Genomic DNA, 72,089 nt, shown 5'->3' with positions numbered 1-72,089 from the left:
TTTGTATGTGAAAGTCGTGGTGGCAGAGGGAAGGATGAGAACAGAAAGATTTTGTAGATCAACCTCAACAAACGCCGTTATACCATGACAGTTTTCACCCGGAACATGTGAGAAATAGTCTTCCATATGGACAATTTTTTAGGCTTAGACGATTATACAGGAGTGATGCGAAATTTTTTCCACAGACTTACAAGTTAGAAAAATGCCTTCTGGACCAAGGTCACCAGAAGACTGCAATACAGGCATTATTAAGAGTTCCTCACCAGAAAGTGCTCCATTCTCACAGAAGTATAGCTTACACGAGGGTGCTATCTGAGCTGCAAAATTTAAGCACTGAAGAATATTAGAGCAGGAACCTAAATCAGAGCTGTTAGTTCAGCACAGACTGTTAGTCTCCTTTAGATGTCCTAGATAAAGAAACCCATTGGTACAGAAGGATTTTACCACGTAAGAGAAGGTATACTCAGGGCAGTCACTAGGAATTTTGGGACCTCTGACTGGAAGATTTTTGTGCCCCCCACCGGAGTCCATTCCCACATGTACATAACATTTTACACAAGTTTTTTTGGACCAAAACATTTTTGAGCAATGACAAGACAGGACCCTACTCTACTGCACATGCCCACTCAGTATATAGATAGCCCCTGCACATGCCCACTCAGTATATAGATAAACCTTGCACATACCCACTTCGTTTATAGATAGTGGGCATGTGCAGGGGCTATCTATATAATGAGTGGGCACTTGCTGGGGCTTAGTATATAGATAGCCCCTGCACATGCCCACTCAGTATATAGATAAACCCTGCACATACCCACTCCATTTATAGATAGCCCTAGCACCTGCCCACTCATTATATAGATAGCCCCTGCACGTGCCCACAGGGGGTTTAGTGGGTACTGTGAGCCCCATGGCTGCCCCTTTTGATAGGTAAACGGAGCGGGCCTTGAACACAGTCCCACTAGACCCCCATGATGGAGGCAATGGCTATACTAAAAGGGCAACTACAGAGGTGGACATTGTAATTTTTGTAAGTGCAATATGTAATCCAAAAGGCTACAGATAGGGGGTGTTTCCCATAAAGAACCGTGAGTTATAGGAGACTACCATCAGTATATCTAAATGTCTTCCTTCAAGATCTGTCTCTTACTTTGTTGTAAGACTAGACTCGGGTGCTTATCAGATAGCATTGTCTTATATAAAACTCTTTTTATTAGTAAGAACAGAAAGGATTTTATATGAATGATGTATACTATTTTTATTTGTTTTCTATTGGAATTAATGTTTCAATTGAATGTTGCTATTTACTATTAGGAGAAGGCTAATATATGCACATGCCGCTCCAAATGGATGTCATTGATTTGAGAAAGCAACACTAAAGACGAGCGGATGTCCGTAAGTCGTAAATATATCAACTTTATTAGTTTCGCAAATACAAAGAAAATGAGCAAGAAACTATTAAAAAGCACCCTAGGTGCTCTACATATACTTATGTCCCCAGTGCACAGCAATAAACAGATAAATAAATGTAAACAGGCTACACTTCTAATGTGTAAGACACCGTATATTCAATACACAATATTAGACTTGAGCCACAAGTGTGGTCTGATAGATAAACAATACAGAAGGTGCTGGAATAGCCACAGTTTACCTGTATGAGAGATGTCAATATTAGGCACTGGGGGCAGTGATCCCACGCGTTTCGCCTGTACCTGTCCCTGTAGGTACAGGCGAAACGCGTGGGGATCACTGCCCTATTTTAATGCCCTGGTGGAAGAGAAGGGGGTTGTTACTGAGGAATTTACGGTACTTGGCTCTATCCATTCTCCCTTTGATGCAGTGTAGTTGTTCTGTGCCCTTAGAAGAGAAATGCCCACAAATAGTGGACCAGTGTTCATTGGGTCATAGGCAGCAACTCTCTTCCTGAGTTGAGTTTGTGCCAAAAAGCGTTAAATTTTTGTCAATTCAATATCATTTTCAAGTTTAGGCTGATCTCTCACCTTTCTCATGATCAAAGATACCCTACGACAGTGGTGGTGAACCTATGGCACTGGTGCCAGTGGCGGCACTAGCCGCCAAATTTATTGGTCCTTACAAGATTTTCAGAATCAATAGTACATTTCATAAATCTCTATTGAAAAATTATGGGGCACATTTACTTACCCGGTCCAGTCGCGATCCAGTGGCGCGTTCTCCGACGAGGATTTGGGTCTGCTGGGATTAAATAAGGTCCGTGCGCCAGATATCCACCAGGTGTCGCTGCTGTGCCGAGGTCTGCCGGAGTTCACCTTCATCGTCCCGATGCATGTAAGTGCTGATCTTGCGACACAAATTCTTTTTTAAATTCCACATTTTTTCCGAGTCTGTCGGGTTGTCCGACGGCCATGTCCCCCGATTTCTGTTGCCGATGTGCCAAAATCCAATCGCGTGCGCCAAAATCCCGGGGTAAGTTGGCTCAAATTGGAAATCGTCGGGAAACCTAACGAAAGTGCACGATTCGGACCCTTAGTAAATGAGCCTCTATGTCTCAATCATCATACCTCTAAGTAACCGGGAACCTGTTATCATCCAGGGTGAACTGGAGTATGAGATTGCTGGGATTCCAGAAGGGTTCAAGGTTCTATACATTATCTTATTTAGTGGAAGGGGTATGGTCATGAGGAAAGGAATGGGTACCTTCTGGAACTGTTCATTCTCAACTGTTCATATAGAATTATATAAAGTAAATACATTTATTTGCATTTTACAGTGAGAAATAAGTATTTGATCCCTCTGTTAAACAAGACTTAAAGGGGTATTCCAGGCATAAGCATAATTTCTATTCAAATGGGTCATTTAAATATAACCTAATATGTAATTTAAGCTCCTCTTACATGGGTACATGGCTCCATCCATTCTCCCACTGATGTGAAGCAGGCCTATATGTTTTTAGCTGTCTTTGCAAACCGTTATATCTTCTTTCTGCACAACTGGACAACCCCTTCATCAAGCATATTTAAGTATTTTTGCGTTTGTGGATGATGGAATGGAGTGAAACAGGAGTTCAATGATTTTTGACCTACTTGAATGAAAAGAATGACATGAGGATGCAATTTACGGCATGTTTTGGTGGTGATGCATTTGTATGTGAAAGTCGTGGTGGCAGAGGGAAGGATGAGAACAGAAAGATTTTGTAGATCAACCTCAACAAACGCCGTTATACCATGACAGTTTTCACCCGGAACATGTGAGAAATAGTCTTCCATATGGACAATTTTTTAGGCTTAGACGATTATACAGGAGTGATGCGAAATTTTTTCCACAGACTTACAAGTTAGAAAAATGCCTTCTGGACCAAGGTCACCAGAAGACTGCAATACAGGCATTATTAAGAGTTCCTCACCAGAAAGTGCTCCATTCTCACAGAAGTATAGCTTACACGAGGGTGCTATCTGAGCTGCAAAATTTAAGCACTGAAGAATATTAGAGCAGGAACCTAAATCAGAGCTGTTAGTTCAGCACAGACTGTTAGTCTCCTTTAGATGTCCTAGATAAAGAAACCCATTGGTACAGAAGGATTTTACCACGTAAGAGAAGGTATACTCAGGGCAGTCACTAGGAATTTTGGGACCTCTGACTGGAAGATTTTTGTGCCCCCCACCGGAGTCCATTTCCACATGTACATAACATTTTACACAAGTTTTTTTGGACCAAAACATTTTTGAGCAATGACAAGACAGGACCCTACTCTACTGCACATGCCCACTCAGTATATAGATAGCCCCTGCACATGCCCACTCAGTATATAGATAAACCTTGCACATACCCACTTCGTTTATAGATAGTGGGCATGTGCAGGGGCTATCTATATAATGAGTGGGCACTTGCTGGGGCTTAGTATATAGATAGCCCCTGCACATGCCCACTCAGTATATAGATAAACCCTGCACATACCCACTCCATTTATAGATAGCCCTAGCACCTGCCCACTCATTATATAGATAGCCCCTGCACGTGCCCACAGGGGGTTTAGTGGGTACTGTGAGCCCCATGGCTGCCCCTTTTGATAGGTAAACGGAGCAGGCCTTGAACACAGTCCCACTAGACCCCCATGATGGAGGCAATGGCTATACTAAAAGGGCAACTACAGAGGTGGACATTGTAATTTTTGTAAGTGCAATATGTAATCCAAAAGGCTACAGATAGGGGGTGTTTCCCATAAAGAACCGTGAGTTATAGGAGACTACCATCAGTATATCTAAATGTCTTCCTTCAAGATCTGTCTCTTACTTTGTTGTAAGACTAGACTCGGGTGCTTATCAGATAGCATTGTCTTATATAAAACTCTTTTTATTAGTAAGAACAGAAAGGATTTTATATGAATGATGTATACTATTTTTTCTATAGTTTTCTATTGGAATTAATGTTTCAATTGAATGTTGCTATTTACTATTAGGAGAAGGCTAATATATGCACATGCCGCTCCAAATGGATGTCATTGATTTGAGAAAGCAACACTAAAGACGAGCGGATGTCCGTAAGTCGTAAATATATCAACTTTATTAGTTTCGCAAATACAAAGAAAATGAGCAAGAAACTATTAAAAAGCACCCTAGGTGCTCTACATATACTTATGTCCCCAGTGCACAGCAATAAACAGATAAATAAATGTAAACAGGCTACACTTCTAATGTGTAAGACACCGTATATTCAATACACAATATTAGACTTGAGCCACAAGTGTGGTCTGATAGATAAACAATACAGAAGGTGCTGGAATAGCCACAGTTTACCTGTATGAGAGATGTCAATATTAGGCACTGGGGGCAGTGATCCCACGCGTTTCGCCTGTACCTGTCCCTGTAGGTACAGGCGAAACGCGTGGGGATCACTGCCCTATTTTAATGCCCTGGTGGAAGAGAAGGGGGTTGTTACTGAGGAATTTACGGTACTTGGCTCTATCCATTCTCCCTTTGATGCAGTGTAGTTGTTCTGTGCCCTTAGAAGAGAAATGCCCACAAATAGTGGACCAGTGTTCATTGGGTCATAGGCAGCAACTCTCTTCCTGAGTTGAGTTTGTGCCAAAAAGCGTTAAATTTTTGTCAATTCAATATCATTTTCAAGTTTAGGCTGATCTCTCACCTTTCTCATGATCAAAGATACCCTACGACAGTGGTGGTGAACCTATGGCACTGGTGCCAGTGGCGGCACTCGGAGCCCTCTCTGTGGGCACCCAGGCCATCACCCCAGCATGAAGTTCACCAGACAGGACTAAAAGAATCTTCCTACAATGATAGGGGAATTTGCCCTCCTTATTTCAACTGCGTTGGTGTCTTTAGAAGGATGAACGGTTGAAAATTGTCAAAGAACAAGGAGAAATAAATTATTGCTTAAATTGCTGTGCTGGCACTTTGCAATAAATAAGTGGCTTTTGGTTGAAGTTTGGGCACTCAGGCTCTAAAAGGTTCGCCATCACTGCCCTACGAGGTGAGATTTTACATGGTGCCCCAGATCAATGTCGATTGACAATCATTTTGTATTTCTGCCATTTTCTTACTGTTGTACCAACAGCTGTCTTCTTCTCACCCAGCATTGTAACTATGGTTTTGTAGCCCATTCCAGCCTTGTGACAGTCTATGATTTTGTGCCTGACATCCTTAGAAAGCTCTTTGGTCTTGCCCATGTTGTAGAAGTTAGAGACTGATTAATTGAGTCAGTGGACAGGAGTTTTTTTATTCAGGTAACTACATAAGAGCAAAGAAAAAGCAAATAACTGGTCTGTAGGAGCCAGAACTCAAAATGGTTGGTAGAGAATCAAAAACTTAATACTTTCAGCAAATTGCAAATAACTTTATAAATGTGATTTTTCTGGATTTTATTTTTGATATTCAATCTATCAATGGTAAAATGAACCTACCCTTAAAATTAAAAACTGCTCATGTCTTTGTCAGTGGGGATAGTTACAAAATCAGCCACGGATCAAATAATTATTTACTTCACTGTATGCTGCCATCACCAATTACGGTGATTACCAAAATTCCTTATTGTTATTGTTAAAACATGCCCTATGTTGGAAAAACTATATGCTATATGAAACTTAAAAGGTCACCATAACATTTATTAAATGGGTTCTTGTTTCCATAAAAGGTAATGGTACAATATGTGCTTTTTCCTCAGTGATCTTATTTCATCTTTCTATACTGTTTGAATGAGTCACATTTCTGAACATTTAAAAGGCTGATAAAATCCTCCTATAGTATATTCTTAGCGTCAGACTTTTTATTTTCTTTTGTTCTAAATGATTTCTCTGAAAGACATTGCACACCTGCCTCTGAATTGCCATCTACTAATTTTCCACATGAAATGACATGCTAGTTCCCCAGCTCGATTGGAGACATGATTTTATAATGATAATTATACCTATAATTAATAATTAATTTGAGCTACAAGAATAATCATATTCTAGGCAACAAACTCATTCAAAAGAAAAAATGGAATTGTTTGTGATGTCTGTGGATTATACTGCAGTGAAAGGTAACATATGCACATTCAGCCGAAATTTATATGTATACATTCACCTGCACTCACGATACAATGCAGCAGATTTTTGGTTAGTATTCTAAACATTAAACATAGATGCAAAAATACATTTAAATCTCCAAATTCGGCTAAAATCTGCTGCACAAATCCAGATATCAGCTGCAGATTTGTGTTGGTAATTTCCACCTGCTGTATAAACCTGTCCACAAATCTTCCTTCTACCTAATGTCTTTCTGGTCCCCTCAGCTAGCTATCATTTGGCAATATCTTTTACTGTCTAAAGACATAACCAAACTATATAAATTTGGTATCTTCGGGATTGTACTGACCCAAAGAATAAAGGGGATGTGTCACTTGAACTCATTAAAAACTGGCACAGAATAATAAATTGTGCCAATGGGTTGCACAATTTTTCTCAAAGATAACAAGCTCTCATATAAAACAGAAATCCAAAAGCCTGGTTTTGAAGAGGTTCATTGTCCCCACTGGTTATTATGGCAAATGGCTCCATTGCCATCTCATCTTTTGTGTGGACATGTGTGACTGGCATCCTGCTTATGTCTAGATATGTGCATTTTTACGTTTTTACGTTTTGTGAGTATATTTTTAATAAAATTTTAAACTACAAAGAATATACTACACTATCCGTACACGTATTTCTTCTAGTGAAATTGTCTTAAAGAGAGATGGCAATGAAGGAGGATTAGGAAATGCAATGTAGTTGGTCTGAATGGTGACCTATTCTTGTCAGAAACCTGTGGAGACGTGCAATACTCATTGAAAAAGATCGATGCGTCAAGCAATATACCGTGATGGATTCATAAGGAATTTATAAAGAATTGTTGGAGCTCCGGTCAGAGTAATTTTTCTCTTTCTTTTGTTTTAATTGTGGGACTGTTTGTGGACCGGTCCTGAGCCGTTGTTAGCTCCAAGGAGCCAAGTGTGCAACACATTGGGGGTCATTTACTAAGGGCCCAATTCGCGTTTTCCCGACGTGTTACCCGAATATTTCCGATTTGCGCCGATTTCCCCTGTATTGCCCGGGATTTTGGCGCACGCGATTGGATTGTGGTGCATCGGCGCCGGCATGCACACAACGGAAATAGGGGGTTTGGCCGAGCGAAAACCCGACAGATTCGGAAAAACTGCCGCATTTAAAAACAGAAATGTGTCGCTTGGGACGCGCTTACCTTCACTTGGTCCAGCCCGGTGAACTCCAGCGCGTTCAGATGCTTTTCAGCGCAGCAGCGCCACCTGGTGGACGGCAGAGGAACTACCTTGATGAATCCCGGCAGGACCCGAATCCACAGCAGAGAACGTGCCACTGGATCGCGAACGGACCAGGTAAGTAAATCTGCCCCATTAAGATTGTTATATTGTTCCAGTCCTTAGGTGCATGTTCTGGGTCTTATTAGCATACAAATTATGCAGATTTATTTTCCATAAACCACATATTGTTTTGAAATTTCTTCATTTATCTTCCTAATTGTGCACCAACTATTGATTCTTTAAGATCACTGATGATGCCTTTTTTCCAGACAAGCAAACAGTTAAAAATTCTGCTTTTTTAGAGGTGGTCACACTTGCAGGATATTTTAAAAAGTAGTTATATTGGAAAAAGTACAAATCACTGGAAAAAAAAGTAGAAGGTTTCTCCAATTGTTGGAGATGTAAAGCCTGCAATGAAATTAGAGAAGCCAGAGGACACGGCACGATGGGGTATTGGTAGTCAATGGGATCGTTTTTGATAGCCTTTTACTTTTGATAAAACAAATGTGGTTCACATGCTTGAATGACCCTGTGATTTGGGATATGTAGGTAGAACTGAGCATACAATTAAAACAAGAAATAATGTGTCTGCACACTTTAAAGTAAAACATAATTCAGACCCATATGTTTTTGGACGATTGAGAAAGTAGGGGGACACTAGAAAGGAGAGGAAGTCAGCAATAAGATAAGCAGAAGGGAAACGGATTGGATATATTAGTTGGGAATAGTTGCAGCTATGACTTAATACTGACTTTTAGTTAAAATGTCATTTGAAAGAGGAGTAATTTTATATATTTATATTTTTATATTTTAATTCAATTTACAGTATAATAATAGTAATAATTTAATCTAATTTACATGAGATAATTTTTTTGCTGGACAAGATGCCATGAACACCACAACTATTGGAAAGCACAATCATTATTTACAGCAGCTTAAGGTTATTACCATAGCTCCTGCTATGATCATAGCTGCTATAGCTTCTGCACCCACATGAGCATCTGGAGGCTGCTTTGTGTGCAAACTTGCAGAATGTCCTTAGTTAACGGATTTTATGGATCAGATGTTTATTTTATATCTGATACATAAAACTATACAAATCATATATATACTGTACTAAAGGAAAGTCCAGAAAATTGTCTTAAGATATACAGGTATAAGGTGTGGAAATTACAGGTCCTATATAGTCCAATTACAGGTCCACTCACCGGCCATTTTATTAGGTACACCATGCTAGTAACGGGTTGGACCCCCTTTTGCCTTCAGAACTGCCTCAATTCTTCGTGGCATAGATTCAACAAGGTGCTGGAAGCATTCCTCAGAGATTTTGGTCCATATTGACATGATGGCATCACACAATTGCTGCAGATTTGTCGGCTGCACATCCATGATGCGAATCTCCCGTTCCACCACATCCCAAAGATGCTCTATTGGATTGAGATCTGGTGACTGTGGAGGCCATTTGAGTACAGTGAACTCATTGTCATGTTCAAGAAACCAGTCTGAGATGATTCCAGCTTTATGACATTGCGCATTATCCTGCTGAAAGTAGCCATCAGATGTTGGGTACATTGTGGTCATAAAGGGATGGAAATGGTCAGCAACAATACTCAGGTAGGCTGTGGCATTGCAACGATGCTCAATTGGTACCAAAGGGCCCAAAGAGTACCAAGAAAATATTCCCCACACCATGACACCACCACCACCAGCCTGAACCGTTGATACAAGGCAGGATGGATCCATGCTTTCATGTTGTTGACGCCAAATTCTGACTCTACCATCCGAATGTCGCAGCAGAAATCCAGACTCATCAGACCCGGCAACGTTTTTCAAATCTTCTTCTGTCCAATTTCGATGAGCTTGTGCAAATTGTAGCCTCAGTTTCCTGTTCTTAGCTGAAAGGAGTGGCACCCGGTGTGGTCTTCTGCTGCTGTAACCCATCTGCCTCAAAGTTCGACATACTGTGCGTTCAGAGATGCTCTTCTGCCTACCTTGGTTGTAACGGGTGGAGATTTGAGTCGCTGTTGCCTTTCTATCAGCTCGAACCAGTTTGCCCATTCTCCTCTGACCTCTGGCATCAACAAGGCATTTCCGCCCACAGAACAGCCGCTCACTGGATGTTTTTTCTTTTTCGGACCATTCTCTGTAAACCCTAGAGATGGTTGTGCGTGAAAATCCCAGTAGATCAGCAGTTTCTGAAATACTCAGACCAGCCCTTCTGGCACCAACAACTATGCCACGTTCAAAGGCACTCAAATCATCTTTCTTCCCCATACTGATGCTCGGTTTGAACTGCAGGAGATTGTCTTGACCATGTCTACATGCCTAAATGCACTGAGTTGCCGCCATGTGATTGGCTGATTAGAAAGTAAGTGTTAACGAGCAGTTGAACAGGTGTACCTAATAAAGTGGCCAGTGAGTGTAATTTACAAAAGGCACCATCACTTAAGCTTCAGATAAGAATGAGCAGACTTGACCTAGCCATTAAATCTTGTATTTTGGCATATTCTGGTACATCCAGATTAAGACTTTATGACTTTTTGTGGCATAAGATTGCAGATCCATTCTTCTACTTTGTGTCCAATCCACAGAAGAGGAAGGAGGAAGGGTTAAAGAAGAACAAGAAGAGTAGAGAAGTCTGGAAGTGGATCATATAAACTGATTCTACAACATCTTCCTCCTAATCCTGCTCAAGGTGGACATGTCCTGCCTGCAACCCCCTATCTTTGCTGATGCTCTTGGTCAACTTTAGGTAGAAAAGATTCAGATTCATGCCATAATTCCAAATCTAAGTTCAATGTCTCCTTCATACCAGTCTGTGCTTTCTCGGGTTCGTGCAATAAAGGGGAGTCCCACAACGGGACAATGAGATTGCATAAAGCTAAAGCGGGTGGTTTGCTGAAGATAAAATGTGACAGATCTTTCTTGGTTACCTCATTATACACAAACTTGGCTTAACACAAACTGCTTCATAATTTTAGTAACTCATCTACTTTTTTCGAACAGCGGTGCGCCCCGCAGTTAACAATGAAGAGGATCTCGACACACTGGGAAGAAATAAAAAATAAAAGTAGGGTACACAAAGCCAGGATCTAAGCGCAGCTGGCATTTAAATCAAACATTTTCTCTGAGGTCAGTTTGCTGCATCTCTTCCATGTTAGTAGCTGGAGTAAAAAATACTTTTAAAGCTATAAATCTCACAGTGTACACAGACAGAATTCAAGCTTTTAAATATGTTGCCTTTGAAGCTGTACAGTATCACATCAAAGTCTTTTCAAAGCAGTGTTTCCTGCAAAATAATTTAATAACTTTTTTTTTCCATAGGATATGCATTTGATTTTCCTTTGAATTATATAAGACTACAATCATTAGGTGGCGTGATTATAAGGCTGAACCACAGTCCATGGTGGGTTTGCACAATGTTGATGTAGGTTTCGGCAAAGCTTATATTGTGTCTGTGCAATAGGGATTGTGGAGCTCAGAGCAGAAGTTCTATTATCCGTGTATAGTTTTTGTACTATGTAGTTTTAGAAAGTAGGATTTTTGGTAGAAGTTCAATGAGATGAGTTTTTTTAACTTAGGATATAATGGGAAAACAACGCTTAGCCTTCTGACTCCAAAGGTATTGCCTGATTAACTGTTACCAATGTTCCAGAATTTCTATTGTGGAGTCAAAACCTATATATGGGTAGGTCCTTCCTAAACTAATCAAAGGCCTCAGTGGTAAACTCCATTTAGTTTCATGTCACTGCGTACATCGGGGCTAATTCACTAAGGGTCCGCGGAGCGCATTTCCGTTTTGCGCCGAATTGCCCTGGGATTTTGGTGCACGTGATCGGATTTTGGCGCATTGCCACCGGCTTACACGCAACAGAAATCGGGGGCGTGGCCATCGGCCAACCCGCAAGATTTAACATTTAGAATTTTGTCGCAAGACACGCACTTACATTCACCAGGAAGAAGAAGGTGAACTCCGGCGGACCTCGGCGCGGAAACGACAGATGCAGGAACTCGAGCGCCAATCTTAGTGAATCGCAGCTGACCCAAATCCTCGTTGGACGACGCACTACGGGATCGCGACAGGACCGGGTAAGTAAATCTGCCCCATTATGTCCCATCATGCTGAATGGTCCACTGGTGACCTACCAACAGATACATAAGTACATAAGAAAGTGCTGGATCTGGAAGCAAGACAGATAGGAAAGGAATATGTTATCTTATTAACTCAAAACATTGATTTAGTTAAACAACCCTCTTTTTGGTCTCAACTTTTATTTAAACATAACTTAAACCTGAAGCAATTTTTAATTGCATAAAGTAATAAAGCAGGTGATAAACTATGCATAGTAAACTATGTAACATACTAAACTGAGTAGAAAAGAATCTTCTCTATTCAATACATTTCTTATACTTTAATAAACTTCTTTAGTGAGCAGTGCTTCTGAAATACCCATGCACAGCAGATTGATGAACTTTTTCCATGCCTAGAGAATTTCCATGTGAGATTTCCATGCCAGATGCAGCTATGCAAGAAGATGAAGATCTGATGACTGGAAATGTAAAGAAGAAGCTGATGACATCTCTAATGATTTATCTCTAAAGTCACATGAATTGGATCAAAAAATCGTGTGTATCGCTGTGCGATACAACAAGAGTGTTTTTTATAAGCTTTAATTTTTATTCGCACGTTAACAGACTACGTGTTTCAGAGGTGAAATACCCCCTTTGTCAGGTCCGTAGAGTACACACTAGAAAATATATATGTGTGTATATATATATATATATATATACTAGCTGTAGCTCCCGACGCTGCCCGGGATAGTAAATAACTGCTCTTAGCTATAACAAAATAGAAATAAAAATATTTTATCTGTCACTGACTGGCAGTCCCTGTCACAGCTTGTGTGTCAGTCAGTCCCTGTCACAGCCTGTCAGTCAGTCCATGTCACAGCCTGTCTCTCAGTCAGTCCATGTCACAGCCTGTCTCTCAGTCAGTCCCTTTCACAGCCTGTCTCTCAGTCAGTCCATGTCACAGCCTTTCTCTCAGTCAGTCCATGTCACAGCCTGTCTGTCAGTTGGTTCCTGTCACAGCCTGGTTCTCAGTCAGTCCATGTCACAGCCTGTCTCTCAGTCGGTCCCTGTCACAGCCTGTCTCTCAGTCGGTCCCTGTCACAGCCTATCTCTCAGTCAGTCCATGTCACGGCCTGTCTCTCAGTCAGTCCATGTCACAGCCTGTCTGTCAGTCGGTCCCTGTCACAGCCTGGTTCTCAGTCAGTCCCTGTCACAGCCTGTCTGTCAGTCGGTCCCTGTCACAGCCTGTCTGTCAGTCAGTCCATGTCACAGCCTGTCTCTCAGTCAGTCCATGTCACAGCCTGTCTCTCAGTCAGTCCCTGTCACAGCCTGTCTCTCAGTCAGTCCATGTCACAGCCTGTCTGTCAGTTGGTCCCTGTCACAGCCTGGTTCTCAGTCAGTCCCTGTCACAGCCTGTCTGTCAGTCGGTCCCTGTCACAGCCTGTCTCTCAGTCAGTCCATGTCACAGCCTGTCTCTCAGTCAGTCCATGTCACAGCCTGTCTCTCAGTCGGTCCCTGTCACAGCCTGTCTCTCAGTCGGTCCCTTTCACAGCCTGTCTCTCAGTCAGTCCATGTCACAGCCTGTCTCTCAGTCAGTCCATGTCACAGCCTGTCTCTCAGTTGGTCCCTGTCACAGCCTGTCTCTCAGTCGGTCCCTTTCACAGCCTGTCTCTCAGTCAGTCCATGTCACAGCCTGTCTCTCAGTCAGTCCATGTCACAGCCTGTCTGTCAGTCGGTCCCTGTCACAGCCTGTCTGTCAGTCAGTCCATGTCACAGCCTGTCTCTCAGTCGGTCCCTGTCACAGCCTGTCTGTCAGTCAGTCCATGTCACAGCCTGTCTCTCAGTCAGTCCATGTCACAGCCTGTCTCTCAGTCAGTCCCTGTCACAGCCTGTCTCTCAGTCAGTCCATGTCACAGCCTGTCTGTCAGTCGGTCCCTGTCACAGCCTGGTTCTCAGTCAGTCCCTGTCACAGCCTGTCTGTCAGTCGGTCCCTGTCACAGCCTGTCTCTCAGTCAGTCCATGTCACAGCCTGTCTCTCAGTCAGTCCATGTCACAGCCTGTATCTCAGTCGGTCCCTGTCACAGCCTGTCTCTCAGTCGGTCCCTTTCACAGCCTGTCTCTCAGTCAGTCCATGTCACAGCCTGTCTGTCAGTCGGTCCCTGTCACAGCCTGGTTCTCAGTCAGTCCCTGTCACAGCCTGTCTGTCAGTCGGTCCCTGTCACAGCCTGTCTGTCAGTCAGTCCATGTCACAGCCTGTCTCTCAGTCTGTCCATGTCACAGCCTGTCTCTCAGTCAGTCCCTGTCACAGCCTGTCTCTCAGTCAGTCCATGTCACAGCCTGTCTGTCAGTCGGTCCCTGTCACAGCCTGGTTCTCAGTCAGTCCCTGTCACAGCCTGTCTGTCAGTCGGTCCCTGTCACAGCCTGTCTCTCAGTCAGTCCATGTCACAGCCTGTCTCTCAGTCAGTCCATGTCACAGCCTGTCTCTCAGTCGGTCCCTGTCACAGCCTGTCTCTCAGTCGGTCCCTTTCACAGCCTGTCTCTCAGTCAGTCCATGTCACAGCCTGTCTCTCAGTCAGTCCATGTCACAGCCTGTCTCTCAGTCGGTCCCTGTCACAGCCTGTCTCTCAGTCAGTCCATGTCACAGCCTGTCTCTCAGTCGGTCCATGTCACAGCCTGTCTCTCAGTCGGTCCATGTCACAGCCTGTCTCTCAGTCAGTCCCTGTCACAGCCTGTCAGGCAGTGACAGAACAGATAGAGAGGGAAAATGAAAATAGATACTTGGAATAGCTATAATAAGGCTAGAATGTAATCAAATTCTTTTTAAAAGTTTTTTGTGGGGGCAAATAGTTTACTTTTTTTCTGGATAGGGGTCTACAGTCCAGGAAGTGTCTGCTTGCTTAGAGTGTATCGCCGACACGCGTTACCCGAAGCTTTAAAAAGGCTCCTTTACATATTTTGCCGTAAATTGAGATACTGATGTAAGACTAGAAAGAGAAAAACTAACATTTGCGGCATTAAGAATATGTCACTCATCATCTATAGCAACTGGCAGAATTAGGATTGCAGACATGGTATCCTACAATTTTATTGTCTGATTCACAAACTTTAATTTCCCGATCTATATCTATTAGCAAAAAAAAAGCAAAAGCATTTCTCAGCATCCAATTTCCAGAACTATTTACGGTGCCATTGTTCCTTAGTACAATTTAATATTTGTCAAAATTTGTAATAAAAATAAATAGGTACATATTTAGCGAAATTGCTCCTCTGGTCTTGATGTTGATTTCAACCCAAACATCTTTCAATTATTACTTTCTTCCGAACCTGTAACCTCACATTAGTCACCACATTATTCCCCAATTTTACGTAAAACAAGAGACAACACTGAGTACTTTAATGAGTATAAATCTGTCATACGGAGCCAGGATTAAGTGGGCAGGTTAATCTGAGACGGGTCGTGAAGTATTCGGGAGCTGTAGATGGCAGCTGTAGTGTTTCGCCGTCATTGCTGTCAACTTAACAACATATGAATCAGATCAATACATGGTATAAGAAGGGACAATAGGAATTATTCCAGTCATTTGTGTCTTATGGCAGTAATTTGCTTGATGGGAAGAGAACCAAAAGCTATTAAACTAAAAAGGAAAAATAAAACTCGCTCATAAAATATGACAGGTAATGTGAAAACCTGTGTTGGTCATGAGCGCTCTAAATCTAGATTAGCTCAATATTTCCATTCATTTTCTGTTTTAAAATGAAAAAGTAAAGCGGCATGTTCCAACCCATTAAACCACTCTGATAGGAAAAGTAAGCGTTAGAAAATCATTTTGACAGGCAACACTTCTGCAGCAATGAGCAAGCCAGCCAACAGCAAAGTACTGAGCTAACAAAGGCATTTTATCCACAGGCCAGGCCAACTCCATTGTAGCATAAGCACATCTACAGTGTGAGATACACCAGATGGCATAGTATCATCTGTATACAGACCTGGCTTACCTGGGGTGCCAGCACTACTTTGCATATTGTGCTGATTTAACAATTTCAGTCAAGGCATAACTTTTCAAGGTGATTTTCATCCTCAAGAACTTTGAACAAATAAGCCCATGCAATCTTCTAGGTTTATTATATGTGATATCTCAAAGTGAAATTGCCAAAAATATTGCCAACTGAAAATATGGCTGTGTTTTTGGTTTATTTCTGGACAACCTGAGCACCAGCCATAAAGGCTGTTCCATCCACGTCAATAGCAAACCTGGCTAGCTTCACAGTGACACATCCCTGCCCCTGTATTACTAGATGGATCTCAGGATTTTGGGTATATTTTATCAATGTGCGATTTGATGGGGAAGGCAGAGCTCTAGGACACTTAATTTAAAAGGAGTCTACCACCTCCTCAAGCATTATAATCCATAGCAGAATGTTGTAGAGAAATGTGTGCCCCTAGATGATGTCTTCCTACACCAGTAGCTGCTATTCTTGGCTGGACCACCACCCTCTCCATCAGATATGCCTGAGCTTGATCTAGATTGTTCTGAGTGAACCCGAAAAATTAAAATTTCGAGTCCAGCCCCCCTTTCCTTGCTTGCTACACCCGCTGGCACTAATCGTGGGCATTAACTGTTTAAATGCCGCAGACAACGTTGTCAGAAGCATGTCATTCCATGCGATGCATCTCCAATGTCATAGGGAGTGCTGATCCTTCCCAAAACACCTGATTTAAATGCCACTGGCATGGGGACCAATGTGTCACATAAATAGAGTAATCCCCACCACTTATTCAATCACATTTCCCCATGGTTAAACACCCTATTATTCTTACTCTAGGTACTCAACTCACTGCCAACAGAACGTGGTATGGTAAGGGATTTTTAGTTGGGTGATCTCTGACACAATAAGCTACAGTGACATCACAAGTGAGTTTTAATTAGGAAACTACATGTTCCAGCCAGATAAGCAACTGTGGTATCACAAGCCTGGTCCAAGACGGTACACTACATACCAACTACTATGGCCTTACAATATTGCTTCATGTTTGTGAGCAGCTAGGCAAAACAAGTGTATTTCAGTCATACAAACGGCCACGACATTAGATGTGGGTTTCTATGATAACTGCTATGACTTTATAACAGTGTTAGGCAAGTAACTTACTCCGATACCACAAGTGAGTTTATGTCAAGTATAATGCTGTGACATCACAACTATGTTACAATAAGGTATCTAGTTGTAAAATCACACTGTAGTAAATATAGAAGAATTTTAACTGCTTCACTAAATAGGTTGACTCATAAAGACAATTGAAGTCAATTGGGCAGCTGGCCACCAATAAAATTCAGCTGTATTAAATGGATGAAACTCTAGACAGCTATAAATTTTATATCACATGATATCAATTCAGATTTTTAATAATAAATCAACAGGATAGGCTCACCTGAGCTGCAGGAGGATAGGAATGAGGTCCAGTTCACATCTCCATTAAGTCTTCAGTAATTTTGAGCCAAAACCAGGAGAGGTCGAAAACAGAAGTCTTTCCAGTGACTACACAGAGATAAAGTATAACGAAAAGACTTCCACATCTTCTCTGTGTTGGGCACATAACTGGTTTTGGAGCTTCATAACTGGAGGAAATAGATGAAGACCTAACGGAGATATGAACTGGGACTTACGTGATCATCCATTGTGAAGGCAGTCCAGGAGATTGCTGGAGAGCAATACATACCAAATGGAGATACCACACTGATCTGATCTGCACTTTATTAACTACCATGGGATCCCTGGAGCTGCCCTATTTCACTTCTATGAGAATACTTAAAGTCCCACAAAACTACATGTCTTGTATGTGCACCCTTTCGAAAGTTTCCCCATCACATTAATAAATGGAAATAGAGCTCGGGTCTAAGAATTAGCAAAAATGTAAAACAGTAGAACATAAATGACTAAAAAGGAAACAATGAATACTGAGGTGTATAACTGCAATAGGTTAAAGATAAAAGAATCTTAAGTCAAGAGAAAGTAATGTGCTCTTTGACACATGAGTGACATATTCGAGTAATAATTTTGACTGTGGATTAAAGGGGAATTGTTTTTATTGTATGTTATTAATTGTCTCTGAATAAATCCAATCAATCACCAACGTAACATAAAAGAACAACTCCTGCAGATGTCAAACTGCTTCCGGATCTCATCTCACCGCCATGTATTTTTACATTACAAAACACGAGACATGTCTATGGGAATCCCACCCTGTGATCTCCTTTATAATGAATGACTGCATAATTAAGTGGAAGATATAATATTAAACAGTACAATTACACATAATAGTCAGACATTCCTTGCTATGAGTTTTCTGGTGTTTTCATGTGTACAGTATATTGTGCTCACCGACAACCCACATCCCATGAATATTTCTTCTAATTGATTCCCTTGTTCTGTGAGCTGTAGTCATAATATACATGAGTTTGCAACATGAGATGGAAAAGTCGCTCCCTACCTGTTCTTGTGGAACATAACACCAGGTAGGAAGCCTCTGAAGTTACTCTACCTGCTGAGAGCTGCCTTCCATTCGGCAGAGAGACAAAGGTATTGCTTTTAACCTAGCTGTCTTTGAAGAGGTGGCTTAGGCACTTCCATGGCTTCTCGAGGTAAGTCAATAAACAATGGTTCTTGATATTAAACAGGCATTGATTATGCAGACACACAATGTATCAGGAAAAGCAGCATCAGACCAGCGCAAGATGTTTATTTATGATCACCCGCATTTTGTTTATTTCATATTCACAGGTTTCACATTATTTTCTTACATACAAAGCATACACCTTTTTTATTTGGGAAAAAAAGATACATCTACAGCCTGCACCACTATATCTTTAAATATATATGATAGGATAGCTAAATTGTGTCTGTATAGCAACTGTCTAAAGGTGGTATGAAAACTTAGAAAAGGGTTATTTACCAAGAAGAAAACAACAATAAATGACCAAATATGTACAACTGTAGTAATAGCCCTATCTACTTAAAAGAGTCAGGTCAGGGTCGGCTCCAGGTTTCAGTAGGCCCCTGGGTGACAGACCCTCAGTGGGACCTTTTGCATTGAACTCACATGGCAACATTAAAAATTTAGAAACTAAAATAGTCTCCTGTTCCCTAAAATATTTGTTTGTTTATCATACCAAACAGCCCCCTCATGGTTATTTTATATACAGCCGCCTCATGGTTATTTTATATAAAGCCCCCCTTCTACCCTATGGATTCATTACATACAGCACCCTCACCCCATTGATTCCTTACGCACAGCCTTATATGCCCGCCCCCCCCCAAGAATCCCTGGGCCACTATACCTGCCAGGTATGCCCAGTGCTGGAGCCGGCCCTTGGGATTCCATCTTTTTCTAAGTTGCAGTAAAGTAATTTTGAGTATAAAGGACTAATTATTTCTATATTTATCTGTTTATATTCCCCAAATACTGAACATTTATGAAAAACATCATCTGTACACACAGGTAGCCTTCAGACCTAGTTGTTTCAGGCCTCTTCACGAGCCCTTAGTCATGCTCAGAATGAATGCTGGGTAATACGTTCACACTATAAAATACTATAGCACAGCTGAAATTGATACACAACTAGAATAACGTTGAAAATATTTTATTACAAGAAACAATACACAAATGCATATAATCAATAATTTTGTTCTGCCTGGATCAAAATTATCACCATACAGTCATTAATATTACGGCTCTCTAGTTAACGAATAGATGCCATGATGCAAATAGTATTAGAAATCATACAGCTGGAATACAGCCATACCACATGCACTACCATTTCCATAATGCCTGAATACCACCATACTGATTGTGAATAATACCACCAAACCACTACATAATGACTAAATAATACAACCATAATACAACCATACTACTATTTTAAAACACAGGTTTACAATGACCACTGCCACTAGATAATGACTGAATAATAACACAATATTGCTTTTATATGATACTGCCACACTATAACCACTACATAATGACTGAATAAAGCCATCATACTGATACTGAATAAAAATCATTAAACAAAGTAAATAAAATTAAAATAAAACAATATACAACTACCAATTCTAAATTGATGCTCTGTGGACCATAGACGTGGTGACAGTATAATTATTTCTTATGACTAATGATGGTTGATGTCTCCTTTTCCCTTTTAGATGTCTTTGGCCCACATTGTACTGTAGTTTTTGCAGTGTCTCCTGTAGCATAGCACCTCTTGAAGTCTTGTGTCAATTATACTCCTCCTGGTGTAACTAATGTCCATTGGGTCCGGGGCAAAATTCCTAACAGGGCCCCCCCTTCAAATTTAGTTGGAATCATGAATGTTGATGCTCGCTAAAATTGATTTCAGTACCCTGCTTCTTTACTGAAGTCAACTGTAGCAAGACTGTGTGCTTAATGTATGACAATAAATTGTGGTTCTGATACTTGCCTGTCACTGATTGTGTACACCTCAGACTGCCCTACCCCATGATGTTTGCTCCACTGAAATATTTGCAGCTAAATTTCTAGTAAATGTGTTACAAAGTCAAGACTAGTGATCAGCGAATCTGTGTGGAAAGAACGTCTTTTGTAGGCATGCCTGTGATTAGCTGGGCCTGAATATGACTCTGCAGTATGAGAGCAGGGTCACATGTCCAGACGCTATTACACACACAAGAAATAGAGGGAGAGGTTGCTGGCCATTATAGGGTCAGACAGACAGGCAGGGACTTCATAGAAACTGATCTTGTAAGGTAAATAGAAGATGTTCCTATTACAAGGGGCAGGTGGAAATCTGAAATAATTGCCCATATAAGTTCACTCTGAAGAATCACATCAGTGCATGGATATTCTTCCTGATTATACAGCAATACTTGTAAAGAGCAGAAAGGATTATTATTATTTACTGCACCATCCAGGGACTACATAAAAAACAGCAAATGCTCTTGTCAGGTGTATAAAAGAGGCTCCTGTTATAAGAGATAGGTGGAAATCTGAAATAATTGCCCTTATAAGAGCACACTGAAGAATTTAAACAGTGCATGTATATTATTTCTTATTATATAGACCAGACAGGATTATTAGCATTTACTGCATCATCCAGAGACTTTGTAAAAAACAGCAATTGCCTTTGTGAGGTGTAATGAAGGGGTTATTATTATTATGGGCAGGTGAAAATCTGAAATAATTGCCCTTATAATGGCACAGGGATATTGTTACTGATTATACCAGATTACATACTAATACAGACCAGACTGGATTATTTAGCATTTTACAGAAAAGTAGTGTTGTCACAGAATTGCACACACTGATACAGTATGTGCATCAGAAAAGTAGTGCTGCTGGTGATAACTGTTCAGTAATATCTAGATCAAATGTTTGCATGGTATTTTGAGAGTGGGTAATATAATGTGCTGTTGTTGATGGCTATGCAGAATACAATATGAAAGATGTATATAATAGTGCCAGGAAAGTCTACAATTGGTGCTGAAATGTTTTTTTAATTCAACTGAAAGGGATATAGTATATTCCTCTTAGACCATGTAAGCCCCTATAAAATAGAAAAAAAAAAAATGTTTTCAGCTCACCATGTGTATGTAGGCTTGATGCCTACTAATTTGAGCAGCCGGTGTACGGACAAGCTGTGTGGGGGCCAGTCAGGAATCCACAAAACCAGAAGGTGAAGATCCAGCATCCAGGCAATGAAGGTGTTTTGATCGAGTAAAAATCCACTTTATTTAGAAAAATAGTTTAAAAACATATAGTGACGTCCTATAACATAATATTTCTTATAATAAGAAAATATAGTATGTAATAGGATGTCACTATATGTTTTTAAAATAATTTTCAAAATAAAGTGGATTTTTACTCGTTCAAAATACCTTCCTTGCCGGGATGCTGGATTTTCTGGTTTTATGTAAGCCCCTATATTTCATGAAAGGAAATGGTTCTCAGACACCTCAACCATCATGGGTCCATAAATATCAAAGAGCCTCATTGCAAAACGAAGTATACATTTCATTTTTGATGAATTTACCATGAATTTATAAGAGTAGAAAACTCCTTCGAGCTACCACAGCATCTAATTCTATGCACAGCAAGGTCTTATGTATATGTACCCTTTATCAATGTTGCAGGGATCCACAATACAGTTGCCATAGTCAGCGGTAGGCCATACTATACCTGTGTGTACCTTTGATTTTCTAAACAGCGCACAGTATTATTTCTCATGGATTCTGTGAGAATCAGCATGGAAACCATTGTGACTTGTTCAATGACTTCTTTCACAGAGACCCTTGGGGTCTATGTCATCAATTTGCCAATTCTTTTTGCATTTATTAGTACTTCTGCTGCTACTAAATCTTTTTATGCTGTCAATTAGATACATGTAGTATGATCATAACATGAGTAAGTAATCATAGCATGCAGTGTGGAGGGGAGGGGGATGGATCCAGAATTGAAGGTAAGAAGGACTGGGAACATAACAGCATGCAATAAGCAATACTGAATATTTAGTTTTACTTGGTGATATCCTCTACAATATTCCAACCACATTATTAACATAAAAAGGAAAATCGTGATGGAGTAACAGAACATGTGAAGGACAAGTTTATACTACCAACAAACAGCACTAATATAACCAATTATACTGAAATACTGTGATTATAATGTTCAACATGGGCAAGCAGCAGATTATTATCTGAATGGACATAGTGAAAGTACACATAGTCAATGCCTAAACTTGTATCAACTTTAATGAAAACTACCATTAAAGGGGTTGCCCAAGAATGTAAAAGCAATAAACCATTGGTAGACCCGCGTTTCTCTGGGACTAAATTATTTATCAAAATCACAAACAATAAGGAAAAAATTTGTTATGTACTAATGTACTATATATTTTTTTTAAAAATACGCTTTTGTACCAAAAAATGCATCAACCCTCCTGACATTGGACATAATAGTTCTGCTTGGTGGGTGGTGACTCCCTGCATCATGCAGAACTATAACATCAAGCTTCTGGCACGGGCTCGCAAGTATTGCAATACATTAGCTTGAACACGTGATCATACAATAGTTTGTTCAAGTCCAACAGTGAATAAAAGTATGGCGTAACTACAATGGTAAAAGCTATACCAGCCGCTATGGGGCCCGCAGTGTCAAGGGGGCCACCCTCTTGACCTGCTACACTTAAGAAGGGAGGATGTGTACCGTTATATTGTATATATATTATGCTGCACATTGGGTTCACATGTTCCACAATACACATCTGAGCCTTCAGCTCAGATAACAAAATGTCCGGGGAGGAGGAAGGGACAGAAGGATGACCGGCCAAGGGATCATCCATCTCTACTTCCTGCCCTTTACTTCCCCACTGTGGTCAGCAGCTACTGGGCCCTAGGATAAAAAATCTGCAAGACCGCAAGGGTCATTTATCTTAGGATTTTCTCTTTTTTATCTCTTATATTTGTGACTTTTTTTTGGGACATTGGTATATTTGCACCTAAATCTGCGACTTTTCCACTCACCAGCAAAGCTAGCCACACAAGAACGTGTATAATTGTATGGTGTGTATATATTGTATGATTGTATCTATATGCTGTATTTGTGTGTATGTATATGTGATATGTGTACTCTCTATATATGTATATGCTGTATGGATGTATGTGTATATGCTGCTATATGTCTGTATATGGTACTGTATGTTTATATGTTAATGATGCCTGATAAACCAGGGACACTTACTTATAGGTCCAGGCATTGTGACGGTGGTAATCTTCTTATATTTGTTATCCGTGGCCTCCTTACATCTAAAATGAGCTTTTAAAATTATGCTAATGAATGGGGCATTAGCAGCGGCGTCTTCACAGGCTTTTACACTTTGTAGAAGAACTTCCCCGCACCTTAAGCGCATTTGCATTAGCATAATTTTAGAAGTTGATTTTAGAAAGAAGAAGCCATGGATGACTAATATATAAGAAGATTACCACAGTCACGGGGCCTGGGTCTTTGAGTAAGTGCCCTTGTTATCATGCTACATTTTGATGGTAGATTTTCTTTTATTAAGTGAAACAAGTGTACAACAGTTTTTCAATAAAAAAAGAAAGAAAATAAAGAAAAAGTCCCCAAAACACAACTTTTACATATATAATTCATAAAAAGTAAAAAAAAACACTGCAGCATCCATAACATTCTGTAAAATACTTAGCAGTGAATTTTGCCATTTTATCCATTGTGAATGTGCACGTTTTTTTGAAAAATACATTTATTTAGGCAAAAATATCACAATATCAAAATTACTCATTCAACTTTTGAAAGTATCTCCCGGCATATCACTGTGTGCAATCCTAATGGTATAGATTAATACAAAGATGCCCCAATCTCCGTTAGATGCTTAATGTCAATATTATGTAACCGGCTACAAATTATTCTGCCTAAATATTATAAAGTTTCTAGCCCTCCACATTTCAACACTCAATGGGCAAATTAGAGTAAACTTAATATCACATCAACATTTTCTCAATGCAAATTTCAAAATTGCAGGCGTTCATCATTTGTGGCGCTGGGTCTGTTTTTTTGTTGTATGAATCATACTAAATTTTGCACTGGAACGTAAGATTGTGGCGTGGCCAAAAATGGACTGACTTAACTCCCTATTCATGAAGGTGAAATAGAAATCCATAGACCAGCCTCTAGCAGCTCCAAGTGTGCGCAAAATGTGTTGGTAATCCAGAAGCGCAGTAAAAGTGTCAGATTCACAAGGGACACCCAAATTGTGCACCTAAAAAAAGGGACAGAAAAGCACCAATATTGTGCCGCCGATACTTTATAAATAAACGTCATAAGATACCAGGTTAATCAAACATGATTCCAGAGCAGCCAATAGATTCTAGGTCTACTGCAAGAAGATTGCAGAGTTGAAGGTGTAAAAGATCAGGGATGCAGAAAGTGGTACAAGAAAATCAGGGATTCAGAGTAGAAGTAGCATAAGATGATCAAGGATACAGAGTACAAGTATTTAAAGAAGTTTAGGAATGTAAAGTAGAAGTGGTATAAGATCAGTGGTGCAGAGTAGAAGTAGTTAAGGAAAATTTGGGATGGTATATGAATGGTGATGCAGATTTTGGATGTAAAGCAGAAGAGGTATGAGAAGAGGTATATAGACAATAGAGATGTACAGAAGAAGTGGTACTGTATATGAATGGTGGTGCAAAGTAGAGGAGGTATAAAGATTCAGGATGTAACGTAGAAGAGGTATGAGGAGATCTGGGATGCAGGGTAGAAGTGATATAAAAAGTTCAGGGATTCATAGTAGAAGCAGTATAAGAAGATCCGAGATGTAAAGTAGAAGTGGTATTAGAAGATCAGGGATGCGGAGCCCCCACTGAAATATCCACACAGCTGATGAACTTCAAAAACAGGAAATGTGCAAGTAGACTTCACTGCAGATTATCTCACTGCTATGTAAGAATTCAATTGAGATAATTTAATTACCTCTCATCTAGAACACAAAGGAACAGAGCAATGAGATACTGAAGCCGCACAACGGAGTGGAGATCAGTGTATGAATTATTTACAGCACACTTATACATTTTTAAATAGCAACTCTTAGGGGTTTGGGAAACTTTTTCAGGGTGGTCTGGCACTAAACAATAGAAAGGAACAGAGGCAGGAAGAAGTGATCAGCAGCAGCTAGACTCTCTTGTGATGTCAGATACTGAAGTGTTTGCTGTTCCATTATGTCTAATTAACACATAAGAGACGATCTGCAGTAAAAAGGCATTTACTGAATTCGCTCATTTTCAGAATAGCTAAGCTGGAAAAAAAGACTACACAAAAGGCATTTCACTCACTGGCATTAAGAATGTCAGTACAGCAATTATCTATACTGATTAGTAGAAAGCAGCAGTTGTTAGCAGAGTAATGGAAGCAAATGATAACAGAATTGACACTCCACTTCTAAAATAAGAGGAAAAAACAGCACAACCTTTCCACGAATAATAGAGCTGTCAACTGTAGTTTGTTAAAGGACAAAGTAGCCCAGAGAATAAGACGTTAAAATGACCACAGCGTCACCCGTTTTTTGTGTATATAAATGACACTTGTGCATTTAGTGATAGCGTTACTTGTGTATGAACAGAGGCTAAACTGGTGGATGCTCAAATCACTAAAAGATAGAAGCCCTTCACGTGGTGGGGGTAATAGGGCTATGTTTGTTTCCTAAAACCCCGGGCATTACCGTATTTTTCGGACTATAAGGTGCACAAAAAATCCTTTAATTTTCTTAGAAATCAAAGGTGTGCCTTATAGTCCAGTGCGCCTTATATATGAACTGTACTTACAGACAACAGCTGCATTGAACTGTGTACAGGTCTGCCACCTGCTGGTGATTCATCCTTATAATCCGGTGCGCCTTATAATCCGGTGCGCCTTATATATCAACCTAGACGTTTTAGCACGCATTTATTATGGTGCGCCTTATAATCTGGTGCGCCTTATAGTCCGAAAAATACTGTAAAGGGCAGACCTCAGGTCATTGAGATTCTGGGGTACAGAGTTACCAGCCTGTATATGGTGACTCTGCTGATGTTGCTAGAAATTTATATTTTGTCTTTTTAAAGAATCTTCACTTTTTTATAAACACGATGTTCAGTTTTTGGCATTTAAATATTTTTAAGAGCAGATATTTACATCCTCCTTTATTATAATTCATGTCAGACTACAATTTATTCCAAGGTGTTGTACATATGAACATTTTTTACATAAATAATACATTACAGAAAAAAAATTACAGTAAACAAGAAATGACCAATGGACTGGTAAAGAAAGGAAGAAAAGAGCCCATGAGGGCTCATAATTCTACATGAGAAGGGAGACGTTATATATTATGCCATGTCTGTTTATAAAGAAATATCACTAGTTTTAGTTATAGGGTAGTTTATTGCTTCTACTGAAAAAATATTTTGACTGGCTAGTGAGATCAATTTTGCTTTACTGATGAGTTTTTGCATGCTAACCATAGAGGACCTCCTTTGTATAAAGGGTCTGTAGAGGTTATGAAAATGGGTATTGGAAACACTTATCTATTGGACCTTCTTTCCATAGATGACAAGGACCAGACAAAAAAAGATTTTCAAAATATTTTACCTGGAACTCCTCAACCTCCTGATAATGAGAAGGATTCCTCTCCACCATGGAAATCTTCTCCAGATACAAAACCTCAAGGACCTAGGTTCTTGGTCCCGCCTGGTCTAGAACATTTGAGTAAGGTAACAGACATTGTAGATTTGCTTAAGTTATAAATCATGTGCTCCAGTTCACCCTTCTGCTTTTTTTTTATTCTTCAAACTTTGTGTAAAAACCACTAAAATTGTTGAGTTCAGACATACAGGGGAATATATACTGAAACTATCGACAAAGTTATGTCTGATACTAGATGTTAAATCTGACATACTATTAGACTCTCTACCTTTTATTAGTTGGCTTAATGTATGCCTGAAAATTGCGTTTTAAATGTGACACATGTCTGCAACCAAACCAAATTTCGAAAGTCAAACTCCTATAAATTAAGTATTGCTTAGACTTATATAGCTAACATTTTAAAAAAAAACTATACATTGTATCTTAACAAAATAGAGAGATAAATGGTATCACCAAACAGGGTTGCCTATCATAATTATTTTCATGGATGTCCTAAAAATATAACCATTATTATTATTGATTTTGATTTTTTTCAGATACAGCACATAATTATTCATCAAGAGGTAGAACTCTTAGGAGGTAAGTAGTAGAAAACACCCAATAATAGTAAGTCAGACAAAAATACTAGCCTTAAGATAATGGTTGAAAGGTGTAAGGCCCGGTTTACACAAATTTACATAAACACTATGTTAACGATATGCTCCAATGCTGCATGTGTGCCTGGCCTGAGAAAACTTGGAACACAAATAAAAAACACCCAATTAAACCTAACAGGGCCAGTTCAGATCTCAGTTAAATCTTCAGTAATTTATTTCACTTTTTGTGAGCCAAAACAAGTTAAAGGAAATCTAACACTCACAAAAAGTAAAAAAAAAAACATTACAGATTCTAACCTGCCCTCCTCTTCATCCCGATCCTCGTGCTTGTCTTCACTAATCTTGATATGCAGGGATCACCTAAGACTTATAAAAAGCAGGCCAGAGTGCAGGGACACAATGTCCGGTGCTCCAGGCTGCTAATTATTCAAGCCCTTGCTGGGAGAGGGAGGTGACGATTCAAGCCACCTGCATGATAGATGCATTCCTCTCCCATCTTGTCCCTGCGCTCCGTGCAGCTTTTTTCTAGGTGATCCTGGTGTGTTAAGATTAGCAAAGACAAGCATTGGGATTGGGATTAACAGGTTTGAATCTGTAGGGTTTTTTTTAACTTTGTGAGTGGTAGATTGCTTTTAACCCCCCAGAACAGGCTCAGGTCTTTCCAACAACTATACAGAGGTAAAGTACAATGGAAATACTTGAACCTGCTCTGTGTGCTTTACCACCCCTGGTTTTAGCTCATATTAACCAAAGAAAATATCTAAGGAAATACAGAGGTATAAACTGAGCCTTATATGATCATACTATCAAACATTTACATCTCCCAGGAAACTCAGCATTTAATTAAAAGATATACATATACTGTATACTAGACATTATAATGTAAAAATATACAGAGACACCACTCCAATGTAGATAAAATTGGACCCACGAGTAATGTTGAGGATATTCATCTAAATTATTATTCAATGGATGTTATTTTTTTTAAATCATACAATTTTTATTGTTTTTAAGCATATAAGTAACATGTTATTTTAATATGAAGATTAAATAAAGAAATAAGAACTTTTTACTGTACAGACGTCCAAGATAGGTTCTGTAGGTTTGTTCTTAAGTTGAATTTGTATGTAAGTCAGAACTGTATATTCTATCATTGTTGCTCCAGCCAAACACTTTTTGGTCTATGTGACAACTGGATTTTAAAATTGTTAGATTGTCATAAGAATCAGGATTAACAATAAACTTAATTGCAGACACCTGTGATAACTGTTACAGCTGATTAACCTGGGACTAAAGTACAGTAAATTACCAACATCCAGAGGTCCATTTGTAACTAGGGGTCGTCTGTAAGTCGGGTGTTCTTAAGTAGGGGACTGCCTGTATTATCTTTGTCAATGCCTGGATGTCAGACATCCCTGTGTCTGGTTATAGGGGTGAGCAAGATTTACCACTGTTTAGCTTTTATTTAGTTCCATTCCGATGCACCAGGGTAACATTGGTTACTAAAAACTAAGTATTTATTTAACTTTTTCAGGTTTTATTTTTACTTTGACAAAATAAATCAGAAAGTCAAATAATAACATATTGTTGAATTCTTAAAATAATGCAGGAGGGATTAGTTCTGGTACAAAAAAATAAAGAGCTATTTTGTTAGTTCATCACAATAGAAAAGTGGAATGATAGTAAGAAATAATAGTACATTTATAAGATATTTTGAGCAGTGTCGAATTTTTTGTCTCATATATTATGTATATTGATCTGAACCAAAATCCTTCTTGTTTAGAAAGTAAAAGGCACCATATGACAAATATGCTTTAAATTTCTGGGGATACATTCATGATGCAAAATACATAATAGCAGAATGTACACAATGCACCTTCTCTCGCATCCATTGTCATATATACAGTTCTTTATGGTATTCAGAATGGATTCAAGCTTGGCACCCCAGAGGATGTTAAATTGGCTTTAAATGAGAGCATTTCTGGATCACTGTGCATCTCCACATATGACAAAGAAGCGGCCCCATTTACTTAGGCACTTTTGAGATATTTTGCGCCTGCCATGATGCTAGTTGTATTTACAGAAAACTGCCACCAATTAGCTGGAAGACTTGTGGAAGGAATATGAAAGAGATAATGTACATGACGAGAGTGAGATTTAACAAAAGGGCATTTTGTCTTAGATTCAATTAAGACTTGTGTCTTAGTAGGAGATGAGTATTAAACAACATAACGGAAGGACCCCACAGGAGAACAGGCCCAGCTTGTAACTGACTACACGCAGATAATCATGCCTTTGGCTATACAAACTTTGATGCTTTCAGTTTTTTTTTCTTTGCAAAGGCTGGGATATTTAATAGGTTTCTTGCTATAATAGCACAAAAAAAGCTCAACCAGGTATTGGGGAGGTTGGAAAAGAAAAAAGAAAAAAATTCAAGCATGATCGATCACTGTGGGGCGCATATTTTGTATTTAATATAATATTCACTGATGGGTTCTCCATGATAGCAACTGTGAAACATCCCTCAGGCTTTCCCAGTGCTCCACTCGTCACTCACATTTGCCGTTTTGGGTTTAGCTTCTCTTTTAGAATTTAAATATTGCTTACGGAATTCAAATTGCAAGGCGATAATAAAACAGCATGTCCTAAATTGTAAGGGTTAAACAATTACATTTCGGAAGGCATTCCAATGTTAGGAGGTGCAAGCACTGATAAGTATAATAAAAAATGATTGATAGAAGTATAAGTAGTGAGAGATAGATAAGGGATAAGATACACAGTAGATCGCAGGCAGCACTCCAGAATCCAGAGATCACTTAAAGGTGAAGTTTATTGTGGATGTGGCCACATTGTTCATTGTGGATGTGGCTACATCCACAATAAACTTCTCCTTTAAGTGTCCTCTAGATTCTGGAGTTCTGCCTGCAATCTACTGTGTATCGTTGGCGGTCTTTGGCCGGACTCATGGTGGCGCTGCACCCATCCTTCTAAGGAGCCTATTTTACCCACAGTGCTGATCTAGACTTTCCATAGTATAGAGCAGTGATGGCGAACCTATGGCACTGGTGCCAGAGGTGGCACTCAGAGCCCTTTCTGTGGGCACTCAGGCCATCAGCCCAGGACAGAGTTCACCAAACAGGACCAAATCCATTAAATTTTCCCACAGTCACAGGCAACTTATAAGATGTTGCTCTCAGCACTATTTTACAGCGACACTTCATTGACTATTGGAACTGCTTGAAAAGTGAGAAGGTGTTGACAGAAGTGCATTATCTTTGGAGCTCATCCTGCTGGACCTAACATTCTTCCTGTACAGAGAGACACGGGAGGGAAGCTACAATGATAGTCTGAATTTGCCCTCCTTCTTTCAACTGTATTGGTGGCCTCAGGTGGCCGATACAATTAAAGAAGTGGAAGAACAGGTAGCGATAAGTTACTGCTTAAAATGGCACGTTGGCACTTCATGGTAAATAAATGGACTTTGGTTGTAGTTTGGGCACTCGGTCTCTAAAAGGTTCGCCATCACTGGTATAGAGGATAAATGATAGATAGATAAAAAGTAGAAGATCCAGAGCAGCACATCTAGCGGTGGGTGCAGAAGCCGGTGATCCCTTGGCCAGGGTCTCCAATATAGGTTCAGTGAAGAGGCAGCCTCTTCACTGAACCTAGATAGATAGATAGATAGATAGATAGATAGATAGATAGATAGATAGATAAGATGGAAAAACCAAGTCCACGCAGTGTAAGGAAACCTCCACAGAGGGGGTGCAAAGTCTCCACAGATCCTGGCAAGATCCTTTGTTAGCAATAGTATATAAAGACAGTCTCCGGGTTACTGACAGGGTTCTGTAGATTTGTTGTTAAGTTGAATTTGTATGTAAACTAAAACTGTATATTTTATAATTGTAGCCCCAGCCAAATTTTTTGGTCTTTGTGACAACTGGATTTTAAAAATGTTGAATTGTCATAAGAAACAGGATTAACAATAAAGCTTAATTGCAGACACCTTTAATAACTATTATAGCTCTTTATTGTAGTCTAAGGCTAAAGTACAGTAATTACCAACATCCAGATGTCTGTGTGTAACTAGTGGTTGTCTGTAAGTCGAGGGTTCTTAAGTAGGGGACCGCCTGTATAGTACAAAAAGATACATAGATAAAGTTGAAAAAAGTGTAGGCAACACTCCAAAAATCCCATATTCCAAAGGGTGAAGTTTATTGAAATAGTGGCAACATTTTGGTGTGAACCACCTACATCAAGCTTTACTACTGAAGGATCTTGCCAGGATCCATGGAGGCTCTGAACCTCTCATTGAGGTTTCTCTCCACTGTGCAGACTTGGTTTTCTTCTTTGAGATAGATAGATTGTGAATTGTGAATAAAAGCTACAACTAAAAACACGTCAAGTGAAGCATAGCAAAACACATAAAAAGCTCAAAATTCATATTTCTAAATATGCTGTACACAGAAAATAAATACAAATGAAATAATACTTTAAATATAAATAAATTAAAAAAAATATCCAATAATATTCCATCCATTTTTTTATCTACTTTTAGGCATAAATAAAAAAAATGTGTGATCCTGTAATACTTTGCACTGGATATGTAAAATGAACATGTATGTATGGATAAAACGAAAGAATTATAATTTCATCACCAAGTTGAATGAAATCTTATTGTAAAATGTGGGCCAAATCACATTGCAGGTATTTTTGCATCAGTTATTCTGTGCCAAAACCAGGAGTGGAGACTACAAGTGGTTAGAATGGAAAGATTTGCACCTGAGTGTATAACCTCTACCAGTTTTGGCACAGAATTAATAACACACACATTTGACATGAGAAACAATAATGCATTCTTGTATATTTATTTATATATCATGATGATGAATTACACAGAAATGGCAGAAATTAAAAGGGAACCTGTCATTAGGGTTTCACATTTTACTGCGTTAAAAGTATACCTGCTCCCAGTCAGAAAAGAGGATCAAGTCTTGGGGGCCCTTGTGCCTGTCCCTGCGAGTCCCTGTGTCATCCTGCTCTTCTGCGAATGTGAGCTGACAAGGATTTGCTTGCAGCACAGGGTCAGCTCACTTCTGCATGAGACAGAGGGAGGGTAAGAGCTAGGAGGGCATTGATGACTTGCAGCTGTGCACAGATGCCCCCATGACCCCATCCTCTTTGCTGGCAGGTAACCAGGTATACTTTTATACATTTTTAAAACTGAATGCTTATTGTATAGAGAGATTGTTAATAAGTATCAAACAGCCCATGGGAACCTGTCAAAATGTGAAATCCTGGTGACGGGTTCTCTGTAAAGTTATTTGTAATTATATAACCTAGATTTTATAACCTATTTTTTAAAAGGAGCTTTGAGAACTCACTAGAATTTTACATTTTTCATGTGTTTTCCCCCTTTTAGTGATTTACTTATGGTACAATTATCTTGTTACTTATTATTATACTGTTATATATATTCACATAGTTTCCTACAACCAGTAGATCACGTCACCGCTTAGTCATACAAATAATATGGTTTTATCCTTTCATCATCTCCGCTCTATATTTGCTTCTCTAGCAATTCTTGGAACAGAGAAAAGCAACAAGTATGAAATAAAAGATAACTTTGGACAAAGAATTTATTTTGCAAGAGAGGAAAATGTCTACCTCAATAAGAACTTGTGTGGACCATTGCGGCCCTTTACCATGCACATTGCTAATAACACAGGCCGGGAAGTAATCACAGTTATTAGGCCCTTGAGGTGCATTACTTGCTGCTTTCCCTGCTACTTGCAAGAGGTTAGTGACTTTGTGTTGATCGCTTGTTATTTTTACTGCTTTTTTGTGATGAGATGCACAAGTTCTCTGTTAAACCTTTCTAAGTATCAGATTTAGAATACAAATCGCTTCAATATATGTTTCATCTAAAGAAAATTCATATATTACCATAAAAGAAACAGTTGAAGCTATATTAGCAAGCAGATATCAACCTTGTGATAAAAAGGCATGTACTAAGGAAGCTATCATACTCCATACTGCACTATAACTTGTAAGACGCACATTTACATAATCATATACATAGATGATTAACTATTTCCAATCCATCATGATATTGTTCAGTGCACTATGACATCAATCTGATCTTGCAGTTACATTGCCAGTAAGGTACAGCTTGGAAATGTACATGATTGCAGCCCTGTAGAAGGTAGGATGCCATCGTGTAATAGCGATCATCATTACCAGCAGCGTGATCACAAAGGAGACTGAAAAATGACCTTCAGGACTGTTCTAATAGTTGTATTATTTGAATGTAGAGGTGTTGTTCACAAATTATATATATATATATATATATATATATATATATATATATATATAATATATACACACATAGTATGTGCAAGGTAAAATGTAAATTATAGACGTATTGAAATAAAAATAAATCAGTTCAATTTGATAATACACTAAATATACAATGCCTTGCGAAAGTATTCGGCCCCCTGAACTTTTCTACCTTTTGCCACATTTCAGGTCATAAACATAAAGATATAAAATTGTATTTTTTTGGGTGAATGATCAACAACAAGTGGGACACGATTGTAAAGTAGAATTAAATGTATTGGATATTTTAAACTTTTGTAAAAAATAATAAACTGAAAAGTGGGGCATACACTATTATTCAGCCCCTTTACTTTCAGTGCAGCAAACTCTCTCCAGAAGTTCAGTTCATTCTCTGAATGATCCAATGTTGTCCTAAATGATTGATGATGATAAATATAATCCACCTGTGTGTAATCAAGTCTCCCTATAAATAGACCTGCTCTGTGAAAGTCTCAGGGTTCTGCATCATGAAGACCAAGGAACACACCAGACAGGTCCGTGATACTGTTGTGGAGAAGTTTAAAGCCAGATTTGGATCCCAAAAAAATTCACAAACTTTAAACATCCCAAGGAGCCCTGTGCAAGCCATCATATTGTAATGGAAGGAATATCAGACCATTGAAAATCTACCTAGACAAGGCTGTCCCTCTAAACTTTCATCTCAGACAAGGAGAAGACTGATCAGAGATGCAGCCAAGAGACCCATGATCACTCTGGATGAACTGCAGAGATCTACAGCTGAGGTGGGAGAGTCTGTCCATAGGACATCAGTCGTACATCAGTCGTACACTGCACAAATCTGGCTTTATGGAAGAGTGGCAAGAAGAAAGCCATTCCTCATAGATATCCATAAAAAGCCACAAGTCACCTGGGAGACACCAAACATGTGGAAGAAGGGGCTCTGGTCAGATGAAACCAAAATCATACTTTTTGGCGAAGCAATATGTTTGGCATAAAAGCCACACAGCTCATCACCCTGAACACCCATTCGCCGATGCCATGCATGGTGGTGGCAGCATCGTGGTTTGGGCTTTTCTTCAACAGGGACAGGGAAGATGGTTAAAATTGATGGGAGGATGGATGGAGCAAAGTACAGGATCATTCTTAAAGAAAACCTGTGGGAGTCTGCAAAAGAACAGACTGGGACTGAGATTCATCTTCTAACAAGACAATGATCCCAAACATAAAGTAAAATCTACAATGGAATTGTAGTATTTAATTTTGTTTTTTTGTATAATATAAGAACGTTGAGTATATACACTGAGAGATTTGTATAATCTACAATGGAAGGTTCACAAATAAAAATATCAAGCTGTTAGAATGGCCAAGACAAAGTCCTCATCTGAATCCAATCAAGAATCTGTGGAAAGAGCTGAAAACTGCTGTTCACTAACACTTCATCCAACCTCACTGAGCTCCAGCTGATTTCCAAGGAAGATTGGGCAAGAATTTCAGTTGATGTGCAAAACTGATAGAGACCTGATGCCCCAAGCGACTTGCAGCTGTAATCGTAGCAAAAGCTGACGCTACAAAGTATTAACTTAAGGGATCGAATAACATTGCATACCCCATTTTTCAGTTTATTTTTTTTTACAAACTTTTAAAATATCCAATTAATTTCATTCCACTTCACAATTGTGTCCCACTTGTTGATTCTTCACCAAAAACTACAATTTTATATCTTTATGTTTGAAGCCTGAAATGTGGCAAAAGGTAGAAAAGTTCAAGGAGGCGAATACTTTCACAAGGTGCTGTACTGAACTTTGAATATAGATATGCATTTCAGACTGAATTTCCATATTGTGACAAAAATTAATAAGCACTGCTTGTTCCTTAAAAATCAAATTAAAAAATGCAATGTAAAAAATTTGGGGGGGAACCTCCACCAGTTTCTGTATCGGTTGGTTGAGCCGAACCCTAGTCGAACCCATACTTATGAATGAAGTTCAGGTTGGGGTCAGATTAACACTGCTTATAACGTCATGTAAAAAATAAAGTACTAGTAACCAAAAAAATAATAACAATGAAATAGTGATAATAAAAAAGAAAACATTATGGTGTAGTACATGCCAGGCTCTATCTCTCGATATATACATATGTATGTATATACACATATATGTATTTATATATATATATATTCCTACTCCTATGATGAATATTTCCATACACTTTCTTCGACTCTCTTTGTTCTGGTTATACCTAGCATCAAGCACAGCAGGCAACTTTTCAGACTGTCAGGGCATTGTAGTTCTATGTGACCAGTCTTGTCACCCGCTTCTCTAAGAAGTACTAGTGATTGTAGATATCCAATACCACCAGCACTTTCATACTCCACCAATATAGAGGTTTTTTAAAATTCATATATTATTAAAGCCGATTCACCAGCTGCAATCCCTTTATTATTACCCCTTGAAAGGATCCACCACCTATAAAGCTGTCTATCAAGTTGGTTTCAGCTTCTTGCTGGTGATAAGCAAATATTTGATGTATGATATTTAGATTTAGATGATATAATATTAAGTATTCAAAATATGCAACATTTTAAGTAATTGCATGGCCATCAACAAATCCTTAGGACAATGCTTGTCCCTTCCTCAAACTAAAGACAATTAAACAGTAAGGGCAATGTGACGATGTAAACCTTGAGTGGATTTTCCAGGATAATCAGGCCATCAGATTGTTGCCTTGAACTTGAAGAAAAATGCTTTTGTGACATTGGGACACATTTACTTACCCGTCCGGAGGCATTTCCTGGCGATCATGCTCTGTGGTGCGATTCACTAAGATCGTGTGACTGATATCCTGCATGTGTCGATTCCCCGCTCAGGTCAAATGGAGTTCTCCATCTTCTTCCTGGTGCATGTAAGTGCTTGATCTTGCAACACAATTTGAAAGTAAAATACCGCGCTCAGTCCGAATCTGTCGCATCGTCCGGCCACCCCCCGGTTTCTGTTGCATGAAAGCCAATGCAGTCGTGCCAGAATCCGATCACGTTCCGTGTGACACAATCCCCTGTTAAATACCTGTCAGAGCCATGCAAAACCCGAAAACGCTGGGAAGTGCGTCCGCGGACCCTTACTTATTAAGCCCCATTTTCTATTGGGCACTGTTTATATGACTTTCACTGTGCGCTTCCCTTTATCCTTTGAGTCGGTGTGATAACAGGCATACCAAATTTATCTAGGTTTCATTTGGTTTTAATAGATTTTTAAAAAAATTTAAATTAATAATAATAAATAAAAATTCTTAATTTTACCATATTCTGAGGCTAATAACTTTTTCATACTTTGGCATATGGAGCTGTGAAAGGTCTCACTTTTTTGCGTAACATCATGGCGTTTTCATTGCTAGCATTTTGGGGACAGTACTGTTTAACCTTTTGATCACTTTTTATTATATTTTTTATGTGTCGCAAAATGACACAAAAATGGCACTTTAGATAATTGGGTGCTACTTTCTGTTACAGGGTTTACGACCGGGAATAACCGCTTTTATATATTGATAGAACGGGCGTTTTGGGACGAGGTGATAATAAATATCATAAACATGTTGTTCATATCTTTTTAGTTCTTAGGAAAGGGGGGATTTACCCTTTAAGTTTTTTTTACATTTTTAAAAGAGTTTTCTTATTTTATTTTTACTTCTAGACTCCCTAGGGCACAGAAGCGTTGCAGTATATTGTAAAATCCCTGGTTCTGTAAAAGAGTCTTCTAACAGCAGGCTCCTTTACAAATCCTACTATAACAACCATGGAATCCTGCGTTAGGATTGTGACTGTCATTGCAAACGGCAGATGCCCACCAAACATGGGTGTCATCTGTTGGTTAAAGCTACATAATGCAGCTGACACCTGCTGGGCTCACCTCCATACACAGTACATGTTATAACATGTCAGTAAGGGGTTGTACAGAGTGCTATGATTAAGAGAGCAAAAATTTATGAAATTTCAGGTCCGTACTGTACTGGTACTGGTATCACAGCTGGTTCAGCATGTTTGGGAAAACATGGCTGCTTGATTGATGGCTGAACATTTAGCAACCATTAAGCATGACTGTAATTGGCTACATGGGACATGTAAACCTGCTGTATAAGAGGCAAGGTCACATATCCAAGGTTGCTACAGATGCCACAATATTAATTGTGTGTATTACCGGTATGTTAATTTTAACACGAAATATAATTTAATATAGGGAAATGAGTGATTTTTGTGGTGTTTTAATTTTGAATATGTATTTACTTTAAAATAAGAAAAACTAAGGGATTTACACTAGGGATACCTTGATCCCTCATACAGTACATTGCACTACTTCTGTACATGCCCTCCAACTGCCATCGCATCACGTTGTTCCCTCTGTCTCTCTCCTTAGATGCTGCAATCATGCATGAGGGGTTAAACTGCCCTGTAAGGAAAGATTTCCTTGTGGGTAGATGCAGCAGGGACCTACTATGGTTCACACTGGCACACGGACAGTGCTAGAGCGATCGACAGGATGAGATAGCTTGTCCTAATGCAGGAAGTACCCACTAATTAGGTTGACCTATCTCATCCTGTTAAAGGGAACCTGTCACTGCTGTTTGAAAAAAATGTGCGTTAAACAGGTTCCCATAGAGCCTTTATGACCTAAGGGCACCCTTTTTTTTTAACTAACACGATCGATGGTCACAAGTGGAGAAAATGAACTTTCATTTGGTAACCGGGCAGAGAATCCAGTGAGTGGGACTGGGCGTATTACTCACGCTCGAGTCCAGCAGCCGCCTCTCAGCATGTCATCAATTCCACTCCTCTATCTCCTACGTCACTTGGCCGTCTTGCCAAATTCTTATGCAAGGCATAAACCGCGGACTGCTGAGACCCTCATTGCGCATGCGGAAGGGGAAAGGCAGCAGAGAGCGTGACCTCTCAGACGCTCACTGAGTGTGACAGCCTCAAGCAGCTTATGGCATAGTGCAGGAATTCGGCAAGACGGCCAAGAGGAGTGGAATTCATGACGTCCTAAGAGGAGGCTCCTGGACTCGAGCGTGAGTAATACGCCCAGTCCGACTCACTGGATTCTCTACCTGGTTACCAGGCAGAGAATCAAAGTTCATTTTCTCCACTTGTGACCATCGTGTAAGTAAAAAAAATGGGTGCCCTTGGCCATAAGGGCTCTTTGGGAACCTGTCTAAGGCTGACAGGTTCCCTTTAAAGACCTGATCGCAGGTCAGGACTAGAATGAAGAAAGAATATCAGAGCAGGCCACTTAATGAGTAACAAGAGCACCCAACTATTACTATACATACCATTTGTAGTACTGTTCTTCTTAGAGCTTCGGTAAGCCCATATCTTGTACAGTACAAACTCAGCTTCTGAGTCCTCTATAGTTTCACTTCTTCTACTATTGTAAATGGGGCTTATATTCAGTTATAGGATCTGAGATGCAAAAATAATGGATACCAAGAATTCAGAAGAAGCCTCATTGAATATAATGGACTTAAAATGGTCTTTCTGTTATTTTACTGAACAAAAAAGTATAGCCTGCAGAACGTTATAATCCTTGATTTTGACAGAAAGGATGTTGCAGACTCTTAACAGAATAGCTATGCAGTTGTGAACTTAGTCTTACATTGTTAGCCTTATATTATTTGACTATATCTAAGGAATAATGTAAATGTTCAGGAAGTAAATGGGTAAATACATGTACATACTGTACACTTCAGCACATACACAACTACTTAGCGCTTTTCAAAGAGATTCATGGAGCTTTCAGTAATGCATTTTTGTGCACAATTAAACACTTTGCTACATTTGTGATGGTTTTTGACGTACAGAGAGGAAATTACAGCTTTCTTTGTTTTATAATGGACATAATGCAGAGGACAGATATTGCTGAATGGTTTGCTTTGACAATCAACTCGAAGTGACAGCCCCCTGGTAATGTCAAGGGTATTGAAAGTTACTGTTCTAGATGAATTTAGACATCATTTTTCTCCATGGATAATTGAACTTTTTTCTTTTCAGCTCGAAGTACAAACTCCTCCTGGGACAACTGTTGGTTTCATTGTCCAGAAATGGGATCCTCTTCAGCCAAAGTTCACAATTCAGAATGAGAGTAAGGAAGATGTATTGAAGATTGTTGGTCCATATTTAACACTTCGTTGCTTAGGTGATGTCAACTTTGAGGTATGATTCACTATATATGTATAGCCTTTTGTGCTGTATGGTGACTGGAAATCGTGCACATACATCCTTACTATACATACTATATAGCACCTTTCTTTTCATTCTGTTTAGATTAGAAACGCCTGTTTCAGTAAAAAGATTGTCTATGTAGGGCAATTCCTGACCATCTGTCATATTAGCCCCTGTTAACCAGTGTAGAGGGATGTTGCAAAGAGTAATTCAAAGGGCCATGTACGCCCAGGGGTGAAATAGCCATGAGGCAAGTTGAGCAACACCACCTGCAGTAAAATTAGGGGCAGCATTATGGGCACAGTTATCTGCTACAAAGCAGGACCTGCCACTTAGAAATAGCGTTTGTTCACCCCAGATGTCAACATGGGTGTGAGTCCCTGCATGGAGAACCCATTTACTAAAAAACTAACCTAATGGGGCACATTTACTTCCAGTGAGTTCTCTGAAAGTGCATTGTCTGACGATAATGCACTCTGCTGAGATTCACTAAGATTGTGTGCCCGATATCCTGCATGTGTCGCTTCCCGCTTCCAGCTGTTTTTATGACTGAAAAAATTTTATGGGCTTTCTAAAGTAGGTGGAGTTATCCCCAAGATGGTTGACACAGGATACTACAATTCCCATGAGCTCTTAGTTCTCAGTAATAGCTCCTCCCTCTCATGCTCAGATTCTACAGTAGTGGTCTCCGAGGTGATGATCTAACAGACGGTCCTGCACTGTTAAAAGTGTAATGGCAACTAGTAAACTACATGTTTCAATCACCTACTATCTGTGTGCAACTGCCATCACTGCACAATACCTCAGCCCCGCCGAGATGATGTCTCACTGGCCATGCTGGTTGTGTCACATATTTTAGTGGTGTACCAAGCGTCAGAGGGTGATAAATCCCCCTATATCATTATAGGGAGATTACCCCCATTGACATCATCACCCAGTCATCTCCATGTAAAATCCATCTCCCCTTCAACATACAGTCCCATGTAAATGCATCCCACCTGTCCCCCCTGCCACCTTACCTGCAGTCCCATATAAATCTTTCATATACCCATAGCTTCTTAATTTCAGTGCCATGTAACAACAACCTCTAACATGCAGTCCATGTAAATACACCCCTCTTGTCCCCCAAGCCCCAATAAATTACATCAGTACTGTGCATTCCACATCCAATGCTGTTCTGCCTCACACACCATTTTTTCTATCTGCAATGAACTGACCCCTCAGCAGATCTATAAGGCTTCTCCGCTCCTTGATGATGGCTCCATCCCTTATCATGATAGGCCCTGTCCCTTCTGTAACATCAAACCCACTGCAAGCAGCCAACTACAGCCAAACTTAGTGATAATCACATGACAGTTACAGGACATTGGATGTGGACATGTGACCAGCAGCCATGTTTAGTCCTGTACCTGGCACACTTGGACAAAGTCATCAGTCATCACAGGACTAATTAAAGGACCAGTAGCTTTTTAATTCTTCATTATACTATATATGTCCACAGCATTTTTATGCTAAGGGCAGCAACATTTTAAATAACTAATATAATAATAACTAATTGCATATTAACTTATATTTTAATTACCCATTTTAATATAAATTATGCCTATTCCTCTATTACCCCTTTAAATGAGTAATATTAAGCAGTGACAGCCTTCATCCTGCCACTACCCCCGTAGGAAACTGGAGGTATAATCAGGACTGAGCATAGTGTGAGCAGGGAAGGATGAGGGGGGTCTCTCCCTAATTACATATGTGCAAAAACATCTTTAAGACCATAGTCTAACTGTAAAGAACCCATGATCCCTTTAGTAAACTAAATATAACTTTCCAGAATGAGTGTCCAAGCTAAACATGTTGAGGTCCTTTGTTGCTGAAGATATAATTCTATATATTTTATAAGGTCACGCTATAGGAATTGGTTGACAATGTATCTTCTATCCATAACCAATGCTGATAACTGCATGTCAGAGGAATAATTGTAGCTCTGTCACTATAAGTTAACCTTTCCACCATTTTCCTGTTAATAACCACTTCCGATGCAATCCTATATTTTATTATCCATAATAAAGTGCAATGACCAGATTAGAATACACTCGGTGTGCCGCATGCACCATAGTGAGAATATTAATGGTATTCTACCCATTACCTTGTATTTCTTCATTTGAGTCCAAGAGTATTAACTGGTTTATGGTTCACTGTACTATTGTGTCAGATGGAAATAATGGGGATGTAAAATGTAAAGCAAACAACAGCATGGGTCCAGTGCATTTCTTGTCTATGATACTATTTTATTGGATTGAACCCCTTAGCGTCTGATTTTAGCCTTAAGCAAATCACTTATTTCCACTGCCTATAGAGGGGAGCCCTGTAACATAAAGATTGTATTAACTCTTTACATGTAATTCAGAATGACACATTCTGCCAAAAAGATGGTGTTACTGTGAGTTACAAACTGTCGTATACTGTTTTGATTTTATTTTTAAAGTTTTCTCATGCACCAGGATTCTCATGGTGGTAAACAATAAGGTGTCAAAATGTTTATACATGTTTTTATAAGGCCCCTTATCACTATGTATCCAGTGTAAGGGGATATTAGGAGGGAAACAAAAACTTATACTGTATATACTCGTGTATAAGCCGAGTTTTTCAGCACAAAAAATGTGCTGAAAAACGTCCCCTCGGCTTATACACGAGTCAATACTTAAGTCAATGGGCTTAAAAAACAATAACCTTATATAACTTATAAGTGCAGTGCTGCTCGCCATTGTTCTCTCCCGGGCGGTGCCTAGTATGTTGTCAGCAGCGGCGCGTCATACTATGCACCTGCCGCCAGGGAGAGAACAATGGCGGCGCCCAACACGATCTTACAGAAGATAGAAGAGGAGCCTGGAATCCAGAAGACGAGCCGCGCGGACATCGGGGGAGCAGCGCTGCACATCGGGCCACTGGAGGGTGAGTATATAAGTTTATTATTTTTTTTTAATTCTGGGCAGGCTGTATACTACTGGGGACTGGCTGTATACTACCGTGGACTGGCTGTATACTACTGGGGGCAAGCTGTATACTACTGGGGACTGGCTGTATACTACTGGGGGCAGGCTGTATACTACTGGGGGCAGGCTGTGTACTACTGGGGGCAAACTGTATACTACTGGGGGCAAACTGTATACTACTGGGGGCAAGCTGTATACTACTGGGGACTGGCTGTATACTACTGGGAGCAAGCTGTATACTACTGGGGGCAAGCTGGGCTGGTTGTATACTACAGGGGGCAGGCTGTATATTATAGGGGGATGGCTGGCTATATACTGGTGGGGGTCTGTGACCAATGCATTTCCCACCCTTGGCTTATACTCGAGTCAATAGGTTTTCCCAGTTTTTGGTGGTAAAATTAGGGGTCTCGGCTTATACTCAGGTCGGCTTATACTTGAGTATATACAGTATATAAAAAATTATATTTCTCCCCAATCTCTCACACCGGCAGGTGCCCAGCAAGCAGGAAGTTAAAGGAAACCTACCACTTTGAATGGCAGGAGTAAGCTGTAAGTACCGAGCACCAGCTCAAGGTGAGCTGGTGCCGGTGCTTACTTTCGTTAGTGTTGTAAACCGCGGTATCGCGGTTTTAACACTTTTTAAACTTTAGGGCAGAAGACACTTCGGCACTGCGTGCACACGATCGTGCGTGCGCATACATAGGAAATAGCGGAGATGTTGCGCGCGCGCGGTCGCACGCAGCGCCGAAGCCCCTTCTGCTCTAAAGTTTAAAAAGTGTTAAAACCGCGATACCGCGGTTTATAATACTAACGAAAGTAAGTACCGGCACCAGCTTGAGCAGTGTCCTGGAATAATAGCTAATCCTCAGTTTACTCAAGGCTGGTTATGCTTTCTCCTGTGACTTTCATTAGTTTCTGCCTGATACAGAATCCTGAACCTGTAGTTGAACCTGAATTCCAATCTCATCTGGAATTCCTAAACCCGATCTGTTTCCTGTCCTGGGCGGTTCATTCTGGAGTTAAGTGCTAGACTCAGTTGTAGGTTGAGTGATACAGTGCTTAGCCAGTCAGTTGCATTGGCGACATCCAGGCACTGGATAAATAGCTAATCCCCAGTCTACTCAGGGCTGGTTATTCTTTCTCCTGTGACTTACAGTACTTCTGCCTGTTTGTGTTTTGCTGTACTTAAAACACTAAATCTACATGACTCTGTACCATGCCTGATATGAAACCCTTTATCCTTCCTGATCTGGAACCCTGTTTTCTGCCGGAGCTGGAACCCCAAATCTGTACTTCAGGCTTATATCCTGTGTCACGGGTGGTCCCGCGACCCATATCGCGGGTCACAGGTTCACCCGTGCCCCTCGCTCCCCGCAGGCACAGTGCCAGCGCCTCATACAAGTCCCCGGCTCCCGAGTCCTGGCCTCGCTCCGTGTGCGTGCGTCCCCGTGTCCCAGGGCGCGCGCGGCAGCTTTAGAAAATTTTAAAGGCCAGCACGCCATTAATTGGCGCTGGCCATTTGCCATGAGACTATTTATACCTGCCTCTCCCATCACACCCTGCTGGATCTTTGTGCCTCACAGCCTGAGAGAAAGCTCTATTGCGTTTTAACTGCGTTCCAGTGTCTCCTGCGTTCCAGGTGTCTCCTGCGTTCCAGTGTCTCCTGCGTTCCAGGTGTCTCCTGCGTTCCAGGTGTCTCCTGCGTTCCAGTGTCTCCTGCGTTCCAGTGTCTCCTGCGTTCCTGTGTCTCCTGCGTTCCTGGGTCCCTCCGTGTTCCTGTGTTACCTGACCTCCTCCGTGTTCCCGTGTACCAGTGTTCCTCCGTGCTGCCGTCCTGTGTACCAGTGTTTCTCCGTGCTGCTGTCCTGTGTGCTGTGTTCCCGTACCCCTCTGCTTGGACCTCCTGTTGCTGACCCCAGATTGGACTCTGACGTTGCATCTCTGCCGCCTGCCCTGACCCTGTGCCGGGACTTTGACCTCGAGATTGAATGCCGTTCCTGTACCTCAACCTTGGCCGCCACTGCAGACAAGTCACACCTGAGGAATGACCTGGTGGTACCATGCCGCAGCTTGTCTAACCCGCTTTGCGGCGGGCTCTGGTGAAAACCCAGGACCACTTAGACTCCGGTCCCAGGTAGTGGCTTGAGTCATCGTCTGCAGTGGTCCAGAGGATCCACAACCCGCAAGCCTGACATCCTGCCTGATCTGGAAACCTGAACTCCAATCTGATTCGGAACCATACCTATATCTGTGCCTGTTGCCTGTACCCCGTTCTGGAACTTGTACCCTGATCCTAAGTTTATACTCTAAACCACATTTTGGAGCTTGTACCCTAATCCTGAACCTGTAACCTTGCAGGCTTCTGAGCTTGAGAGGCACACTTTCAGATGCCTTGCAGTATCCCTTTAAAGCTGAGTGGTTTATTCTGGATTTTAGTGCTAGACTCAGCTGTAGGATGAGTGATGCAGGTCCTAGCCAGTTAGCCGTTTAGATGACACCCAGGAACTAGATAAATAGCTAATCCCCAGTTTACTCAAGGTTGGTTATTCTTTCTCCTGTGACTTTCAGTAGTTCTGTCTGTTTGTATTTTGATGGACCTGAAACCATGAAACTGTACCTGATCCAGAATCCTAAATCCAAATCTGATCCAGAAGCCCTAACCTGTAACTGAGCCCGTTTCCTGTACCCCTTTTCTGACCCTTTATCCTTAAATTAAGTCTATACCAAACTTTATGAGTTCAATGCAAACCCTGAAATGCTTTGGAGAAAGTCTATCTCCTCACACGCCCAGTAATCTAATTACGTCACTCGAACCTCAGTTTCTGACTATAACAAAGGTGAAGGACACAGGCCGGGCTACCTCTTAGTCACACTAGGATAATCCAGATCTCTTTCTTGTGATCGGCACCAGGATTTATGGTTAATATCAGTGGTACATGAAATCTGGATTAATTGATGCACGGCAAGACTAACGAATATAGACATTGGACTGCCTGTCTGCAGCATCATTTGCACCAGACTTCCGCACATATTTACCTATGCAGGATATGAATACATCTTGATGGACCAGGAAGACATTTATTTATGTTTACAATCTAATATCCATTTTTGCAATTTTCAATTAGTGTGCAGTAATAGCATAAACTGTGCACTTCAGTGAGTCCGCTGGGATTCCACCTCAGATATTCTCTCAAAAGGGGCTGGTCCCTAGCTGTTCAGGCCAAAGTATCACAAGAAGTCACCGGGTAGAATAGAATATTTCTAGACTTACATCGATACCACCCGCGTCGGACTAGAAAAAATCTATTTGGGGGCCAACTTTTCATTATCCCCCAGGAAAAATACCTAAGCCAGGGCCCACCGGAGGATCCTCTGGTACTTTGGTGGGCCAGTCCGACACTGGATACCACTACAATAAAAATTGGACATAGAATGGTACCAAAATAGTAGCAAAGATAACATTAGCATGTCCTGCAAAAATAACACCTTGCACAGGTCTCTATCCGTAGTATGAAATAGCAAGTTAGCGAAGAAACTCAGGTTTAATGTAGGCGAAAACAGTGTTTTGTCAAACTGCTCATGTATGCCTTATGCCATGATTACTAAAAAAAAAAAATCTGACACCAGAAAGTACAAATGGGCAGAAATAGCTTTGTAAATGGAAAAATAAAAAGGTCTGGCTACTGAAAGGAGGGGAGTGAAAACTGAAAGGAGTTAAACCTTTGTGTCCAGCTGGCCCACTTTAGAGACCTGAACTTAACTCCCACACAAGGTTAACACTGGCATGTTCACAAAGCCAACAGGCAGTCCCCTACTTAAGGACACCTAACTTACAGATGACCCCTAGTTAAAGACAGACACCTCTGCCCACTGTGACCTCTGGTGGGGAAGCTCTCTGGATGTTACTTTACTCCCAGGCTGCAATGATCAGCTGTAAGGTGTCTGTAATTATGTTTTATTGATAATCCTTGGTCCCATTGCAGCAAAAAAATTTTGAAACTCCTTTTGTCATCGGGCAAAAAAAAATTGTCTGGATCTACAGTTATAAAATATACAGTTTTGACTTACATACAAATTCAACTTAAGTACAAACCTATGGAACCTATCTTGGACGTAACCCAGGGACTGCCTGGAAACCTTTTCTATAACTGTCCATGGATACAATACTATGGGGGTCATTAGGTTTTTCCCGAATTTTTTCCGATTTGCGCCGAATTGCCCTGGGTTTTTGACGCACACGATTGGATTGTGGCACTTCGGCGCCTGCATGCATGCAACGGAAATCGGGGGAGTGGCCGTCAGAAAACCCGACGGATTTGGAAAAATCGTTGTATTTTTTTTTTTAAAGTGTCGCTTGACACACACTTACCTGCACCAAGAAATAGAAGGTGAACTCTGGTGAACTCCAGCGGACCTAGTGGATACCTAGTGGACACCTAGTGGATATCGGCGCACAGACCTTAGTGAATCCTGGTCGGACCCGAATCAGCGTCGGAGAACCCCCCACTGGATCACTAGCTGGACCGGGTAAGTAAATCTGCCCCTATGTCATTGATACAAATAAACAAGTTCCTGATCACTTGCATCTTACATCGTTTTCCAGGCAGCTTCATAATAATATTTAATTATTCCTATACATTTTCCAGTTGAACAGGATTTTTCTTGAGCCCCTCGTATATATTTGCCTGCTTATGGTTTTGCATGTAATTATCTTGTAGGTCTTTGTTTCTGAAGTTCTTTTTGTTGGCACTGAAGCCAGCATGCGTTGCAGGTGTAGTGAGGGAAATCTGAGACTAAAAGCTGCCTACGAGGCAAAGACGTCTGCTTTGAGCTTTGAAGTTTTTAGTAAAAAACACATTAAATATTCCCTTTCTCTGAGATTACGATATGATGAGCTCAGTGCTGCCAGTAATGTGTTACCTTTAGGAAGGTTCTGGTAGCCTGCCACAAAAAATACAGAGAGAAAGCACCAGGAGGAGCATCACAACCACAACAGAAATACAAGAAGAAAGAATCTTCCTGAGCTAAAACTTCGTTGTTGAAGTAACCTAGAGCTGACTGCCGCATACAAGGGTTCACTTGCTATACAGCTTACACAGCATATTAGACACAAGGATACTTACCTTATACCAAACAAAGTCTTTTCTAGCAAACAACAGAAGTGCATGGAAAAAATTTAATTTTTCTGAGCTTATATGCAGGGTTGTAGGAGAGGACTGTCCCCATAGCAGACTTCTGAATTGGGCCCCTACCCTTACAAAATATATACATACATCCGTACACACACTTGTTTATATAATTACACAAATTTATACACTCATCCACACATTTATATACTTATACACACACACACATAAAGTTCTACACTAATACACACAAATGTATACAATCTTACATACAAAACCCAATAACCCCACATCGGGGCACATTTACTTACCCGTCCCGTCGCGATCCCCGCCGTGCGTTGTCCGACGAGGATTCGGGTCTGCCGCGATTCACTAAGAACGTCTGTCCAATTTCCTGCATGTGTCGCTTCACCCGCTCAGGTCGGCCGAAGTTCACCTTCTTCTTCCCGGTGTATGTGAGTGCTGATCTTGCAACACAATTTGCTTTTTAAATTCCGCAGTTTGTCCGAATCAGTCGGGTTGTCTGATGGTCACGCCCCCCGATTTGTGTCGCATGCAAGCTGGCGCCGATGCGCCACAACCCGATCGCGTGCGCCAAAAACCTGGGGCAGTTTAGGGCAAAAAGGAAATATTCGGTAAACCCGACAGAATCGTGGTCAGCGGACCGTTAGTAAATGAGCCCCATTATGTGCAGTATATACAAAGTATATAACACATATAGTATACATACTTCATATTATTACACATATAGTATAAACACCCACCATATATGCACATGTACACAGTATTAACACACCATATACACATATGGGCAGCATGGTGGCTCAGTGGTTTGCACTACAGCCTTGCAGAGCTGTGGTCCTGTGTTCAATTACTATCAAGATCTACATCTGCAAAGAGTTTGTATGTTCTCTCCATGTTTCTCTGGATTTCCTCCCACACTCCAGAACATACTGGTGGGTTGATTAGATTGCGAACCCCATGGGGACAGGGACTAATTTGGCAAGCTCTGTGTAGTGCTGCTTAATATGTGAGAGCTATATAAATGAAGTAATTATTATTATTATACAGCATAAACAGACACACTTATAGTATATACACACCATATCTACAAACCTACAGTATATACACACACATAAAGTACCTTTTATAGAGATATAATAGATAAGCACTCATACACCTACAGTATGTACACACCTTACATCATATACACACACATACAGCATATGTACACCACATACACACATACAGAATATACACATCACATATACGAACATACAGCACATACACAAATACATACAGTACCATAAACACACATACAGTGTATAAACCCCATATACAAATACACATACAGCCAGTGGTGAACCTAAACTCTGAAGCTATAGGCAAGCTATAGAGCATCCACTAGTAATATATTAGGTTATTCCAGTAGTAATATATGAGGTAAAGTTGGTTCTCCATGTCTAACCCCCATGCTGACATTTAGTGTCAAAAAACTATATTTTTAAGTGTCAGATTCTGCTTTGTAGCAAGTGACTGAATCCCTGATGCTCACCTCCCATCTTTCTGCAAGTGAAGCTGCCTGAGGCAAGAGACTCAACTCACCTCATGGCTTGTGCACCCCAGCAGCTAGCAGATATTGAAGTACACGGTGCTCATACCTTTAATGTTATGGTTATTTTTCTGCTGTATATTCTATAGGTGAAAACACTAAATGAAAAATCAATCATTGGGAAGATTTCCAAGTACTGGTCTGGATTTGTAAATGACGTGTTCACTAATGCTGATAACTTTGGAATAGAATTTCCAGTCGACCTTGACGTGAAGCTGAAAGCCGCTTTGATTGGCACCTGCTTTCTTATAGTAAGTACAGTAAATGCGTCTGTTATACATTGTGAAGTCGGATAATTAGCCGGGCTCCCATGGATATCTGGATGTAATTAAGCCTTCTGATCATGCTCTCAGAGTCATTCTTACAGCATCTCGGCTGACTGAGAGGGAGGGAAAGTCTAGGGGGTGGAAAAGCATTACTTTATCTACAGTGGCACAGTGCTTCACGTTGTTCCCTCGCAGGGCCGGAGCACTTGGTTCAAATCCACACAGAGTGCTATGTATATGAACCCTGTAAATTCTCCTCTTGTTTGCAGGGTTTCCATCAAGGGTTCTGTTTTCCTCCCTCCTTTCAAACTCATACTGGTAGGTTAATTGGCTTCTAACTAGTTAAGTGTGCGCCCGTTGTTGGGAATTAGGAGGCCCTGAAAGAGTGTAAACAACCATTTTCTGTAATGTGTTGTACAAAATTGTAATATTCTCTTAAAAAAAGCCAAGTGTTACATGGAGTAGTTCTTGCCTGTTTTAATGTTACAATGTTTAATAGTTCCAACATTCTACAGCTATGTACGAAGTATAGATGTAACCAATGGGGCGCTTAGATTTCATTTTTATCTCAGACATTAGCCTAAAGATAGTGGAGCACATTTACTATGGACCTTGTGCCAATTTTCCGCCAGGCATTGCAACTGCATGGACCTTATGTTTTAAACAGTGGTGATAAGGAGTAGGGCTATTTAGACTAGGCATATGTCAGACTGCAGCGATATATAGCACTAGGATATCTAATTCATTTATAGAGGATTCAGGGATTGGAGCACATAAAAATTAAAAGAAAAACTATTCTATATTCCATATAGGCAGTAAAAAGTAGCAGCGCATGAGATAGCTACATCTACAATTAGGGGCATAAGTGTGTGTGCTGGTTCTGGAAAAATCTCTTAAGAGGTGCAAATTGAGCATGTGTGACTGCTGGCAACTAGTGGACTGGTGAAACTCAATACTAAATAAGTGGGTCTTCTCTAGCCCACATTTAACTATAATGTGGTACAAGTGACCACAAGTTCATTTTTATCCATTTTTCTTTATTTGGTCTAAAGACCTTTTGCTTGCAGAAATGCAATTTGAGTTAACCTACTAAACCATTTATAGGTCCAGACCACAACTAAAATTCCTTGATCTTTTCTACCCAAAATTTGTTTGTTAATCTATTCTTCACATGACGCAAATTTCATTACTGAAATGGGCGTTCCCGTGCACAGTCAGACCATGTGACTAATTTATCATGCAGAATCTGACAGAAATGTGTCGCACACCAATACTTCCCAACCGTCCCAGACAGTCCCGGTACATCACCTCTGTCCCGCTGACCCGGGTGGTTGAGAGAATGTCCCGGATGTCCCACAGTGTCCGGCACTACTAGGTGTTGTCCCACCACCCGTGTCCCAGTTCCATCATGGTGTGGAATCCTCCTTCTCTCCAGCTCCCGGACTGTTTGCTGCACAGCCCGGTACCACCCCATCATCTCCCCTAGGAGGCAGAGCCCTCACTGTGCTCACGCTGCCCCCCCAGGTCAGTTCTATCACTCTCCCTTCATGTGGAGAAACACTGGAGCTCCTGGCATGTGGCTGTATTCTGTGCCGGAGCTCCAGTGTTACTCCACATGGAGGGAGCGCAAAGGAGCAGCAGTGCAGAGCGTGATATTCTCTACTCTGCCACTACACAGCAGCCCCAGGGGATCAGCCTCTGTGCAGGCTGGAGCTCACCAGGTCAGCTACCTCTTCTTCCCCTCCGTGTAGCAGCAGGTCCCTGCCCCTTCCTTGCTCCCCCCTCCTCCTCCTCACTGAAGTTCAGTCAGCTGAGCCTGGGAAGACAGGAGATGAAATAGAGCCAAGAGTGTGCAGCTGCTACAGTGTGATGTCAAATACTCTGTGACTGCTAAATGTGTAGGCAGGTAGCAACTAAAGTGTTAAATACTTCACTTTTCCCCATAGACTCCCTGCCCCCATCCCTAATTCCCCTCAGTGCCCATCTATTTTGCTTTTATTTTACCATATCGACCACATCATGCCCAAGGTTGCACTAGCCAGCCACTCCGGTATTCTGGGCCACAAGAAAAGGCTAGGTCCCAGTGGAGGATGTTGCAGTAGTATATGCCTCTGTCATAACAGCTTATATGTCATATTTTCATTGAGCGGACATTGGTGACATATCCTGTCCAAAGCATTAGTCACCAGTTTGTGATAAGATAAACCCTATAATTTAGTTAATTAGTGTTGAGGAAGCAGAAGGGAGGGTGAGGCAGTGTAACAGCCTGTGAATTTGCAGCACAGAGGGGCTCTGGGAACCATCAAAGTATTATTAGAATAATTTGAAAAAGTTGAATTTAGAAGGAAGGGGGTGATGGTGATCTTAACAAATATAAGAAGATACCACAGTCACAGCCTGGATCTATGAGTATGTATCCCTGGTACATCATTTTGATTAGAGATTTAATTTATAAATGTATGAAAGAAAATACTCCCTTCTTGAGTACAGGCATTTGTTTTCATTTTATTAAAACAGAAGTTTTGATTTTCACAAATAACACATTTCTTCCTCAACTTCTTATAGCATATAAACCTAGAGTATCATTACTACAAATATCAATGTAGACGCTGGGGGTTACCGTATATGCTCGAGTATAAGCCGACACGAGTATAAGCCGAGACCCCTAATTTTAACACAAAAAACTGGAAAAACCTATTGACTCGAGTATAAGCCGAGGGTGGAAAATGCATTGGGCACGTATATAGCCAGTCAGCCACTGTAGTATATAGCCTGCCAGCCCCCTGTAGTATACAGCCAGCCAGCCCCCTGTAGTATACAGCCAGCCAGCCCCCTGTAGCATACAGCCAACCAGCCCCTGTAGTATATAGCCAGCCCCCAGTAGTATATAGCCTGCCATCCCCCTCTAATATATAACGTGCCAGCCTCCGCTAGTATATAATGTGTCAACCCTCTCTAGTATATAGTCTGCCAGCCCCTGTAGTTTATATCCTGCTAGTCCCCTCTAATATATAGCCTCCAGCACCCTGTAGTATATAGCCTGCCCGCCCCCTGTAATATATAGCCTGCCAGCTTCCTGTAGTATATAGCCAGCCAGCCCCTGTAGTATATAGCCTGCCAGCCCCTGTAGTATATAGCCTGCATCTTCTATGCATTGTGGCTCCGGCATCGGCTTCGTTTCCCCCTGCGGTCTGTCACAGGCACCATGACATCAGCTGCTCGCTGACATCACCATGAAGGAAACGGAATACGGAAACGATGCCGGGGCCGCGATGTATGGAAGAGGACCTGCCGGGTGCCGTCGGTGGGTGAATACACTTTTTGCTTTTTTCCTTGACTCAAGTATAAACCGAGTTAGGGTTTTTCAGCACATTTTTTGGGCTGAAAAACTCAGCTTATACTCCAGTATATACAGTATTTACAATTAGGGGGGCTCATTGGGATAGTTCTATGTCTATTTTTGGAGCTCTGCTGCCCATCAGTTTCATTAAAGTGGCTTTGGGTCTTTAATAAATGTTCTTATGGTCTACTTGCTGTCTGGGATATTTTTTTATGAGAACTAGGAGACTTTTTATAGGAGTTTATACAAATGAATCTGGCTTTGCACAGTGTTGCGCTAACAGTAGTATTATGTTTACACCAGATTAATGAAAAGGTGGAAATAGTCCCATGAGACATTTTAGCAGTGAAAAGTCCCAAAAAAATTCAATGCGACTATTTTGAGACTTTTTCATGCCAAAAAGGCCCAGGAAAACTAATGATACATAACTCCTATGAGTCTGTATCTGCTCAATCTACTTTTTGACCACTAGTTGAAAGCCTCTGCAAAGTGCTTCAAATAAATGGCCCACATATGTTATTCTGTCTGCACCAGTTTTTTTGTCTAAGTTTGCACTATGAAAAGGGTCTTTTGTGCTTGCACCACTTTTATATCATGGTATCATTTTGATCAACAGTTTAGAAACATGTACCTAAAGGGGCGTGGTAGTGGTTATTCATAGTTTGCAACACATTTAGACAGAATTGTGTTGCAAGGAGTAGATTGAAAGTCCACCAATGAATAAAAGTTGCATCTGTGCACGCTTTCCCAAAGCAGCGCTGTCTGCGACGTATTGAACGGCCTGTACCACTATTGGATTAACTGGTGCAAACTTCACATTAGTGAGTCAAGACTGCACTAAGGCAGTTTGCACCAGTTTGGGCCAATGTTCTTGCACATACCCGCATGTGGTCTTCAATCAAGGAGCTTCTCAGTCCAGAACTGGTCCAAAAGTTCACATGTCTACAATCAATAAAATAATGACTCGAGCTCTAAGTATTTGGTTAAAGCCTTTTTCCAGACAAGGTACAAAGCAGCTCCCAGGTTACGTACAAGATAGGCTCTTTAGGTTTGTTCTTAAGTTGAATTTGTATGTAAGTTGGAACAGGTATAGTTTGTAAGTGTAACTCCAGACAAATAAGTTTTTGGTGCTTGTGACAATTGGATTAACAATAAATATTTGTTGAAGACACCTTACATGTTGATCATTGTAGCCTGGGGTAAATTTCAGTAAATTTCCAGAATCCAGAGAGCTTCACCAGAGGTCCCAGTGGGCAGAGAGGTCCGTCTGTAACTAGGGGTCGTTTGTAAGTTGGGTCTCCTTAAAGGACATCTACCATTGGTATTACTCATGGTAGGACTTCTTCTAATACAACCCCTTAAGTCATGATTGTGGCAGTTCTAAACATTATGCTAATTAGCCTGGGCGTTCCGGCTACATCACCAGAGCGCCTTGGAGCGTCTTGTGTTTTAATCTTTTTACTCGCCCTGTTCTGATAGAAGCTCTGCCCGCTCCCGCCAGACCACAGTGCATAGACCAGATGATGGACTTGTATTGGAACGGGGGAGTGAATAAATTAAAAGACGTGGCGCTCCGGAGGTGGGCGGGGATGACAAACGATGCATTGATGTGATTTTTATGCTTGTAAATGTCTTAATTTGTTTGTATATGTACGCCATGATCTGTAAAGTGCTGCAGAATATGGTGGTGTTATATAAATATTTATTATTATTATTATCTATTAGTATTTAGAATAATTTCACTTGTACGGTATCATTCTGCATATCTCACCATTATTTAATAATATAAATATAGTCAACTATTTCAATCAGTTTAATGAAGTACCTGCAGAAATGTTTACCCCTTTTAAGTCAGGGGTAAACAAGAAAAGTAAAAATCTACTGTTGAAGGATCTTGAATTTTACATGTTACCAAGTTATGGCAAGACCTTTGAAAGAATACACCTGTTTGGATTACTGTATCCCTACAGTAAAAACCCTAAACAGGTCAAAGTTCTAGGAGTCCGGGGCCAGACTTGAACCTTGGGCAGATAAATATATGGTTTGCTAGAGTTATTTCAATGAACTTTTGATGTGTTTACTTGACATATTCATTTTTATGAGCCAGGGTTTGACAGTCTGTACACTTTACACTGTGATACTGTGTTTAAATCATCCCAAGTTTATACAATGTTGTATATTTTACAGGACCTGATGTACTTTGAGCCATCATCAGATGGAATATGAGGATTTTATAAGGAGCTAGTGACTGGGCTAAAGAAGCAAGTCTCTTGAGAAAAGGAATCATAGAGGAGAAGAAACACAGAAGGAATATCGGAAGGTGATACTGAAGATTTTTATAAGGACAATTGTAAATAAAATCTACAGTAAATGGATTAAAGATAAAAAACCTGTGGTCCTACGACTGGAACATATTCCATTTATACCAATGAGTAGTTTGCAAAAGCTAAGAAGTGCTAAGTGTGGACTGAAGGAATTGTTAAGAAATGTATATTTAAAAAAGACATTTTTTGTTAAATAAAAGAACAATGGGTCTTCTAAGTTTTGGGAAATTGTTTGGTCAGGTTATGCTTACACATAGCAACAAGTTCTGTTACTATTTGTGATCCATTTATCTTAATGTTTATGTATGCACATGCTTTGTATAGCCCACTCCTGGGTAGAACAGCAAGAGAGGAAAATATGCATAATCTTGTATCATACTTATATTCTATGACAGGGCTATGTGTAGCATGGGATACATTACCTGTCTCCCTGTTAGAGATTTTTATCTAAGGCTTAACCGCCCTTCATGTTGAACAGGTGACTTTCAAATTAACCCTTTCATGGTTGTCCCCGGAACTTGAACATAAAACCAAGACACATGTCAATCTCTTAGTGCATGTAGAGATCTTTTCCCCGTTTATTTCACAACCCCAGTCGTATATCAAAAAAGGACAGAAGAGTCATCAAAGAGGCGTGAATAGAATACTGCAATGCTATTGGCCATAATGAATTCATCAGCACATTCTGTGAAAAAATTAACAGACCTTGTTCCTCAGACATGTTTATCCACAGAATGTACAGAGAATATCTCTAGAACCCAAACATTTATGATAAGAAGAAGAACATACTGAAGGTCAATCATCTCTCACATGTGCCAAGGAAAAACTTTTACAAGCAGGTTACACAAAAATGGCTGAAACATGAAATTTAACTGGACAGAGGTCAGCTAAAATGTTTGGTTGATCTAACATGGCTGACAGTATGCAAGATGGCATCCGAAACCAGTGCAATCTCTTTAACACTCCCCCACCCCAATCCTCAAAAAACTCATAAGTTATTTTGGAAATAGCATATTGATAATAAATGTTTCTAAAAACACAGCCCAAACACACAGGACAATGCCCCTTCTCACATTTTGGTTGCTTTGATCCACGAGGAAAGGTCCCGATGGAATAGGCACTGCTTCACTCAGGAATATAATCAAAGTATTTTCTCCATAAATTGCTTTATTAGATGGGTACATCACAACGCGTTTCGGCTCCGAACTGGAGCCTCGTCGGGTTCAATTACATACCTACATAGCTATGACGAAGGCTCTCGTTTGGAGCCGAAACTTGTTGTGTTGTACCCATCTAATAAAGCAATTTTATGGAGAAAATACTTTGATTATATTCCTGAGTGAAGCAGCGCCTATTTCATCGGAACCTTTCCTCGTGGATCCTCGCTTTCTGACGGGTCCGCCACTCTGGATGAGCAGACCTATCTGTCTCGTGGGCAGCGGCTCCTATTCTCATTAGCACATATGCTACATGCCTACCATATGAGCACATCAGGTGAGCATCACTCCCTAATACCTGTCTCATCATAGTAGGATCTCACTTGAGTCCTCTGCACTCTTTGTCTCTTCTTTCTCTACATTGGCTTTGTTGCTGTACACCCGTGGGGTTCCGCGGTACGCTACTCAACACCAGTCCTTCTGCATTTTGGTTGCTTTGTGCTTCTAGTCCCTTCTTTTTCTCCTTATTTTCAGTAGCTGACTAATAATACCCCTCCTCACCCTGTTGGCTCTTATTTTCCTTTTTTTTTTTTTAAATATAAAGAAAAAACTTACCTATCCTGTTCTCCCACAGCAACTTTGCTCTTTTCTTTGACTGTGCATGAAGACAGTGGAGTGGGTAAGATTGGCTTAAGATCTGGGACATACCTATCAAAAATCTGGGACTGTACTGCTGGTATTTTGGGGCAAGTGAAGAACCTATAATATAACATACTACTGGTTTCAAGGGTTTCTTCTCCTTAGATTACAGAGGAAAGTACCTTGTGCTACTCCTCCTGTGGGGACACCGAGCACAGAGATGATGCTAATACACTTGCTGATTGCAATTTCTCTGCTTCACATGCACTAGAGTCTCTTTACATCTAATGGGTAGGAGACACTGCATGGACAACTGACTTAATAAAAAATATAACATGATATATTATTATTGGATGAGTTGGGTGATGTCACACCTAAGAACAAGGCTGCAAAGATGAGAAGTTCTGGAAAATGAAGAGTACAAGTCACATGATTACCAAAAACAGGGTAACTCCTCCTGTACTTACTGAATTACTGATTTCTGCACAGGTTATAGGAAGGTTAAATGTACTTTAAGGCAAACATTCGGGTAATTCAGGTACCTTTTTGGCGTTATCTCCATTCACTACTGCTACATTTCTAGGGTTACAAGTTTTCACTTTCAGCAATCCTAATTTTACATGACATTGTACATAATCTGGTGCTTCTTTGCAATGCAAAAAGTATCCAGTAGATGGCAGACAAACACCATTTAAAATGATGGTTTACTAGATGTATGTGCTTTTAGCTGCATGATGTGGATATATTCCTGTTGGTCATTTACCTGTGTTATTCTATAGTAGCTTCGTTATATGAAGGTTTTTTTATTTATATGCAATGAGTTATTATCGCTGATATGTCACTGTATTAGTAACTTCGTGTGCTGTTGCCACCTTGTGGTCAGTTTTTAAAATACAACTTCAAATGTGACAAATGATGCATCATGATGCAAATGATGCATAAATCCTCTTTGATGCATAAATCCTATCTTTGACAAAAATGTAATAGTTTGCTTCTTTCCATTTCTTCAGCCTGTCAGATAATCTGAAGATAATTCTCTGTGACATTGTGTTATTATGGTCCATAGCTCTGAACCCACTGTACAGTACTTTTTAGAAAATAAATATATGAAGTGAGAAAAAAGCCAATTAAATAGAGAAAAAAACTTCATAAATTCCCATTGGGAGGGGGTCATTATTGGAGGCAGCACTGTGACTACTTGGGAAACACTGACTGCTGGGAGCAGCACTGACAACAGCACTATAGCTACTAGGGGAAGCACTTTGATTAATGAGAAGAAATCCAGCAGAATGTACCAGTACCATAAGTAAAACGTAACTTTTAATAATTACTGATAAAATAAGTTCACAGTGAACCACAATAATATGCACATCAACCGTCTAGTCAGCAAAAACACATCAGAAAGGGAGCTCATTCAGACCTCTAATAAGTCTCGTCTGACACGGCCCCAGTAATACCTCACTGTGTCTTAGTGCATTCCTGTATAGCATATGACACGGTGCATCATCTCAAAACCACGGACCAACATTAATCCGGACAGTAAGGAATAATAGGGTGGATCTCACCAGGGTGGGCCCATGCCACCTTTTTAGCCACCATACTAGTATAACTTGTATTATACGGGCCACTGCTCGTTTTGGATTCATTTTAACCCTTTGATGTGGATTTTGCAGCCATACTTAGCATCAAGACTGCATAGTCCACTACATTACTTTATTCCCCTTATGAGTGCGTCACACGACGCACGAAACGCGTAGGGATTACATATTAGGGACTAACAGGGTCTGAAAGGGACAGTACCGGGACCGTCCTTGTCAGGGCAGGAGCAATATTGCGGGGTCAGGATACAAAGCGATCGTAGGGCTTAATAGGTCCTGTACCTCCGGACCAGTACCGCTCGACCAGGAAACAGAGCATTGAAGACTGGTGAGATCCACCCTATTATTCCTTACTGTCCGGATTAATGTTGGTCCGTGGTTTTGAGATGATGCACCGTGTCATATGCTATACAGGAATGCACTAAGACACGGTGAGGTATTACTGGGGACCGTGTCAGACGAGACTTATTGGAGGTCTGAACGAGCTCCCTTTCTGATGTGGTTTTGCTGACTAGATGGTTGATGTGCATACTATTGTGGTTCACTGTGAACTTATTTTATCAGTAATTATTAAAAGTTAAGTTTTACTTCTGCTGGATTTCTCACCGATTTATGGATGTATTTTTCTTGACTTGAAAAGTGAGTTAGCCAACTAGGCAACCTTTTTCTGTCTTGTTCGGATTTACACTTTGATTAATGGGTAGCCCTGTAACTAAGGGCAGCCCTGTAACTACTGCGGGCAGCATTTTCAACTGGGGGCAGCACTGTGACTAATGGGGGTAGCACTATCTACTGTATAGACTACTGGGTGTAGCCCTCAGGCTACAGGGGGCAGCCTGGTGACTACTGGGGGCAGCACTCTGCCTACTGGGGGCAGCATTGGCTACTAGGGGAAGGCACTGTAACTAATGGCTACTGTGGGGCATAACTGTGACTATTGCCACTGTAAGAGCATAATTGTGAACTCTGTTGTCATAAGAAGGTGGAGGAGAGGGTGATAACATACCAAACCTAACTTTTCGTGTTACTAAATCTTCAGAGCTGAGTTCTGGCTGGAGGAAGTTGAGATATCCTTCAGATAGAAGAAAAAGATGAAGGGAAATCCTCTGACTAAAGAAGTCATATGAGAGTTGCATTAAGTAGTATTACCCATTACCTCACAATTCTGCACACTCAACACACAACACAGATCTTGATTTTGGTTCTGTTTACATGTATTTATTTATTTGTACATGTCTGTTTGTATGTGTATATATATATGGACACACCTTTCTATTCAAAGAGTTTTCTGTCTTTTTATTTCATGACTGTAAAACTTGTAGATTCACACTGAAGGCATCAGAACTATGAATTAACACATTTGGAATTATATATCTAACAAAAAAGTGTGAAACAACTAAAAATATGTCTTATATTCTAGGTTCTTCAAAGTAACCACCTTTTGCTTTGATTACTGCTTTGTACACCCTTGGCATTTTCTTGATGAGCTTCAAGAGGTAGTCACCTGAAATAGTCTTCCAACAGTCTTGGAGGAGTTCCCAGAGATGCTTAGCACTTGTTGGCCCTTTTGCCTTCACTCTGCGGTCCAGCTCACCCCAAACCATCTTGATGGATTTAGATCTGGAGACTGTGGAGGCCAGGTCACCTGGTGTAGCACCCCGTCACTCTACTTCGTGGTCACATAGCCTTTACACAGCCTGGAGGTGTGTTTGGGGTCATTGTGCTGTTGAAAAATAAATGATGGTCCAACTAAATGCAAACCGGATGGAATAGCATTGTGCTGCAAGATGTTGTGGTAATCATGCTGATACAGTATACTTGTAATTTTGAATAAATCCCCAACAGTATCACCAACAAAGCACCCCCACACCATCACACCTCCTCTTCCATGCTTAATGGTGGGAACCAGACATGCAGGGGCTTATTTACTAAGGGTCCGCGGATACGCTATCATTTGATTTTCCGACATTTCCGAGATTTGTGCTGCTGTGCAATCTGATTGTGGCGCGGCTGTGCCGGCTTTCATGTGACAGAAATCGGGGGGCAGGCCATCGGACGATCCGACTGATTTGGACTGAGTGTAGGATTTAACTTTCAGATTGTGTCGCAAGATCAAGCAATTACATGCACGAGGAAGAAGAAGGTGAACTCCGCCGGACCTGAGGGGGGAAGCAACACATGCAGGATATCGGTTGCACGATCTTAGTGAATCGCAGCACAGGGCATTCCGGTCAAACAATGCACTTTCAGGGAACGCGTCAGGACTGGTAAGTAAATGTGCCCGGTAGAGTCCATTCATTCACCATTTGTTCACCTTTTTACAAAGACACGGTGGTGTCCAAAGATCTCAAATTTGGACTCATCACACCAGAGCACAGATTTCAGCTAGTCTAATGTCCATTTCTTGTGTTCTTTAGCCCAAACAAGTCTCTTGTGCTCCTAGCAGCTATTTTACCATGAAGGCTGCTGTACACAAGCTCTTCTAACCAGTTTTTGTATAGATGTGTCTGCTGCTAGACCTCTGTGTGGCAGTGACCTGGTCTCTAATCTGAACTGCTGTTAATCTGCGATTTCTGAGGCTGGTGACTCGGATTAACTTATCCTCCGCAGCAGAGGTGACTTTTGGTCTTCCTTTCCTTGGGCGTTCCTCATGTGAGCCAATTTCTTTTCACCGCTTGATAATTTTTGCAACTGCACCATAACATTCTGTAGTGTTTGCAAATTTTGTGGAACATATACAAATAAAATAAGACATTACAGATAACAATAGTCAACAATGACAATAACAGTCATATGGAGCAATAGAAATAAGGGCTCTGCTATCAAGAACTTACAGTGTATGAGGATGAAGGCTTGAATAATGGTCTAGCCATTCTTTAATATCTATTCACCCCTTACCGACGCGCGCTGTAATAGTATGACGCACGTCAGGTGCCTCTGCATGGAGAGGGCTCACGAGCTGAGCCTTCTCCATAGCCAGTAAGTCTTTGCTGAAATATGCTACAACAGATCGCGGGTGTTATCTCGCTTCCCATGATGTCATCGGGGAGCGGCGATCCATTGCTATGACAACCTCAGGTCTTCCAAAGACCTGTCTCGTTTTAGCCCATCCCTTACAATGGGCTTATTGCACTTTGTAATGTATGAGGATGAAAATCCCCATATACTTCCATTCTGTAGTATGGCAGTATATGATAGGATCAATCAGACAACCTAGGGTTAAAGTACCTATGGGGCTCTGAAAAATAGTAAAAATAAAAAAGTTTAAAAAATTCTAATAAAAAAAACCTAAAAATTCAAATCAATATTATAATAAATATAAATAAACAGTAAAAATCATAAACACATTGGGTATCACCGCCACCAAAAATGCCCAATCTATCACAATATAATAATGTTTTTTCACTGCGTTTAACCCATTAACGGAAAATAGCGCCCAAAGTCATGGCACTTCATTTTGAAAAACATTAAATTCAATTAAAAATGTGCAAAATGTCGTACAGTCCGAAAAATGGTAGCATTGAAAATGTCATCAAAAGTCACAAAATTACTCCACCCACAGCTCCATACATTAAAGTATGAAAAAGTTATTAGCACCAGAATATGGCAAAATTAAAAAAAAAAAACATTTTTGTACAGGAGGTTTTCATTTATGTATGAAAACATTATAAAACCTATACAAATTTGTTGTCTCCATGATCGCACCGACCCAAAGAATAAAGAAGACATGTCATTTGTGGCGCACAGTGAAAGCCGTAAAATTCAAGCCCACAAGAAAATGGCGCAAATGTGTTTTTTTCACCATTTTCACTGCATTTGGAATTTTTTTCCTGCTTCCCAGAACACGGCATGGAAAATTAAATACCATCACTATGAAGTGCAATTTGGAATGGAGAGAAAGAGCCACCATAGAGTACGTGTAAAAATAAAAAAGTTATACATTTTTGAAGGTGGGGAGTGAAAAATGTAAAAGAAAAAAACAAAAAAGGGCCAAGTCGTTAAGGGGTTAATAAAGATGCTGCTGCTTGAATCAGCCATCAGCCGTCATCTTATATACCGAGTCCAAGGTTAATGGGGTTAATGGGAGCCTGGATACAAAGCCTGGAGCTTTGTATCTGGTGATTGCCGGATAACAGACGGGAGGGTGACAGGGGATGGGTTGGTAAAGAGAGAGTTGAAGGTACATGCAGTTAGGGAATGTGATAGGCTTGCCTAGAGGGTTACTTTTTAAGAGAAGCACTTTTGAAGCTTTGGAGGTTGGAAGTTTTGAGTCTGCAGCTTGGGAAAAGTTCTGGAGAATAGTGGGAGAGATTCGAAAAAATTATCTAAGTAAGAAAGAATCTAGGAAAGAGACATTGTTATGTCATATCGGGCATTGTTATGTCATAAATTGGGAATTATGATGACATAAAGGGACATTGTGATACCATAATGGTTCATTGTAATGTCATAAAGGGGAAGTCTAATGTAACAACCTACAGCAAAGCACAGATACAAATGAAGAGTCAGAAACAAACAGTCAGATGTTAGATGCTGCCACTAGGTGGCAACATGAGCCAGACTGCGAGAGAATGCAGAATGATAAACAAACAACATTTTTGTTATAAAATTGGTGATTGGTTTAATATATATTTGGCTATTGTTTTTTTTTTGTGTGTGAGTGTGTTACTTTAGCATGTTAACATATATAAAGCCTTTTAGTCCATAACAAACAAGCTATTTTGTCCCCAGCCCATCACATAACAAGAGCCGTAATTTTTATTTCTCCTTATAGCCTTTTACCTTGTTTTTAGTGTTTTTTTATCTTGTCCAAATAACATAAACTATACTGAGGTCATTGCGACCACACGGACGCTCAGACTCACTGGTCCCTTGGTGAAGCGCTGTGGGTCTTATTGTCTGTAGACAGCAGAATCATGAAGCTTTATTCCATGCAGAGAAAACCCCCTTCCTATCTTTGCTGTACGGTATATACGGGTACATATATGGAAGTTCCTCACTGCTGTTGTCAGTCTGTGAACCACAGCTCATGCAGAGTCCTGTGTTACGGACTGAGAACACTGCTGGGAGGGGACTTCTAACAACATAGTGATATATGATACAAGGAGCCCCCACTTACCCGCTAAACAGCAGCATTGACACTGTGATGATGTTTACAGTTTTGTTTCAGCTGTTTAGTGAAGAATCAGGGACTTCTTGTATCACATATCTCTATAATGCAAGGTGACCGATTCCCAGCACTCTTGTCAGTCTGTGACATAGGTCTCTGCACATTTCACAGACCAACAATAGCAATGTGAACATTCCCTTAGATCCAGACCACCTTGCCATTTAAATTCTTTGGGCACCCTCAAAGGGCTTAATAGGATCATCCAACTCCAGTAATTAACTCCTTTCGTACATTGGACGAGATGTTGCTGCAGTTTTTTTGTGCTCCCACACTGGTCACGGCAGTACACCCGGACTGGTACTGGAGGACTAGGGAGTGAATATCGCATCTGGTTTCTCCGTTAGCCAGCACTCACGTGACCACCGGGTCTACAGTTATTTATCAGAGCTGCTGGGGCTGATCAAACCCAGTACAGCTGTGATCAGCATCAGCACTCACAGGGGGTCGTTTCTCCGTGTTACTGGAGCCCTAATAGATCCCCCAGTTACAGGGGAAAACTTGGTACGTTTTCCCAAGACTATATATATATATATATATATATATATATATATATATATATATATATATTACCGTATATACTAGAGTATAAGCCGACACGAGTATAAGCCGAGGTACCTAATTTTAACACAAAAAACTGGGAAAAACTATTAGTGGGAAATTAGAGTGGGTAATGCATTTTTCACAGCCTCCAGCCAGTATAAAGCTGACCCGCCCTCTTACCCCACAGTATACAGCTAGCAGGTCCCCTTCACCCAAGAATATAGCTGCATGCCCCCCATTATAGAACAAGCCAGCCCCAGCCCCCCAGTATATAGCCAGCCCCTGCCCCCCAGTATATAGCCAGTCACTGCCCCCCCAGTATATAGCCAGCCCCTGCCCCCCCAGTATATAGCCAGCCCCTGCCCCCTAGTATATAGTGAGCCCATGTCCCCTAGTATATAGGCAGCAGCCCCTAGTATATAGCCAGTCTCTGCCCCCTAGTACATAGCCAGTGCCTGTACTATAGGATATATCCAGCAGTCTCCTAGTATATAGCGAGTCTCTGACCCCTAGTATATAGCCAGTCTCTGACCCCTATTAGATAAACAGCGCCTTCCCTCTAGTATATAGCCAGCCCCTGCCCCCTAGTATTTAGTCAGTCCCTGACCCCTAGTATTTAGCCAGTCTCTGACCCCTAGTATATAGCCAGTCTGTGCCCCCTATTATATAAACAGCGCCTTCCCTCTATTATATAGTCAGCGCCTTCCCCCTAGTACATAGCCAGCCCCTGCCCCCTAGTATTTAGTCAGTCCCTGTCCCCTGGACCCGGTATAATCTGGATTATCCTTGCTGAGATTATGCAGCAGCTGGATTTTGTAAGGGTGACATTTGTAAGTAGCTAATATCCACTGAAGGGATGTTTGACTGATGTCACTCTCCAGTGACATGCGGTGAGTGGTACACTGTGTGTTCTTGAATTGAATAGAATAATAACTTAATGATCTCCATAGGGGAAACTATTAGTGTCACTGATAAGACATCCATGTTGTTACATACAAAAATACAACCTCAGATTCATATAAATACACACACATACATATTATCATATATAAATTACAATATACTTGCTGAAGAAGCTAGAACGGCCGCTGATGTTTCTTAAATTGTGACAGTTTTCTTGCATCTACATTTTGCCAAATCCAACACTGAACCTGTTTCACGAAATTTGGCAAGCAGTTTGCTAGATGAAGCATGGGAGATGGGTGGTCACGTAGGGTGTCTTGCATTGAAATCTGCTGCAATGACCCGAGTACTGCGTTCACCAGACATCAACACTATTTCTATCCGCTTCTCACTTTTTAACCTCTGCAACAAGCCAATGGCTGTAATGGCTGTAAACAAATTTATAACATTACAATTATTGTGAGATTTAAGTAAGATGTGTTACATGACTTCCCCCACTGATGTCAGCTCACCACCCTGTGAGGTCTATGAAGGAGCAGCAGGGAGGAGCTGTACAGAAGCACAAAGATGGAGGCCAAGAGCTGAGGAGTCTGCAGCACAGACAAGTCACATGTTGTTTTTTGAAGTGCATCCAAACCAAAGCCCAACCCCTGGGACTACACCTGCAAGGTAAGTTATAACACACAATTATAATTGTAATGCAAATGCTTAGGTGTAATGGGCTTCTGTAACCTGTCTTTAGTAATAATGAGGTCCCTGGTAACAGGTTCCCTTTAACATTTTCCGCATAGGGAGCTATGTTTTGGCTTGTTCATTGGGGCAAGCCTGGTTGTAACGACATTAGACCATGTGGCATTTCTTAATAGGCAAATATTAAAGCGAACCCCTCACCAGGAATGGGATTTTTAGCTGGCATAGCCAAAATTTGTATGTGCAGTGCAGCAGAGGGAGGCGGATAGGCAACTACAAACATCAAAGTAGCTTAGTTTTTTGTGTAGCAGACTGGTCATGTTGAGAATATGTTTGGAATACATATGATGGCCACATGTTCATGTTATTCAGATCCGGTGTTATTTCTAGGCGGCTATTAAGTAAAGTTTACGGAAAACCATATGGCCACTTTTTGCAAATATTTTCTCATATAAAGAGTATAGTATGCAAAAACAAACAAAAATCTAATATGAAGCAGATGGAGGAAATACGATTATCTCTCCACAGCAAAATAACTGACCATCGCGTGATCTAACAGCGGTCCCTCCCCGCTACATACAGGGTATACGCTTCTATCCATTAGTAAAGTGAAATCTATACTGAGCGCGCTTCAGTGTTATTAGCTAATTATATACTAGAGGGAGAATGGAGGATAAACAAGACTAATCATTGGGGAGACATCATCTGCCAATGGGGCTGCCACAGATTACCTGCCATTACAGCATGCTACAAACAAAATGGGGTTTTCCCACTAAGTACAATAAGTGACTAATAACTGAGAGTTACAGAATTCAGGACCCCTAGCAATCAGACATTTATTCTCTATCCTAAGGATCCTGCAAGTACCCCAAGTGCTCTGTGAAGCTCACGGTGTCCAAGCAGGTGACCGGGGTCCTGGTGCATTTGATCCACCAGTGCTACACTCATGCTGTAGGACAACAGTGTTATCATGATCACTAAGGGTCCTAGCAGATGGTTTTCGGCAAAAACTTTAATATGTATCGGGGATTAGTATAATTATTAAGAAAGTTAACTTAACAATTTATAGCAGTAATAATTAGACATGGTATGTATATTACAATACATTACGTTATCAACTTAATTTGGTGGCAGTATGACCACTGTTTTGTACTATGTATCTTATATACTTGAGTATAAGCCGACCTGAGTATAAGCTGAGGTACTTATTTTTAACACAAAAAACTGGGAAAACCTATTGACTCGAGTATGAAGTTAGGGTGGGAAATGCATTGATCATAGCCTTCACCCATTATATAGTCTGCCAGCCCCCAGTATATAGCCAGCCAGCATATGCCCCTCAGTATATAACCAGCCAACTCCTGCCCCCCAGTATATAGCCCAAAACCCATGTGCCCCAGAATATAGCCTGCAGCCCATCTACCCTAGTGTTTAGCCAGCATCCCCCTAGTATATTGCCAGTGCCTACCCCCTAGTATATACCCAGTACGTAGCCAGTGTATGCACCCTAGTGTATAGCCAGCAGCCCATGCCCCCCAGTATATGGCCAGAAGACCCTAGTATATAGCCAGTACCAGCCCCCTAGCATGTAGCCAGCTCCTGCCCCCTAGTATATATCCAGTGTTTGCCCCCTACTATGTAGCCAGCAACCCCCTGCGCCAAGTATGCCCAGCCTATAAAAAACTCTCTTATCACCTTTCCGCAACCCGCCTCAGGTCCTCTTCTGTCTTTTGATGCTCCGGATCTGGCCCTGAGTCACCGTGCGCTGCCGCCACATATACCATGACGTCGCCGCTTGCTGACATCATAGAGTGTGTCGATGGCAGCGGACTATAATGTAGGCAAGCGGCTGACATCATGGTTATGTGTGATGCAGCATTCAGGGAACTGAAGTCGGAGCTTCAGGTCGGGGGTGTCGGAAAGGTGAGTAGAGAGCTTTTTTTTTTTTTGTGTACTCTCGTGTATAAGCCGAGTTAGGGTTTTCAGCACATTTTATATACTTGAGTATATATGGTAGTTATTGATTTACTGTTACTTGTTCTAATAAATTCAAGTAAAAGTACTTTATACATTAAAATCCAAGCAGCTGTATAGAAGTGTTATTTAACCACTGTCTGGCGCTGGTATATTTTGTAACTCCAGACAAATTTTTTTTTGTACCAGTGACAATTGGATTTTTAAAATGTCGGGTTGTCATAGAAAAATGATTAGCAATAAAACTTCATTGTAGGCACCTCTGATAATTTACAGCTGATTGCTGAAGCCTGGGGTAGTAAAGTACCAGCATGCAGAGAGCATAACCAAAGGTCACAGCGGGTATGGAGGTCCGTCTGTAACTAGGAGTTTCCTGTAAGTTGAGTGTTCTAAAGTTGGGGACTATATGTGTTTTTCCAGTTTCCATATGTTTTTGAACCCCAGGGATTCTGATTACTCGTGCAGTATACTGCAATATTACTGGGTATTGTTATTTCCACAATATTTTATGGGAGGGGCTCTAATGAAATGTACCTGTCAGGACTCGCAAATTGTACTGAATGGATCAGGTTTCAGGCTTTTTGCTGGAAAGCCACACCCAGAGCTGCCTGTGATTGACAGCTGCATTTTTGATCCTGGGAAAGCTGGGTGTGCCTCTGAACTCGTTTTGCCTGCAGCTGCGGTTTGAGAGATGGACGGCTGAGCCAGTCAGTGCTGGAGGCGGTGTCCATTACTGCCTTATATTCTGCCCAGCCCCTTCATTTGGTGCTGGTTATTGCAGTCTATCTGTGTATCTAGTGCTCTTGCTATTGTGTTTCTGGCTATTCTGTGTACTGACTTCTGCTTTGCCTACTGACCATTCTATTTGCTATACGAATCTGTTCCTTTGCCGCCATCTTGGTTTTGACCCGGTTTGTTTGACTTCGCTTGTCTGTCTGTATTTGTTGTTTGTCCCTCAGTATCGTTTATCTCCTAGTGTGACCCCCACCTTCCTGTTTCAGTCTAGTGTCAGTTTCTGTTACCAGTGTGAACACTGACCTATATCAGTATCCCGGTTACCTGTCCGCTTCACCATCCAGCAGCTGCCAGACAAAGTAGGGTTTCCCTGTCATCTTGTAGGGTCACTCAGGGACCGTCAGTTAGGTTCCTGATAGTGGGTTCGCCCCTTACCAGGGCGGTTCATCTGCTTTAGGCAGGGCCTTAGCCCGCAGGGACATTGCAGGGTGAGTTCGCCACCACCGACCTAGTCTGACAGCTAGCGCCAAGCCTGGTTGTGGTTGCGCGATTGCTGGACAGGTGCTGACAGTACCATCCTACTTCCTACACTGTAATACACAAACCTATGTTCATTCAATTTTATATTTAAATTCTCTTATTATAAAATTTTAATGAAATAGCTATAATCTCAATAGACAATCTCACCTTAACATTACACAGGCCATTGAAGCTATAGTTGTAGACAAGTCACGGCTGTAGCCGTAGACACAAATCCCACAACAGATCATCCGAGTGCTGCAATGACAGCTTTAGCAGAGGACATGTACATATAGGATTATTTATTTAAGAACATTCCCCGCACTTGAAAATTTCTAATAACTTGGACAACTCTTTAATTTACTAACACAATTTCTATAAACTTTGCGGACATTCTTGATCTTCTTTGCTGCTCTGCATTCATATGATGTATGACATGTGGCTGATGTATTGAGTCCTGTACACAGGTATTGTCTATAGGTTAATATGTATAAACATCTCAGTAATGAAGTCTTCCAGTCAGCCTTAATGATTCCTTGTGTTTACTGTACTGCGGTGTGAACCAAGCGCCATCTAAATATATCAGCTGAAGCGTATAACCTGTCAAGGGAATAAATCTTGTTATTCACTTCGTTCCTGGAAAGCAATCCCATTATGACTCATGCGGCTCTACTTCACACAGCTACAGCAGAAACAAGAGGATCAACTATAGGAGAGCAGCTGTTGGAAAAAACAATACTAGAGACCTGTGGTAGTGCATGGACCTGCTGAATATCATGTTATCCAGTTTCACTGCTGTGCTCTTAGCTCTCTGCAATGAGCTGCTTTCTAGTGCCTCCTCTCTGAATGAGTGACTGCTGTATTACACAACCAGATGCCTCCTATAGCTGTCATGCAGGGACAAGGGTTTATAGACATGTATGCAAATGGTTAAAGGAAATCTACCATCACAATCAATCATGGATAAACCAGGGACACTTACTCATACATCCAGGCACCGTGACTGTGGTAAACTTATTATATTTGTTATCTATGGCCTCCTTCCATCTAAAAGTAACTTTTAAAAGTGAAATTATGTTAATAAGCCACAAGGGCTCCTGGGGGGTGTAACCAGATAACTAAAAAATAAAAAGCATGTTTACTCTGCTCTGACTCCCAATTTCAGCATTGTAGTGGTCTCCCTGTTTTCAACACTTCCAGCTTGGTGACATAATTTGCGATATAAAACAAGTGACATTACTGATGGACTAATCTTCAGCAATGAGATCGATATGGAAGTATTGAGTGGAAGGAGGTACATGAAGCATATTATGTAGCACGTTAGCAATCTCTGGATCCTCTACTATCTCTGCTTTAAAGGGATATTCCCATGAAGACAAGTTTCTTAAATATACTCAAGATAACAAAAAAACACATTCTCTAATTCACTGCTATTACCAAAAATGCAGCATTTCACAGAAGTAATTCCAACCCGTCTCTATGAGTCCTGCTGTACACATTTTCAGTTGTCCCTGGTTTCCGAACCTCTATCTTCTGACTTTAGGGTCGGCGGCTGTGGAGCTGAGCTCTTCTCTGCTCCCTGTAGGGGCCTCTTCCCCTGCATTAAAGGACGAGCTCAGACTGATACACACTAACTTCCTGCCGGCAAACAACAACACATCACATTGTGAGTGTCAGGCTAGCGGGTGTAAATCCTCTGGACCACTGCAGACGATGACACAAGCCACTACCTGGGACCAGAGTCTAATTGGTACCCGGTTTTCACCAGAGCCTGCCGCAAAGTGGGTTAGACAAGCCGCGGTGTGGTACCACCAGGTTTTTTTTTGCCGCGGTGGCAGCCAAGGTCGAGGTACAGAATCAGCAGGAAATCTCGTAGTCGGGGACAGGCAGATGGTCAAGACAGGCGGCAATGATGCAAGGTCAGGGACGGAGCAAGAGGTCAGGGCTGGTAGCTGAGGAGCAAAGTCAAGAACAGGTCCGGGGTCACAACAGGAAATAGAAACACAAGCATGAGGCACAGGGAACAACTTTCTCATCGGCAATAGCACGAAGATCCGGCGTGGAATGTGGGGTTATATCAGTTTCCTGGACATGGTCAGCACCAATTAGTGGTGTGCTGGCCCTTTAAATCCTCGAGCGCTGGCGGGCGAGTGCCCTAGGAAGCAGGGATGCACAGGGCCGGCTGCCAGGGGACCGGCGTCGCGGACAGGTAAGGCATGAAGAGGAGCCAGGGAACAACTTTCTCATCGGCAATAGCACGAAGATCCGGCGTGGAATGTGG

At 40.9% G+C, this 72,089-nt stretch overlaps 1 protein-coding gene across 1 annotated transcript; it reads left to right on the top strand.

The window, feature by feature from the left end:
* The first annotated feature begins 26,940 nt into the window (after positions 1-26,940).
* Positions 26,941-56,011, top strand: LOC140122888 (phospholipid scramblase family member 5-like). The gene is made up of 6 exons (XM_072144130.1): positions 26,941-27,147; positions 27,616-27,658; positions 33,254-33,474; positions 40,052-40,213; positions 50,043-50,204; positions 55,747-56,011. Exons 1-6 carry the CDS (start codon positions 26,941-26,943, stop codon positions 55,783-55,785), a joined length of 834 nt encoding a protein of 277 aa, XP_072000231.1. The 3' UTR covers positions 55,786-56,011.
* The last annotated feature ends 16,078 nt before the right edge of the window (positions 56,012-72,089 follow it).

The sequence above is a fragment of the Engystomops pustulosus genome, chromosome 3, assembly GCF_040894005.1.
Source record: "Engystomops pustulosus chromosome 3, aEngPut4.maternal, whole genome shotgun sequence".
In the NCBI taxonomy this organism is placed as follows: Eukaryota; Metazoa; Chordata; class Amphibia; order Anura; family Leptodactylidae; genus Engystomops; species Engystomops pustulosus.
The sequence above is the reverse complement of the archived record's forward strand: the minus strand, read 5'-3'. Positions and strand labels throughout refer to the sequence as shown.

What these genes read in the sequence shown, in the direction of transcription:
- LOC140122888 (XM_072144130.1), top strand. Translation starts at nt 26,941, where the DNA reads ATGGGTATTGGAAACACTTATCTATTGGACCTTCTTTCCATAGATGAC. An exon ending in GTCTAGAACATTTGAGTAAG is followed by an intron (nt 27,148 to 27,615) that starts GTAACAGACATT and finishes GATTTTTTTCAG; the next exon opens with ATACAGCACATAATTATTCA. An exon ending in AGAGGTAGAACTCTTAGGAG is followed by an intron (nt 27,659 to 33,253) that starts GTAAGTAGTAGA and finishes TTGCTTCTCTAG; the next exon opens with CAATTCTTGGAACAGAGAAA.